The sequence below is a fragment of the Molothrus ater genome, chromosome 15 (assembly GCF_012460135.2).
Source record: "Molothrus ater isolate BHLD 08-10-18 breed brown headed cowbird chromosome 15, BPBGC_Mater_1.1, whole genome shotgun sequence".
Lineage (NCBI taxonomy): Eukaryota > Metazoa > Chordata > Aves > Passeriformes > Icteridae > Molothrus > Molothrus ater.
Window position 1 is genome coordinate 6,832,681 of NC_050492.2, and position 69,382 is coordinate 6,902,062.

At 38.3% G+C, this 69,382-nt stretch overlaps 1 protein-coding gene across 2 annotated transcripts; it reads right to left on the reverse strand.

Annotated features, from left to right (window-relative positions):
* Nucleotides 1-9,512: 9,512 nt before the first annotated feature.
* On the reverse strand, nt 9,513-48,935 carry GABRA1 (gamma-aminobutyric acid type A receptor subunit alpha1). 2 transcript variants are annotated; one of them, XM_036391700.2, is made up of 10 exons: nt 48,589-48,935; nt 46,214-46,301; nt 42,454-42,566; nt 32,830-32,897; nt 27,996-28,216; nt 26,345-26,427; nt 21,614-21,757; nt 18,482-18,634; nt 15,742-15,944; nt 9,513-12,343 (listed from the first exon to the last, which is right to left on the reverse strand). In XM_036391700.2, exons 2-10 carry the CDS (start codon nt 46,285-46,287, stop codon nt 12,035-12,037), a joined length of 1,368 nt encoding a protein of 455 aa, XP_036247593.1. In that variant the 5' UTR covers nt 46,288-46,301; nt 48,589-48,935; the 3' UTR covers nt 9,513-12,034. The 2 variants fall into 2 exon arrangements, with proteins under 2 accessions (XP_036247593.1, XP_036247592.1); XM_036391699.2 differs by having other exon boundaries at nt 48,416-48,935.
* Between the last annotated feature and the right edge of the window lie 20,447 nt (nt 48,936-69,382).

A 69,382-nucleotide genomic window follows, 5' to 3' on the forward strand; every position in this document is an offset into this window, starting at 1 on the left:
TTTTAGAGCAAAAATATATTGCTCAAAAGAGAGTATATATGTATCTTTTAAAGAAAAAAAACCTTATGGAGCGCAGGCAGTAAAATTTTATGTTTGAGTATTTACCAGGCTATTTTTTATACTGGTAGCTCAGTCTTGCACAGATTGCAGTCTAAACACAGTTTAGACTACAGCAACTGTACATTGGTCTTCCTAATTCAGGTTTCTCACATGGTGTGTTCCTGATTCATTAAGATTGGACTACACAAAGGTCTGATGTTTTATCTGCTCATCCAGTATCATCTAATCCAAGTAAATTCCAGTATTTGTTTAATACTCACTAGGGTCAAACTCATTTCGCCATTTTTTGAGTCCAAATACATTTATCATATGGAGAAAAAATATGTTAAAAAATCAAAAAAAAAAACAAAAGGGAGTTTGTTTTCATGGAAACAGATCCAGTTTGGTGATTCAGCATCTTACAGAGAGTAACAATAAACTTTTGCTCCAGAAGCTAATTTTTTTATCACATACAAAGGCTGCGTTAGTTCAGGATGAGTGTCTCAGAATGGACTGGAATGCAGCAACTACTTAGTTATTCCTTTCTATGTCTTACTGTCTCCTTTGACTAGATTGGAGATGACTAAATGGGGATTTGTTTTGGTATTTAGGCCATATACAGTTGTTACAAGTCACAGCTCTGGGGCACTGCTGTCCCAGGACTGCTGCTCTCTAATTCTGACATAGGTTGCCTGCAGCCACAAAATCTTTCCACAAGCTTGTTGTGTTTCTTGATCCCACAGTCCTTTGTGGCATGAAACAATCTGTCATCTTACTTTTTTCCTGACTCTCTTCCCTATATCTTGCCCTAACAGCTCTTGGCAAAAGCAAGAGTGAAACAAAGGCAAGCAATTGAAGGTTTAGCAAAACTGAGGGGATCTGCAAGGAACTTCTAGCTCAAATGTTCCATTAATACCGCTGAGAACAGAATTTCCATGATTTATTGTTTTACCAAGTTCTGTCAAGAGTGAAATTCAATACACTTCAGCCTACATGGACCAAGACCTCAAAGTGGTTTAGGCACCCACGTTTCAGTGGTTAACTGTGGTTGAGATAGATCATGTGCTCCTTTATCACATTTGGCCACACTAATTTTCCTAGGTCATGAGAATTCTGTCTAGGTACACACAGCTTGAAAAAGAACTTTGTAGAAAGCTTCAAGACTGTAAAGCAAATTATGCCCACACAATGAGAATTTATGGAGAAAGGAGGAGAAAAAGGTGGCAAATGAGTGAAGAGTTCTGCCTCTGTGCACATACTGGAATATCCACTTAGACTTCCAGGTTATGTGCATCAGTGGCATTCACACATTTGAGTAGCTCACCATTTATCTCCATGGGAAATTGAACAAAATTTTGGGGGTTACTGAGATGGACATCACTCATGAGTAGCTTGTTCTGGCTCATTTAAAATCGTGGTTATGTTGTCCATATGGCTTTAAGTAAAAAAGAAAGCTTGGAGTGTCAAGCCCCAAACTTTCCATTGGTTTCCATAAAATTTAGAAGGAACTGTGGTTCTGTGGTTTGTTCATCCTCCTCAGGAAATTATGCAGTGCAGTATTCTGTGCATGAATTCTGTTGTGTTGCAGGTGTCTAGACATCAAAGTTGAAGTGCAAATTAACACTAAAGCTATGGCAGATAGAAAAATCACTTGAACTTGGGGAGAAAATTCATATTTACATGTATAAATTAAAAATAATTTAATAGCATTTTAATAATTTGATTAGAGGTTTAGAACTGTTTCATTAGGTTTGAGAGTTCATCCTCATCATACCACAATTTAAGCTCTAAATACACATATTTAAGACATAGTTATTTTTCTTCAATGACGTTGTGCCCTTGGCAGAGTCCCAGAGCTGATGCAAATTTCTCTAAGGGTCAGCAGGTTTTGCACTCTGTTATGTTAGCCGTAGAAATACTTTTAAAGCATTTCATAGTGATAAGCACTCTGCCATCCTCCCCTCCCTCCCTCCCCCCCGAAGCAAACAGTAATTAGGAGCAATGAAAAAAGAAGAATCTGATTTTTTTTCTGACTTGCCCTAGACTGTGTTTCATATTTATTGACCAGCAGTCTCACAGTGTCCTCCTCGGAAGATTCAAGAGCCATAAGGCAACTGGTTGTATTTAATAATCTTCTGCATCAGCAGTTTTGCCTTTTGGGCTCCAGAATTGATTTTCCTCATCTTGGCATATTTTTACAGCTCTGCCCCTTGACCTCTGTTGCTCTGCACTGGCCAGCAGTGACACAAGTGGCAAAGGAAATGTAAGTCAGGCTGGTGATTTCTGGAACATCAGAAATGACAACTGTAGAGTAGAAGTGATGGGTACAGTGAGTTAAGACTGTTCTTTTGAAATATATTGCAGCAGGGAATCACTCGCCACAGGGAGACCATTCAAACTTAGGGAACTTTCTTCTTTATGAGGAAATTCACTGCAAGAAGGCAACGTGTCTACCCTGCAACCACAAAACCCAAAGGTGTTGTCAAGACATTTTAGGCTTCTGCTAAGAATTCCATAAACTGTGTGAGAACCATCTATCTCAAAAATCTTTGTCTTTGATTTTTTCACCAGAAACAGGCTGGGGTGAAAAAGTTCTCCACAAAATGTGTTTCTGTTTAATTTAGAATTCTCTTTTAAAACTGACTTAGCCACAATGTGCTTGCATGCTATTGCCTAGTACGGGCTAGAATTTTGGGTATTAATAGCACATTCCAGTGCTGAGACTTCTAATGAACATTACCATTACTGTGGTGAGGTTTTCAGCTTTCCCTGCCTTTTTCTAATTACCTGCCTCTTAGCTCTTTGTACAGCATTCACTGCTGAGAAGTCCCAGTTGCACACCACAGATCTAGCTGCTGTTAGAGCTAACAGCACTAATACCAGCTGATACCTGACATTTTTTCTCAGCAGAATATAAAGGTCATTGAAGAAGCTTGGAAGAGCAAAGTGAGCAGTTCCTTGCATGATTTTTTCAAATCTGGAGTACTGCAAACAATTCTCCCTCTTAAACATAATTCATTTAAAGAGGGAAGTGTGAGCTGAGCAGCTCAGCATTATTATTACCATTTCACATTACTGAAAAACACCTGATAATTTGAGTCTTTGGACAGCTAAACCTTTGGGTTATAGCACCAAAAATATGGTATTGTGACCACAGTGGATGTTTTTCTCTTGACTGTGCAGAAGTGCACTGAAAGTTATGTTCACATGAACAGTTTCCTAAATTTCAGACATCCTGAGTTACCAGTTATTGCAGCTAACAGGTCATGGTCTTGTCTGCCTGGTTTTTTTGCCTGTAGAAGTCTGAGTTTCTTGGACAGAAAACTGTTGGCATGCATCCAGTGTTAGTGGTTTCTTGGCCTTTCTGAAACACTTTGGTTAACTTTAGAAATAATCAAATTAATACATTTAAATAAGAATTATTCAGAGATAAGGAATGGTGTTTCCTGTGAGAATCATTTGTCCCTCTTTGGAGCAAGCAGTGCCCAAGGATAACTTTGTGTCCTTTTCAATCTTATTGTTTAGTGGTCCCCCTCAGAGCAAGCCCCACACTGTCACTGACATGTTTTATGAAAAATCCTTTTGTTAGGATTCTTTTATCCTGAGGAGCCAGGAGGCCTCAGGAACAAAATGTAACCAATGGTTATCTGCTGCTGTGGAATGCAACAGGTGCATCTGGGATTGGGCTCATGTGGTTGTTTCTAATTAATGGCCAATCACAGTTTCAGGGCTTCTTGGTCAGTCACAAGATTTTATCATCATTCCTTTCCTTTCCTTGCTAGCCTTCTGATGAAATCCTTTCTTCTATTCTTTTAGTGTATTTTTAATATATCATTTACTTTTAATATAATATATACCATAAAATAATAAACCAGTCCTCAGAAACATGGAGTCAACACTCTCGTCTCTTCCCTCATCCCTGTGAACACCACACCAAGGCTGAGGCTTTTCCCCAGAGCCTGCTCTGTGTCAGGTCACCCCTGCAGGGAGACTCTTTGGGTCAGGGGCTGCCAGGCAGAGCAGTGGCCAGGGGAACATTGTCCAGGGGCTTGGGCACGCAGGCACTGGCTCCTGCTGAACCCCAGGAGTCATGGGTCAGCAGCTCCGACATCACCTCCTCCTCTCTTCACAGAGAGGAGCATTTGCTGCTTGCCAGCCTCCTTCAGCCTGTGTTGAGCTGCTTCAAGTCTGACTTTACACCTTCCTTACTTTCAGTTATTCCCTCTGGGTGGTACAGGCAGAGTTTCTGTGTGTTGTTTTCTGCTGTGCTGCACTGATAAGAACAGGGTGTCCATTCCAGCTATGCAAAGTACACTCTGTGATGGGTCAAGTAGCAGAGCTCAGATCTCAGGCAAGCTCTTCTCTGTTCCTATATAGAAATTCATAGTAGTAGAAACAAGTTGTATTTTCCATCTGAGATTTTAATGTGATTTGTTGCAATTCTGTTTGTTCTGTGCTGGTTTCTGTTCAAGATCCTTCACTGCACTGACCTTGATGTAAGCTTGTTTTCCTTTATTCCCTAACACCATCCAGCCACAGTTATGGTGTGAAAAGAAATCGATTATTATTTGCTTTGCACTGACTGTGCTTTCAGATATTATCAGCTGTTTTATCTTTTAAATATACATTCCCAGCTATTAAATGCTAGATATAATAAAACAAAATAATAGCTAATAATCTGTGTAGCTTGCTTGCAATACAGAGATATAATACCTTGTCTGACATTTTTTAGAGCCAATATTTACCTTTATCACTGGTAAGTGCCTCCTGAGACTCATTATTCATGTAATTCCCATTAAGAGGCAGTAGTAAAACAGCCTGTTGTCTTACAGCTCTTGTTGTTAAGTACATTATGTTTAGTAATAAATACGTCAGCTTTTGTTACATCAGAGAATTATTATTATTTCTTATCTCTAGACATTTATAAATAAATGAATCATGTTTATTTATAAACTTCTTTCCATTTATTTCTTGCAGTAGCCAGATAAAACTGCTTTTCTCTAGGTTATTTTTCTTGAAGCTTATTTATTCCTTTTGAACCTAAGGCTTTAACAAAATTAATATTCTCACTTTTTTGTATCTTTTACTTTTCAGTCAACCAAGGACAGTATTCAGGAAAATAAAAGTTGTATTAAAAGATAAATTTTGTCAGTTTAGAATAATGTGTGTAAAAATATCTCACAGAATTGACTTGGATATCTAATTGTTATTCCTACTGCCTCTACCAAGGCCTGATACAGGAACATGACAAGTAACTTGGGTCTTAGATTTGTCTGATCAAGGGTTCCATGCAGATCCATGAAAACCCTCAACATAAATTTCGAGCTCTGTTATATAATTAAGAAAATGTTTTGCAGCAATGTGAAGATAACCTAGAATTCTTTGTCTCTTTCAAAATCTTGAAACCCATGGCTTGCCCCCTAAGTATTTATGGCATTGTCCATGTATCTGCAAGAGGAAGATTTTTAGCTGCATGCTCTGGTAGAATTCAGGCTCAGAAAATTTTGTTAGTAGAACTGCACAATCCAATGATGTTTTTGTGTTATAATTGCTTTTTAGCCTCACCAGTATGCTTTTAAAAGTCATTCTCTACACGGATAGAAATAATGAGGTTTTCAAAAGAATCGGGCACCTGTTTAATTCTGCCCATATCCACCTGAAAGCATTTTTGTTGTTTTATTAACTCATTTGCTAGGAGCAGACCGGGGGACTGAATGATGGATGGTTAGTTATCAACTAAAGCTATGATAAGGACTTTCTGCTTTACCAGTTCTTTGTATTGTCCATAGTGACCTTTCTCTTCTGTCCCAGTAGTCTTAAAATTATTCTTCTCTACACTGCTTGGGAGTTGCAAGCCAAAAATCTGTCTGTTCAAAAACTGTTAAATGGATGCAGAACTTTTGGCCCTGCAAACTTTTTGGAAAAGAAAGCCTGGGTTAGGACCAGAGATGAACATAAGCATTGATATTCAGTGATCAGAACACAGCTCCAGTACACAGCTCCAATTTTTAGAAAGCTGCTAGTGAAGTCATGGCTGGCATCCTCTGAACTGGAAAATACTTACCTTTTCTGCAAATCTGGCTATCTTTTGATGGATAGATGACATGGATGTAAAAAGTTCTTGCAGGTGTGACCATTCTGGCTTTGCAGCCGTTAAACATTGCATCAGTACATTCATAACTCACATGGCTCACCCTGTCCTTTAACTGTGGAAAGAGCATACATTGCTCCAGTAACTTCATTAAAGTTTTCTTTGCCTTCCACAGAGATGAGAGGTTGGTGAGGAACAAGCTGGTAAAGGCCTTAATAGCCCAAAGTCAGATTTTACTTGGTCTAAATTAGCAGAGCTCCTACACAAATCAGGGCTGGTGAGGCAAGGTAGGGATGGATTTCCATCAATGGAAAACAAATTTTACATCAATCTGTGTATTATTTTGTCATGTCCAGGAGGTGTAGCTACAAAAATACTTTACATGGTCATGTTAAAGCTAATGTTTGTCGTAAGATTTCTATTTCCTCTGAAATACGTCACTACCTTGAAGAATGGTGTCCCTCACAGCTGCTCAGGCAGGAGAAAGATTAAACCAGAGCATGAGGTTTGGGGGGTTTTGTACAAAAAAATCAAAGCAAAACCCTGTCTGAAATGCCTCCTGAATTATTAACAATTTCATCAAGAAAAAGAGATTAACTCTTATTTATGTTTAATTGAGAAATAGTAGTTTTCTTTCTTAAATTTATGTGCCTACAGCAGGTCCTAATAATTGGTAGTGGCTTTTACTGTGACCTCCATTGTCTTTTTCTCTGATTCAAAAGGTGTATTCATTTGCAAGATTCTTGGCTGAAGTCCATTTCACTATTTTTATAAAGTATTTCATAAAAAGATAATTTAGGAAAAAGATCTTTCTATTGTATTTTCATGGTTTTTAATATTTGGTTTTAGATAACCATAAAAGATTTCCTTCCCTTATATTCTTTTCCTGGAAGTTTTCGTATCCTTGCAGTAAATTAGTTACATTAATAAATATCACAACAATGGAGAGCCATCCTAGAAGCTCACCAATCCCTTCTCTGAAGTGTGGTTCTGCTGCTATGGCCAGTAATGGAACAGGCTCTCCAAAGTATCTTTCATTAATTCTATGGCAGCTGAATTATTTTTTCCTATGAGGCATTTCAGGGATCTGGTGCTAATCAGATGATACATGTAAAATCAAGAGTGTGGCAAAGGTAGAGTGCTGGGGAGCCAGCAGCAAATCACTGCTAAACAAATGGAACATCTTGGGGCTGCTTTAGATCCTTAGGCTTGTACCACTTGAGGCCGATCAAATACCTGCATTATAAGGACACTTGAAAAGAAATTCATTGTACCTGTTTGTATTCAAACATCCTTGGCTGAAGAAGGAGCTCAGCAAACACATCTTTGCTCCCTTGACAGCACACTGAGAAAAGCTGTGCCCTGTGTTGGCTGATCTGCAGGTTTCTGTGGGAAGTATCTCTAGTCTTTGGGTGAGATGCCCATAATAGCTGTGCTGCAAGTGCAAAGCCCACTCAGAGCGTCTTCAAATGCCCTAGAGCAGTTTAATCAAATAAATTTATCAGCATTTGTGAAGTCATCCTGCCAGTTTGGATGGGGCTATGGCCAGAGAGAATGAGCCTACAGAAACTCATTGTTTCAAGGCTTTTACCTCTCTTGTTGTGTTTGATGTAGTTTGTGATCAGATGGAACATGACATCAACAGCTTGACAGGCTGATAATACACTTCACTTGCAAAATTCATGTGCTAGGACTGTAAACACATTTTTATTTAAGCTATGTCATCTTTATGCATAGCACGAGGATGTTTTCTTCAGTGGATCTGCTATAGAAAGGCAGAGGAGATCTAGCATTTTTATATTTTAAAGTATGACTGATATTTTTACAGCCCATAAGAAAATGTTTGACTTTGCCCAGTCACACTAATTTATTTGGACAGTCGTTCAGATACAAAGCAGAGGCTGAAAGAAGTTATCTTATTACTTGCTCCTTGAAGCATGTGTGCCCCATTTTCCAGACATTAGGGTGTTTCATAAGTTGTTATTATTTATCATATTGATGAAAAATAGAAGGAGATAGAAAGAAAATCAGTTTTTTCAGGTCTTAGAGTCCAAGAGAAAGAATTTAATTAGAAAAGTCATGGGTGCTGTAAAAAAGGTTCTTGACCACTAAGAAAGTCCTGCAGTAGCTTCTAGGGATGATTCAAGGAAAAATGAAGGAGCCTCTGTTGATGTTACATCAGAACAAACACAGAACTCCCGTGTCAGGGTGCCATGCTGGACTGACTGGTGGCTGTGAATCTGTCACCTGATGAGGCTGTTCTTCCACATTGTGAAACTGAATAATGTAATAATTTTTTTTTTCCTCTGAGTCAAATCTCGTTGCCTCTAGACATTTTGACTCATTTTTACTTGAGTAAAATTCTGCCTAAAAATGTCTGAGCAGTGACAAAGATGTGAGAATCCCCATGTATGCTCTGCATCTGGCATGTGAACATAGGAGGTGGGTGTTCAAACACTTTCTTTACCATCCTCTTCCAGAAAAGCCCGTGTGGGTTTTCATAGGGATTCATCTCCGTGGAGTCACTTGTAGGAGGCAAGGAGCAGGGATTCAGACTGCATTATCCTCATTCAAAACAGAGGAAAGCATAATAAATTAATAGAAACTGAGTCCTTCCAGACTTGGCTTCCATTTTGAAGAAGCCTTCTCTAGGAGTCATGCTTGAGAACACTATGAATATTGTTATGTAAAATGTACACTTCTAGCAGCCTTTGGGACCCTCTGAAGCTGTGTGTCTGTACATGAAGACCACAAGCCTTGCTTCCAGGATCATTTCCAAGAGAGTTTGGGGGCTGAATGCACTGGAATGACTTTTCATCTCTCTTTTTTTCTATTTGGGAAAGAAAGAGGAGTTGAAAACGAAAATTTCCAAGATTTTAGTTGCTTGTTTGAAAGCTATTCCTACAACTATTTTAATAAAGGAAATAGTATTTTATATAGCCTGAGGTTCTGTTCTAACAGTCTTTCTTAGATCTGTGTGTTTATTTAACCAGTTAAATATCTAGCTTAAATAGTCATACTTTCACTCTCAATCTCTGGTCTATCTGCCATTTTATCTGGGAGAAAATGCATTTTATTTTGTTCCTACCTTGTATGAGTCAAAGTTGTGGTACAAAACCTTAACAATTGTTCATCTGATGCAATTAATTGCCTTTCTGGAGATACACGGTACAGACTGAGCTATCTTTTCTGAATGTCAAATCAGATTTGGGAAACATTCCTGTTATATTTGTCCCTGGAAAACACTGGACAGAAAATCACATCTATTAAAACTGCATTCATTACCAAATCCAAGGAAACGAAGGCTTTGAATGAATAGCAGCTAATCAGGCAATGTGTCATAAAAGGCAGTAACTAAAGAAAACCAAAGTAAAACATTCACTTGCATTATTGAACATTTTTAGCTTTATTATTATAATAGAATTACAGTCTGACATAAAATAAAGAGCTTTTGCTAAACTCTGTAAAGCAATACATGCTTCTGCCATAAACAACCTCTATTAGATTTAGGTTTTATTGCCACATCACTGCACTGAGGTGCAATAAACATTCAATGTCATCTTTTTAAAATTATCTCAGGAGTAAACAGAAACTGTCCTCTATAAGAGTGTATTATTATTTTCAAGGAAGACTTACTATTATTACATGGTTTAGCAAAGCATTGTAAAAAAGCTACATAGAGAATACCTTGTCTTTGATAAACTGTGCAGTCAAGTTTATACAGTATAATACTATTGGCATAGACTAACTAAGAGGTGATATAATGCAATCCTTGCATAGCAAAAAGCAGACTAGGTAAGTAATATTCACATCTAATGTGCAAAATGCAGACCAAAAGGTAGCCATGAATTGCTAGAAAGATAAAATGCCCTAAATGAACACACTAGTTTAACGCCAAAAATAACAAGATAAACAAGTACACAGAAGTTAAAGAGCCATAGTTTATTTTTTTCTATACATATATCTACACATGATACCAGAGATGAAACATCCCCTTTTAAATAATATCCAATCAGATAACTTATTAAGTTCAGACAGGACTAAATGTTAGACAATGAAGAATTATTAAAAAAAATAAATCTCTAAATCAAACATTAAATATTTCATTTTGTAGATAGAGAATGTGAACTTTTTGATTTATTAAGAGTTTAGAAATCACTGCCTATTAAACTTGACTCTCAGTAGCTGTTTCTCTAGAGACTCATGTAGCACTGTTTCAAAATCCATTCAATAGCATAAATTACATTTTTTAATTGATTCTTGCAAATATCCACCATTCTTCCAGTCTCTTTGAAAAAACTTTATCTAAAAGTTTATTTCTAAGAGTTAGCAGTAATGATACTGACTAGAATTTTTTTAAAGGGAGCACAATACCTGCAAAATGGACATCTTGTATTTAAAGCCCTTACATATTGTTCCTACAAATATATTGCTACAGTAAAAATGAAATGTAGTAAGTTTACTCAATAAAATCTATTTTCCTGTACATTCTTTTATGTATGACTTCTTTGTATTTAATGCTACATATATTACATCGCTTATTGTAACAGTTATGTTTCAGCAAATATAGCAGTAATATACAGATGAACTTCTGTCTTAACAAATATTTCACCATTTTTACCTACCAAATATAATCCCATACTTTAGTGTTTATGCATGACCTGAGCAGACCAGTCATTAATCTAATAGTATACATTGGATGACATTGTCAAATTGCAAGCTGCTGTACACTTAACCACTTTACAAATGGAATAAATTCCAAGCACTTTCTGCCTTATTTATTTTTGTAAGCTTTCCAGTACCACTGATTGATTTTCTTTTTCCTTTAATTCAGGCTCTAAATATGTTTTATTGAGCATTTAACAACATATTAAGAGCTAAGAGGTGAATCCTACACAATGTTTTAAGAACACAACTTTAAAAAAGTAAAAAAATGTACAATCTCATGCTGCATATTTACAGATATTATTTAAATACTATATTTTATCTTTCTGCTATTCATAAATCTCAGTCTAAAGCTTCTTTTAATGTATCATTTTATAAAAGAATACATTCAACATATCTAGAGCTTGCAAAAATTTTGTTTTTTTTTTTTTTGTTTTAACTCTCTAAAACATAGTGATGAGTAAAAGCTATCTTTAAAGCATCCAGGAATTGTTTGGATTACACAGGTGATAGTAGAAATTTGGGATCTGCACTTGGTTGTGCAACTGATTTTAAATCTAGTCTAGTGACAACTTAATGCTTGGAACGAGCTTGCAGTAAGAGAGCAGATTAAAGCATTTGTTACCATTAGATCTTATGTGCTATACAGTGACAAACTGTACCTAGAGTGAGTAGATTTCCTTTCTCATTAAAGACTATTTAATATTATAAGTCAGGTAGTTTGGAACATAGAAGAGAAAAGGGATTAGGAAAATAACATATCTTATGGGATTCAGCAAATGGAAAGCTTTACATCCTTGAAAAGATTATAAACAGTGGCTGAATAAATGATACAGTCTAAGATGTGCATCAGGAATGTCATAAAGAATATTTCCCCCATCCCTAAAATCTTCTGAATAAAAATATCTTTTTCATATACATATACACTATCTTTTGGGGATATTCAGTACTAAGCTTGCTACAAATGGTTTCTTTTTTCTTTTTTTTCCAACCTCCCATTACTCTACAACTCTTCCATCTCCAAAATCACTTTTTCAAAGTATATAGTTTATAACATTCTCTCCCTCACACACAGTTTTTTTTTTTCAAATATACAGTTATATTTTACCTTTTGCTAACTAAAGAAACCTTTATTTTCTTTAAGACAGAGGCAATGAAGCAAATGGGAATTACTGTATGTGAAAAAGGGAAGCAATTCCCAGAGCAAAAGACAAAACAGAACTATATGAATAAATGAGGTTATTGATGTGGAGTTTGAACCTTTAGCTGGGGCTCCCTGTTTAAATAGGTGGCCCAGTAGACTAAATTAAAGATTCCAAAAAGCAGAGGGAAGGCTATTCTTGATAGCCGATCAATTTTACTGACGCTGTTAAAAGTTTTCTTGGGCTCTGCAGGTTTTGTTTCTGGCTTCACTTCTTTGGGCTCAATTGTTGCACTTTTAGCAATGGTTGCCAGCCCAGGGTCCCTTGCAATATTAGGGGTGTAGCTCGTCGCTGCAGCTGTGTATGTGTTGTTTTTCTTGATGAGAGGATCCTTCACTTTCTTTAGCTGAAGAAAGAAGAAAATATTTCATTCTCAATACCTTCTCAACAGATGAAATTATCAAAAAGCACAGCAACATTTTGCAATTAATCCAATTCATAGCACAAAGTGTAATAAGCTGTAAGAGAGAAGTTAGTTCTGGGTATATAACTCGTGCAAAATATTTAGGTGACAACAAATACAAAATCATCCATTTGTATTACTTGTATTAGGTAAACCAAATTAGATGATAGATAAAAATGAGACCTGATAGCTAGGCTCACTGGCAAAATCACCTTTAATGATAATAGCAATGACAAAGCACTCACAGTTCAATATTCTCACAATCTGTTTTCCTTGATCAGGATAAAAACTTACACGATGCCAAATTCTAAATATAGCCTTCCAACATTAAGGCAAATATTGTGATATGAAGAGTTTTAACATAATTTATACACAAAAATACACACTAAATTATCATGTAACCATGCACTAAAGGAGTGGTTTACTCAATAAGATGAAAAGCTGTCAGTATTCTGCTCACTAATGGTTTACACCAGAGGCACATGAATTATGGATTAGGAACTTAATGTTCTTCTCTGAATCTTATAATTGGATCATAATGGCTGAAGTGGCATTCCATATGCAAAGACTTTAATGTCTGTATGACTTTTTCATCCACCTACTTATATTGCTAAAGCAAGAATATATTGAATATCTTCTAGGGGAGGAAGACTTACTGAGCTTACTTAAACTTACTTTATCCCTAGGTCCTTATATTTTCTAGCATTCTGTTTTTGGGACCTACTTGTAGGAAAAAAAATAAATTTTGACATCTGAGCAAATCAGTTAGAATTCAACTGTCCAGTTTCTGGCAGACCAAACCTGTTCTTCAGCCACTGCCCAAGGATAATCACAGGAGAGAGATGTAGTGGGTCATTAAGAAGGTATCAGGATTCCTCCAATCGTGAGAAAAAACTCCAACAACAAAACATATAGCAAAAACCAATTCCAACAGCTTAGCAAAATCTGCAGGCAGTATTTGCCACAAAAGAAAAGGCAAATGTTATCCACTTTATCCTCTTGGGATGGGGGGCGGATATGGTTGAAGAGAAAATATCAGTGGAATTTAATCTGTTAGGCCATTCACAAGGCAGCAAACACAATTCTCTGTTTTCAAGAAGCAGCTGTCCCAGGGAGGCAATATTGTGGTCACAGTACCTTTAACGACAGATCAACTATAGGCTAATGGCTACTTTGACCCCCTAATAATGGAGTTTTGATTCAAAAATTCTTGTTCAAGAGGTGAACATTTCAGGGAGTGGACAGACTCCTGCTGCACACCTGGGAACAGGAAATGAAGCTGCAGAAACCTCAGGGCAGATGGGGCAAGGCTTGTGGAGGAACAGCTTTGGAGACCCATGCTGGAAGGAAATGTAGGCTCAAATGTTAAAACTATGCCACTTAGTAAAGAAAGGGATTCACCTAATGATTCTGATGTAGATGTTCTTTAATTCATGGCAATAAAATTCTTAGCTTCAGGCCAAGAAAAAGCTTCAAATCTTCGGAACAAACAGGTTAAAAAATATTCCAACAAAAAAAGGTGTGTCAGGTTTTATTTTGTTTGGGTTTTTTGTTTATTTTGTTCTTTTTGTTGTTTTGTTTTTTGTTTGGCTTTTTTGTTTGTTTTGGGGTTTGTTGGGTTTTTGTTTGTTTGTTTGTTTGTTTTTGGCTGTCCATTTTTTCCCTTCCCAGGTAGGGAGGCTGCTAACATGGTTGCTGAGTGTAAAGGCAATCCTGTTTGCTGCTCATTCAGATACACAGGTGAGCAGCAATAAATCCAGCAGACAAAGAGCAGCTTCACTGAAGTCTCAGAGGAAACCCTTTCAATAGATTTAAATGTCACTAGAAATTCGATCCACAGAAAACCCTGACACCAGCCTGGGTCTTAATATTTCATGTCAAATTCAACTTCATGAACAAGCAATATGACAGCTAATTAGAGCTCTAAATTTGATTAGGCTGTGATGCTCTGATCATTGAGATCTTGCCTTGCTGTCTTTTCCTCACTGCAGAAAGCTCACAGGTACCAGCAAATGACACATAAAGCCCCTTACCTGCTAACAAGCACAAAGCCATAAATCTTCCATAGTTTTAAATTATGTTTGTAGTGGTGCATGTTGTGTAGGAGTTTTTTAAGAATGTAATTGTCTTGGTAACAAATGAAGCAGCTCATTATAGTAACTACATTACAAGGGAGGATAAATTAGCAAGGCAATATTTAAGGATAAAGTTTTATCAATGCAGTTCATTTTTATAACAAATATCATGAAAACACAGAATCAAAAATATTATTTTCAGTGAAAGTATCATCAATAACTGAAAACTCAACATTGAGCAGCAGGTGTGGAGATCATTACTGTAAGTTTGTTTTGATACTTCAGTCCCTTGTTCTACAATGCTTTTGTAGTAGTTGCCACTGTATAAATGCCGTAATATAATTTGGAGGTTTTTTCACTGACTTACACAACGAATATACATAAATAATATATATACATATAATCCTGAATTAAAAACAAATCTTTGCATACCAGTGAGTAATATCTGCTCCTCCAAATACCTGTTCTGTTGGATCTCTAGTCTGTGAGTGTTCATGATTACCAGCTGGGGAAGTAAACCCAACTGAATGAGCTTGCTCACAGAAGCAGCTGATATGGTAATTCCCAGGAAGCAGCAAACTTCTCTTTTATCCCCTAAATGTCCTCAACAATTTCTTGGTGCACTTGTGGTTTGTGGACCAGGTCTGATCCCAGACCTAAAGGAATCAGTGGGAGTTTTCTCCAGTGCATTCATGGAGGTACAGATCAGGATTGCACGCTCCCAGCACAGCTCTCAATTCCTCCTTCTAAATAAACACATATTTCCTATAGCTAAGAAAGGAAAAAAGAACCCCTATGATGATTTACTTGGTCATGATGATAGAGCAGCACTTCTGAATTTCGTGCTGGGGAGCACTATACCTTGGGAACTGTCAAAAACTGCAGCTACAGAATTGTTTTTCTTACGTTTACACTGAGGCATCCACGCTTTCTCTTGTTCAAATAGCAAAACATAATTGCCTTCCCTTAAAATAATACATGTTGATTTTTTTTTTCTGCTCAATTCCTGAAGTCAAAATCTCAGTAGAACATTTCATTATGAATTGCATGAAGTATCACCCAGCATGTCAGAAGTAGTATTTAGGTATTAAATGTCTAAGTAATCATGGCATAGAAATGCTGTGTGTGGACACAGCAGCAAACTCCTTTGGAGCAATAACTCTTGTACATAATAACAATTTTTAATGTGCTAAACCCCTTCCCATAGAGTGACCAGTCATGTCAGAGTGTGTGTGACCTTTTGGGGTGGCTGTGGGGAGGGGTTACCTTTTCTGGCACCACGCTCTTGCCGTCCCAGGCGTAGCCCCTCTTGGTGAAGTAGTTGACGGTGGCGAACTCGATGAGCGCCGAGAAGACGAAGGCGTAGCAGACAGCGATGAACCAGTCCATGGCCGTGGCATAGGCCACCTTGGGCAGAGAGTTCCTGGCACTGATGCTCAGGGTGGTCATGGTCAGCACAGTTGTTACTCCTGCAAAGCAGAGTTTGGGTCTTCAGGTTGTGTTTGTGCTTCATTTCCCAGCTGTTGTAGGTGGTACAGCCTTTTCTACACCCCTGGTTCGTACAAACTTCCCCGCCTGAGCTCAGTTTGTAAATGAGGATATCAGGTTTGAGTTCTGTGGAAGTTGCAGGATTATCAAAATGTTTTTTATACTTTTGTTCTTTCATGTTGTTATAATAGAATATTATTTTTAAAGTTGGAATGGAAATGTGATTTCTGAACTACTTTACTCTTCCTGGTATTTGAAGGATTTCATTGCAGTTCTTAATTCATGCGTTGCAATTTATACTACAGATGTAACAATTCAACATCTTTAGTTCTTTCTTGCAGCAGTTATGAGATAGTTAGAAAACAAAAAAAACTTGTTTCATCTTCTTTGGGATATTTTACTTCAAAGCTGTACTCAAGGGCATCAAGATTTGTGTTATTTCATTTTTTTTTAAATGATGGTTTTACAGATTTCTGTCCCTTTATTCACTGACACCCTGAACAAAGCAAAGATTTTATGTAAGACTGACAGTATAATTTGCATTTCTGGTATCAGAGCCTCCTCACTGCTGAACCTTTCCTCTCACCTTGCCCCAGAGAGCAAGCAGGACTGCACTGATTCACTCTGCTTGCAGCTGCTTGGAAAAATTAATCTCCGAGTGCACGCAAGGCATTTACATCAAATCACATGTCCACAAGTTACCTTGACAACTGCACTGTCATGTCTCCAATGTGTCTGGCAAGTTCATCTTTGCTGCACTGAGTGTTAGTGGAAATGAGCAGTGCTCTAAAATAGGTCAATTAATGAACAACATATTTACGTGGTAGTGTGAAGAGCTTGAATTATTAGTGCCTAATGAGGAAGCAATTTCTCCTTCTTGAGATGTAACCAAATGTGTTCTTTGACTTATTGCTAGTGACCTTATGTTTCTCTCACATAGCAGCAGAGGAAAGATTTATAACTTTTATTATGTGTGGTACTAAATGGGCTAAAAGATCAATGTTGTGCTTCTGTATGTATATGCATTCATGCAAGATGTTCTGAAGCTTTGTTTCACTGCCATTTCGAAATGAAAAAGCTCTCTTGATATATAATGATGGAGCAAACCCAAGAGTATTTACTAAATAACTGTCTTCTAAAATGAAAACTGAGAAATTTGTGGGTTCTTGAGCCTGTGAAGATAGCAGTTTGAAAACTGTGCAGTATTATGTATTATCCATTGAGACTAGGAAATTCTGTTCTCCATGTAATGAGTGTGAAGTACAGCATTTCAAACTGATGATCAGACATTTCTTTTTAAATGGTATGTGCAAAAAGAGGTAAAATAGTTATAATTTCAATGGATTTGACTATAAAACTCCCTAGCAGAGTAGTTCTCAGCAAAGCTGATGTTAAAAATTCAGAATTAATTTTAGTTGCTAATCTAAACAACATTATGTGAATCAAATTTAATTATACTGTAGTCTAAACCACTGTTCTGTAAATGCACATCTATATATCAACAGAAAGTCACTGCTTGTTTCATGAGGTCTAAGGCTATGCAAGTTGTGATTGATTTCCAGAGAAATTGAGAAATTAAGCACCGCTGTGAATGGTGCAAGAAAAGATCCATAAAAATAGCTCTTGTTCAACACAAGCTTCAGAGGCTGCATTTCTCAACAGTGACTCTCTGGCTTTGCCACGTTCAGAATAAATGGGTTAATTCTCTTTGGCAAAGCCAGAGGGCCAAAGCATCCTGTCCTTGCAGTGCCCTGAGGCAGCAAAACGAGTGTCCAAGCCAGCTTGGCTGGGGATGCTTCCACCTCCTGCCAAAGGTGTTCAGCAGTCCCATCTGGATATCACCAAGGACTAGGTCACAGAGCAGAAATCTCAGGCTCTAGCTTTCCTAAATGAAAATTCATTGCCTTTTTTTTTTTTAATATATACTTGACTTGGGTTAATATCACCAAAGTATATGAAAGAATATTTTTAAGATGAGCATTTCCAAGCAGTGGTTAAACTCTAGGGACCAGCTGTATAAACTGGAGGGTCTTTTAGATTGCCTGCTCACTGCATTCCTTCAGTGCATGTATTCACTGCTCTAAGCACAATAAATTGTTGCTGATCTAACAGTAGCCTGTAAAAGGGATAAAGGAAAAAAAAATTAAAATAAGAATTTTCCAAGGGCCTAAAGATGTCAAATGACAGATACCCATTGATTAAAGCCTTTTTGATAATCCCATGATTAACATTATTGCCATTGTCAGAGATGTTTTATTCATAATCTGATTGTTTTGGAATATTCTAATGGTAATGGATGGCTTGAGGTATTTTCAGGTCTCTTTTTACAGTCAGTTCCAAATCAGTTTAAAAGCTTTGGACCTATATCTTCACAATGAAATTTGTTAGCTCTTGTGTGCTGCAACATGTCCAGGCTCACACTGTTCTCCAGTACCACGTTACAATAACTACATTTACCACAGCATTTCTGAAACCCAACTGCCTCATGGTTGCCAGGAGGTTTACAGGTCTTGCTTACCAAACACAGTTCTTGCTGGGACAGATTCTCTGTTTAGCCAGAAGGACACCTGTGACAGTATCACTGTCATGATGCATGGCAGATAAGTCTGGATGACAAAGTAACCAATCTTCCTCTTCAAATGAAAATGAGTAGTCATAACAACATATTCCCCTAAAACCAAGAAAAAAGAGCATTAAAGCTTTTATAAATATACACAGCAGAGGTCTTTGAAGGAAGTGTTTTCCATTCCATTCACCCCTATTATAAAATAGAAATCCTTAAATCAAAATGGGTCAGCTCTGAAGAAAACACTTAATAAACCTGGTGGGTTTGTAAATTTTTCCTTAATAATAAAAAATTAGACATTTCTAGGAAATGTTAATTAAATTTGCATATTTGCTCTGCTGGGTAGTGAATGAAAGTCTGCATTAACTGGTGGCTGTTTAAAGCTCTTGTAAAAGTCTTATTCCATTAGAGGATGGAAAGCCACCACAGCATAACCATGTAAATGCAACCTAAAGACTAAATCAAGACAGCCTCCAAAAATGTTTCTGTTGGGCCAAGCTTAAGATGTAATTGCTGGTGTGATGGTGTTTACATTACCACATTACCATTGGTGCTTTATGTAAGCTGAAGTGTCCCTGTTCTGCTAATTTAGGACCTTAGTAAATGATTATTCTCTCCTGAAATAAATGATTACTACAAGAATAGCACGCAATATTTTCATTAGCCCTAATGCTTTTGGAGCTGCAAAGCTGTATGAGCTGGGTACTCCAAGTGCAATGAAAATTAATCGGTTTTTTATATATAAATAAATTTTATTTATACTTTCAATAATAAATATAAATATACCTAATATTCTAATACAATTACGTCATTCCATAAACCTTTCTTGCCAGCAGAGCAAATATTGCTCATTTTCAGATTATTATTTATGTAATTTAAAATGAATTTTGACAAACAGTATGTTCTCCAAAGTCTGAAAAACCTATTGTTTTTATTTTTTATATCTATATTTTTTAGTAGACTGATTCTTCTTATTATGCAATGAATGTCTTAGGAATGAAACAAGTAGACACGTAACTGAGTGGAAACTTCTGTCTAGATTAGAGATGACATGTGAAATTACTGTAGTTCTATTTTAAAATGTAGGCAGATGGAAGGAGAAAACTGCTCTTGTACAGGAAAAGCTTAAACTTGATTGAAAAACTATGTCTAGACATTGACTGCTTATGCACAGAGCATGTCAAATGCCCATTTCTGTAATGCAGAGTCCAGAAGAACATTCATTTGAGCAATCTTGCTCAATTTCTAACCCCAAGGAAAGCTTATTTATAAGATATGACAATATCCTTTCAATATAAAAGACAGCAGCCAAGGGAGAGAAGAGAAGAAATTTTAAATTGAATGGTAAAGCAAAGGATATATAAGGTTTGTTTTTTTTAAAAAAATAGGAACAGCTGTAGTGGGAATTATTACTTAAATTTTGCTCATCTTTCTTTAACTTTCACTGAAACAAACTCCTTCTCCTCTGTACCAGAGATTATGATCTTACAAAAGGTGCCAGTCTTGGCTAGGAGAGCCAACAATTTAATTTTATCTACTTAAAATATGACGTGGGAAACTATTTTAATGCAATCAGATATAGAATGTGCACAACGGTGTGTCAGAATTAATTCACTGATTGTAGATGGCAAGCTAAGAATACAGAGTGAACACACCACTGTACTCTGATGCTTTATTTAGCTGCCTAAATTATCAAAGTATTTTTAACCTCTGGAAAATGAGAACAAGATCCAAAGCATAAAGGCAATTAAAAAGACAGGGATTACTCTCATCTGTTAAGCACTGCAGCAGGTCTGAGCTGGGAGTCAGATAAAGGTGATGCTGAGGGAGTGAACTGGGCGAAGCAGAGGCCTGCAATAATGCTCTGCACTTCAGTTACAAGACACAACCCTGTTCTAAAGTTTCCACAGTACCCATGGACTGCACTCATTGGGCAGCCACTCATTAAAAGATAGTAGATGTTTGATAAGATTGATTGAGCTGACTGCAGGGCATGAAAGCACTCCAGTTATTCACTGCAGCTTTGGCTCCCCATGTTTTCTGGCTTTCTTTAATTGAATAGCATCACCACATTTGTGACAGCTGCTGATCACTCATAACTTTCCAATTCCTCTGGGGTTCTGTTTTGAAAGCGTTGCAATGCAGTCATAAAATTCCCTACAATCTAAGATTTCAAATAGCTCTTGAGCAAAATATTGCCTATATTCACAGTGTCTGATGGCTGGGCTTCACAAGTTGTAGCTTACACATCTTATAGTCTCTTATCTCTTATCTTTTCTTACCCAAGGAAGTTAGAATGAAAGGTATTTCTTCTTAGATAAATTGCTTTTGGTCCACTGACCAGTCAATCTGATCAGCAGAGCTCTTGTTCATGCCAGTGCTCAGATTCTTACTGCATTTAGATCGTCCAAATTATCAGAAAATAAACTTAAAAAATTGACATCTTGAAACAAGCACTGCCAAGTTAAAAACACAAGGGGCTGTAGCCAGCTTCAAGGTTTCAGGTATGTCATACTATAAATGTCAGCTGTATTTCTGTATCTCATTAAATTTTTGGAGTTAAAGCTGGTGCCAGGATTAAAGGAAATCGTGTTTGGATGTTTTTGAAAAAAAATCATGGGTTTTTTTGTGAAAATCGTGTTTCAGATGGTTTTGAGTTTATGACAGTTTTTTTCATTCTCTAAATACTTACTTGAGAAACTATGTACTTGCTTTTAGCAACTGTCCCCAGAAATATCAATCTTTGAGGATTCATATTGTTATGCTATTTTTGTCAGCCTATATAGTAAGCAAATAATATGAGAAGAACATGAGGAGTGCTTCTTTATTACATAAATTATTGGTTTTTCTGACTAGATCTGACACTGTAGGAAGCTTTTTAATTGTTCAAACATTTTTACCACCAGTTGAAGTAGGAAAATAATCCCAGGATGTATTATCTTTTCAGAGTCATGTTTTCCAAATCTGAAGTACATGTACTACAATTTACCCCTCACTCTTATGTCTTTGTATTTTTTACAAAGATCTGCTCTGAATTATATCTTGACAACCAAATATCACCCTTCCAAAGTATCTGTCACAGACCTGTGCTGGACTGCACAATCCCAGAGTCCACAGTTTGTCCCAGCAGGTCGTACTGGTTCAGTCGAGAGCCATCTTCAGCCACAACCACCGACCTCGCTGGCTCCCGTGTCCACTCATACACAACCTCTGCTCTGGTATAAGCATCTGATTCAAAAGAAATACATTGCATGTAAGCTTTGCACTTTCTGTTGCCTTATGGTTTTGTCAGAACAGTGTTTTGAGCAGTAGTTTGAATATTTAATTCTCTTTAATTATCTGTAGGAACCCACAACTATCTTACTGGAATTTATCTATAGGAAGTACAACTGATTTTTCCAAAATAGCTAAATAGCTGCTGTGGGGCTGGATTAAGGTTGGTCCTCCATGGCATGAAAATATTTCTCTCATATATTTCCTGCTTACGTAAAGAAGTGAGAGTGAGAAGTGGAATTTCACGAGCATGCAAGAACCCCAATGCTTTTTCTCACTCCTAGCTACTGTAAAGAAAGATGAGCCCCAAACTTTTCAATTTTTCATAGTGTGCTGTTTTCTGGGCCTCTGTAAATCCTTCTCAGAGTGGCTTCAGTGATCCTCTCATCCTTAGCCTGGCTACAGCTCCATTTTGGTCATGCCCCATCACACTGTCCTTGCTGTGAAATGGGCCTAGCAGACACTTCTGAGGCTGCCTAGGAGAAAGTGAGTTTAAATCACAATTAGTTTATCTTTTGGTTTTGGTTATTTCTTATTAGTCCTCACACTCACGACTTGAGTTTGGAGCAAGGCAAAAGAAAAGTACTGTGGGCTCTCCAAGCCCAAGCAGTGTGGTGTCTTATACAAATCATTCAGCAGCATCTACACATGCCATTGAGGGGCTTTGTGCTGTTATTTATCTTCTTTCCAGAATTGAGCTACACATAAATATTTTTAATGCTAATTCCATAGTAAAATTCTGCTGTCATTTTGTGGGGTCTGGAATCTGGCAGCTCTCACTTGGAGCAGTTGGGTGGGAGTTAATTGACTACACAGAGGCAGCTCATGTAATTCTTTACACCTAAAAGGTACCCAAGGGCTTGAATGGGAATCAATGTGTGGCCAGAACCTGCATCAAGCTTGCACCCACCAAAGGCAGCTGGAGCAGGATGGGGCATCCTAGGGCATCCAAAATAACAGAAGGACTCTACCTACAAGATGAGAATTTCCCTTTTTTCAGACTGACAAGCAGGAAGTGAAAGGGAAGAATCTCATTCACTTGACCTCATTTGTGAGTTAGCAATTTTACCTTATCAGTGTAAGAGATAACAGCTAGTAATTGAAGAGTCAGTTGGGTAGAATGTGCTGGTAAATTAATTGCATAGCATTTGATTCTGCATTATTGAAGCTGAAGGGTGCTTTTATCTTTGGGCTTCATATTCCCTAAGCACTGTAACATATCTTGGAATATGTTTTTGGAGTCAATGGCAAAAGCAAATCTACGTCTTAATAATTCTGACTTTAAAAATAATGGCCAGAGTAAACACAGACATTGACTTGCTAATCTAGTCACATAAAGACAGTAATAAAATTAATTTTCAAGCATTTGTTCTGGAATATGAGCTTGGAAGAGAGAGGAGTGCTTTTCTGAGCTACTGAGAATGACTGGATTGGTTTAGAGGGAAGGGGCTGCACTGGGCAGTGCTAGAATTGAGCTGCCAGATTTGGTGCTCAATTCTGCTGCCCTCCTCAGCTTCCCGTTCACGTTGCATAAGCAGCAATGCAGCCATCTGCTCCCATCACTGCTGGTTTCCAGAGTGGCCTCAGTTTTAAACTGACAATCAGATGTTTGTGGTAAGAGTTGAGGAGAGCATCTGCCTTTCTGATTTTGTTTTGCCAACATATGGCATTTTGTGGTTCCAGAATTTCTTTAGCATTTGTCACATTGAATTTACACTGGAATAACCTCTAGCTTAAGCTGCTCTTTGGCAAATCACTTTAGCCTTGGAGCTGGGTCAACCATTTATTGGTCCCTCCAGTATGGGCAGAGTCCACAGGAGATGTGCAGCTCCTTCACTGTCAGGCTTTTAGGAATCCAGCTCCAAGAAGTGATGAGTAACAGTGGAGGACATAAAAAACCTCTTATCCAATTTAATCTAAAACAAATGGAGCTAGGCAAACACTACCTTGGGGAGCTAAGTGTTAGATTGTAGTCTGCACTTTAAGCATGGATTTTGTGACAATTAAATTCATTCCTAGTAAATTTTCCAGTCCATTAAGATGATTATAATTAATTGCTTTAGTTTGACTAAAATGTCCCAAACGTATTTAAATATGATTCTCACTTAAAAAGTGGAAATTAATTATAAGATCTGTTCTTTTTTTATGTGTAACAGTGAGTCCCACTTTCATAGCTTGCTTGGGTCCAGCCATTTGTTCTGTTGGAGATATTTCTATGAAGAATTAAATATTGAAAGAAATATTCTGTAACTTGATAATTATGGCATATGATCTGATGAGAAGGAAGGGTGAGATCCAGCTTTAAGGGCTGTTTTCAACAGTGAGTTCTTCATGCAGTGTTTGCAGTAAAACCATGTTACAGGAGGAACTCCTCCCCACGAGGATCCCAAATTAGAAGCTCGCCTGAATTTAGTGGGTGAATGAAAAGTTTGCTCGAAGACTCCTTGATTTTGTCTAATGATCTTTCCAAGCATTTGTAGTTACTTGTTTTTTTTAGGACAGCTGCCACAGAACATTAGTGTTCAAACAAAAAAAAAAACCAAAAAAAACCAACAACAACAACAACAAAAAATCCTATAGAACATGACAGTCCTCAACTGTACTCTGAGTATAGAATGTCAGTTATTGCCTTTGAGTAGTGTAAGAAATGGTCTGTCTATCAGAAATATCAGTTTTTTTTTTTGTTCAATTAAGAAAATTAAGTATATTATGAATAATTTTTTATGGATAAAAAGATCAATTTTGATACAAAAGATGCAGATACACTTGCAAGTTTTTCTGCTGTCTTGTTCTTGCCTTCTGGTGTGGTTCTGGACTTTTAAGCAAATCCATATTATCTATCCCTTTTATTTAATAATTTCTGCAAATCTTAGTCATTTAACTGAGGCACAGTCCTCAGTAATCTGGAAAGCTGTGCAGTGTGTGAACGAAGAGTCCATTAATCTGGGACACAGCGAGCCAGAAAGAACTCAGTGTAGGAAAAGAATGGGAAATACTGTTCATACTAGGGAAGGTCTGGTGTTTGGGCTATGGCTCAGTGATGCACAGATGCCCTGATAGGTGTCTTGTCGTGTCTATAAAATTCAGTCTAGTAAATCAAATTTGTTCAGAAACTGCTCCTGGTTTAAATTGTCATTAGCAGGTTTGTTGCAGGATCAGCCATCTCTCCCTGCCTGCAGCTCCAGCACGATGCCTGCAGGGACACTTTAGTGAGCACATCAAAAGAAATTCGATCCTGCAGCCACTCCTGATCTCACCGGGATCTTGGGTGCACAGGTTTCTTATTAATCAAGAGCCACTGCAGCATCTGTCCTGTTATAAACTGGAGTAAAGCTTCCCCCCACTCCACTCTCTTTCACGAGGTGTTTGGAAAGATTTATTCTAAGTGCTCTCCAAGAAAACTTAACGTTTAAGGAGCAAACAATTCTTGTCAGTTGTACTCCAAGGTTGTATGAGCTTTTTGTTCTCTAAGCCTTATCTAGGAGATTAGCAGCTCTTTAAAGACAAAACATCAGGGCTGTCTCATGGCAAACATAGAGCAATTCAGCCCGAAGTAAATTATCACCCTGTCGGGTACCATGTGAAGAATGAATCGGGTTTTCTGTTTGTTGACTTGTAAAATTGATCAAGCCACTAAGTAACCATTATCAGTGAAATGACCCATTTCTGTTAGAAAAAAAGTAGCATTGAGGAAACAATTTGTACACTATTACATCTTCCATATATTTTAACTTCCTTGTTTGTGTTAAACAAACTAGAGTAAATTAGATCGTCACCTTTTTTTCTCTCTATGTGTTATTTCCAAAAATAGTTCGTTTAGTTAAGTGTCAGGCTGGTTGCTATTCACATTGAAGTTTCGGGGGAAATTCTCTCAATTTATCAAAAGCTTTGTCAGAGATTGCACTGATTTCAATATTTCTGATTCAATTATATTTCAATTACTTTGTTCAGTATGTTCTCTCATCTAGGGCTATCTATGCTGCAAGTGTAGCACTCTATTTGAAGATCTCTGAGATTTTTCACTTCCAAAAATGTTCCATGAGTGTGTAAGAGTATCTTCTAATCCTAGGAAAAATGTTAGACTAAACATACCAAGACTACAGTAGCAAAACGGTTTTCACCTAAACCAATTCAGTTTTCCATAGCATGTATTGCTTTTCTTTAGGACTGATATTGGGTTTTAACAAAACAAAGCAACAAGATTAACAACATTTTCTATGTGACAAAATACTTTTCTAGATATTTAGAGCACTGTCATTTTCATCTTTGCTGAATGTCCAGGCATCACATTGTAGAATATTTAACACACATAAAAAGGTCCATTATATCATATTTTTATATATATATATATATATATATATATATATATAATATAAGAGTATATATATTCTTTTATATATATATATATAAAAGAATAAAGATACAACCCTGACAAAAACTTGAAAAATACACAAGATTAAAACCTTGAGGTTTTCTGAGTTGCAGAATATTCTTTTCAAGTGGCCTAAAAATGGGAGAAACCTCCATTTAAAATAAACTTACAGCTTCCAAATTTCAAGGGGCAAGCATGTGCATCCATAGGAAAGTCTTCTAAATGCATTGGACATTCTGCTCTCACAGTCAATCTACAATGGATTAATGAGCAAAAGGACACATTTATTCTAGTTTCATAGAAATTGCAAATAGACTTCTATTAAGACACATAGCATAAGTACAGCACAGTATCTGTTATGTGATTAATTACAACTGGACTTGAATTATCTGGCTGAGGGTGCAGCTGTTCTGCCCCTCTGCCCTTCCTCTTGGTCCATCAGAGGCATGCTCAGGCTTCTCATTTGGTGTGAGGATTAAAATCTATTAGCAACTGCAATTGCTTCCTTGCTGCCATCATTAAATTGGCCCACTCTGGATGCTCAGACATTTGCTGAAATCATTTCATTGCTATCAGCTTGAGTGCAAACATGTTTCTCAATAAAAGAGGTTAAATGAGCTAGAAACAGTCACATACCACACATCAGCAGAGAATGAACAGTAATACTTGAGGAGTAGGCTGAAGATTGCATTAAGGCACTTGCAAAGGTGAGGAAATAGGAATGGTTATGATCAAAAGAAGAGACACATGTGAACAATGTGCTGCCAAGATAGTGTTCCTGTGGATTAAATCCCTACCAGCTGAGCTTTTAGAAAGACAAGAAAAATCGACCTAGACTTGTGTAGCTACCAGCCAAGATGATTCTACTTTAGTCTAGCCAGTCTTGAAAGATATTGCACAATAAATTGAACATCCCAAATGCTTGGAGAATTTGTTTTCTTCAAACACTTGTGCTGATTTTAAAAAACATCTTTAAATTTATTAAAGAAAAAGCAGTGTTCACCTATGTGCTAAGTTATCCATCTTGGCTTGAAGTCAACCGAGTCCCTTTATACCTTGTTTTCATTCCATGGGAGACATGAAGAGGGGATGTGCACCTCTACAGAGGCAACATACCCTTTTTTTCATTTTTTAATTTGTAGGTTTTTAATCCAGAATGACTGTATATCATCATTATTTCAAAAGGATTTATTTAAGTCCTCTAACAAATGGACAGCTAAAGTTCAGTTATCCATGATGAGAATAATATATTTCCAATGAATGCTGTCAGCACAAAAATAATTTTTTCTCCTAACTTTCTGAATGCTTTAATCAATGGCAAAAGAAATGTCTATTTTTATGCTATGATGCTTTATGCTCCCAAGCACAAGAAATATTAAGAATGGTCAATGAATTCTGTGTGCATCTGTTAGTTCGCAGAATCTGCTTTCTGTATGATCCAAAGATTAAAGACCCTTGCACACAATTTAGGAGTACAGATTACACTAAACTTTCAGGCTTTATTATACTTGCTGATGGAATCCTTGAAAGCAATGCCAAATCAAGATTCTCTGCAAACTGATGGGTTCCTAATACTGTAAGAACCTTTTTAAAATCAAGCATTAAGATGCATCCAGGGACTGTAGAGGTAGCGCAGCAGGAGACAAAAAATAAACACTGCAAACAGCTCCATTTGTCCATCATCCCAAGGCCTATTGTGAAAATAATTATTAAGCAAGAATCAAATAATGCTCACAAAGGAACCAGTTTTCTATCTGGAAAATACGCTTTCACAAGTTAAATTGTAAAACAAAATGAAGGATGTAATACTTTAGGGCTCACCTCATTGTGTATAGCAATGTCCCATCCTCTGTGATTCGTAATAGTTTATTTGGCATTGTCATGTTATGAGCTACTGACTTCTTTCCATTGTGGAAAAAGGTATCAGGCGTCCAAATTTTGCTGGCCATTAAATTATTTAACCGGAGAACAGTCATAGGTCCTTTGAATTTTAATCTCTCATCTTTCCAGCTTTGGCGGAAAAATACATCTATAGTGTATTCCTACATCAATTCAGAAAAAAAGGGAAACACTTATGATGTCACATGTTGCAATATGAGAACTTGACAAGTATCTTCTTACCATTCCCTAGAAGCAAGATGACTATTAATGAAATTAGTCATTATCAGAAAGTTTATTTTCTGTATTACTTACTGGTTATAAAACAGTTACAATATCATTGCTGTGTTCAACACAATAAACATCAGGAAGTATTTCAAAAGTTGCCCATGAGTTAGATATAATAAAATGGATAAAAAAGAATTATTCTTTTCCCACTTGAAATGTGATTTGAAGCTGCAGATAGGTGGTCAGTATGTGTGGCACAGGAAACGTGTGTCAGAGTAAAATAAGCCTTGTGAGGCAGGGTCTTTCTACAGCCTTCTGTGCTAAATGTCTCATTAGCATAAACTTGTAATCAACCTGCAGAAAGTTCACAGTTCACTGAAATTCTATGGTCTGACTGGTGAGATGAGGAATGGTCCATTGGGTGAAATGGTTGGGCTACAAAGAGCACAAGCTGAGGGCACCTTTGGGCCAGGAGTGACAGTCTGGCTGCACAGGGACTGGGCTGGGGGGCACAGAAGCAGTGGCTGACTCAGTGGGCACAGGGACAACCAAAATAACCAACATTCACTATGAAATGAAAGAAATATTCGTGACAAAGCAACAGGAACCAAGTTAAGAGGGAGAGGGTGAAAGTAAGAAAGATAGGTTGGAATATTATACATCAAATATAGATGGGGTGGAAAACCGTGAATGCAGCATAGTACAGCATTTCCCAGGGAAAAATTCCATCCTCATGTGGAAGTGCAGCATTGGATCACCCTGCCCCTTCCATCTTTGATATTGTGATAAACATCAAAAGCAGTTATCCAGCGTGGTTCTGAGTTACTCTGAATGAGACTCTCTTGGCTGACAAAGGGAACCTTTGCTGAGATCTCCTGCAAATGGAGATGCCAAATCCTGGAACTGTGTGTGAGGGCACACAGGGCTATAAGGAATAGAGCTGTCCTGAAAAACATGATAGTAAAGGGGAACATTCTGGAAGGAGCATGCAAAGTGTCTCCACAGCAAATTCCTTTAGATTTGTGTTTTTTCACTTTAATCAGCATCATTCCATACAACATAAGCACTTTTGAGCTGTTTATTCCTTGTGTAAATATTAGCAAGAAAGAATGGTGATTCTTACTGATGTGTGTTTTTCCTGCTTTTAGGGTATGAAATATCTGAGTAAATTTTTTTTTGGCATGGAAATTTAGTTGCATGGGTTGTTCTAATTTTGGGTCGTTTGGTGGATTTTTAAATTTAATTTTATTTTATTTATATCCCAGACCTGTGAGTCATTTTGGTGCATACTTAGTTGTATTTATATTTTTTTAATCACTTGCTCAGTGAACTGCTGAAGCCTGAGTTTATTCAGCTTCATTGAAAGCAGTTTGTACTTATAACCAATTATTTGCTTCAGAATTTTGCTGGGTCATGGCCTTAGGTTGAATTGTGATCAAATCCTGTCCCAGCTGTGCAGTGGAGTAGGACAGAAGGAGGTGTAGGAGACAGTATCCATCATTAAAATTTTGGATTTCCTCCATGTTTTACTAGCACCAAAGAAAATTTCCTCCTACACACATGGGAAAGGTAAAAGACATGCCCAGAAGGTGACATCACTTCAGCATGTAAGCCATTCCCTTTTTCTCCCTCAGCTGCAAAGGGGTGAGTGGGAGGTGGAACAGGTTGAGAACAGAGAGTCTGGTTTTTCACTTCATACAAACACAGGGTTCACTTGTTGGAAAAGGACAAGGAGTCGGAGAGATTTGATAAGGGTCCTGAGAGCATAAGATAAAATTCAATTAAAAAGTAGCTGCCAGGTCATGCCTGGCGCAGGCTGAATCTTTCCCTATCCCAGGTCATCACGCCATACAGAGTGAATTAATTTTGGCTGAGATATCTCAGCTCCTCAGCTTTCACTACCCACTTAAGCATGTACATTAATTCTCCTCAAATGAATCCTGACAGACAGCTGATCTTTAGAGCCATCAGATACTCTAATTAGGGCTTTTTTCTACAGCAGAGGGGCATAGAGAACAAGGGAGCAGAAGGATTTTCTCTAGACTATGTACAATAGCAGTGGCCCATGTGCAGACACATGAGTGAGGTGGAATTTGGAATAAATTCTCCACAGCAGAGACTCTTCATTCCACTGTATGCAGGTTAAAAAACAAGATTTCTATCTGCACTTTGAATACATTTTATGGTATTGAATATTTATAACACTTTGGCTTAAATGCTCTCTATTTTACTCTTTTAATACTTCTCCCTGGAGATTGTTTGTTTATTCACAGGGTAGACCACTCTATGGCCTACATGAGGTTCTCTACAGGAAGATAGTAAGGTAGATAATCATTCCCCAAAAGCTTACTGTACAGAAAAACTGGGAATGAAGGTTTAATAGAAAAAAATCCTGTCTGAGAAAGTTAATTTTGAAACACTTCTTATTCCAAATAACATACATCAAAAATTTTCACAAAAATGACAGTATGAGAGTAGCCAGGTATCTGTTGTTCAGTTCAATCCACCATGTAAGCATGCCTGAAAACCTGCAAACATGCTGAAATGATGTCACTTTGCAGGTTTTCAGGCATGTCTTTTACCTTTCCCATGCCTGAAAACCTGCAAAGCTCTCCCAAAAATGTTGATTTTATTTTAAAAAATGCTCTTCTCCCATATAACTTTATTTGCAAGTATAAGAACAACCCAAGACAACCTCTTTATAGATTAAGAGGTTGTGTCCATGCTGCTCTTAGAGGAGTGCATTGAGAGTGGGCAGGAGCACCCTCACTTGTCCATGGAGGCGCCTCCCTGGGTTCTGCAAACCGCAAATGGCTGAGGTGTGCTGGCAGCTCAGGGTGGCTGTGCCTTCCCAACACTCAGCGAGAGCTGGAGGAGCCCCTGGCCAGCCCCAGCCCAGGCTCAGGCTCAGCTCATGCCCCCCTTGCCTGCCAAAAGCCTCCCCCAGCCCCAGCCCAGCCCCTGGCCAGCCCCAGCCCAGGCTCAGGCTCAGCTCATGCCCCCCTTGCCTGCCAAAAGCCTCCCCCAGCCCCAGCCCGGGCTGCACGTGGGGATCAGGGGAGCCCCAGCTGAGGTGTCCAAGCTGTCTGTGCACAGAGCACACTGCACCGAGTGTGCAGTGAAATTCAGATAAACTCTGCATTCTGGCAAACTCTTCAATTTATCTTTCTGTCTCTGGTTTCACACCTAGTTCCTCAAGCAAAGGTTTAACATGAGTGGGCTGCACACACATTACTTTTTATGGGAGGTGAGTAGGAGTTTTACACTAAATACTTTTCTGTGAATTCTTTAGTTTTCAAAATATATGAACACCTGCCTCTGTGTTTCTTGGTCACACATTTTATTAAGAGGATGATGAATTCTTTCTCCTGTTTAAATGACTGAAAAACAGGAGTCAACATGGTATGGATATCAGGATATCATACCATTTATAAGTTTAACTGTACTTTTAGAAGTACTTCCTTCCAAGCAATCAAAAGATGGTGTCTTTTCATAAAGTTCAGTTAGAAACATAAACTGTCTTGTAAAAGTTACTTTTTCTGCTTTTCTATTCCTTAACGTGGTTTTGAGTAGTCAGAACCTTGTAATAACCTGGTGTTTAAGGCTTAGCTACATTTCTAGTTCAAATTAAGCAGCTGACCATTTTGTAGTCAGAAATGGAACTTGTTCCCTTTCCTCTACTTATTTTTTCTTTTTTTTTTCTTGAATCTTTCTTTTGCTAAGTGTATTTAGCTAAATGTAGCCAGATACAAGTTGGAATTGCTTTCATTTCTTCATTTAAATCAACAAGGATGTTTCTAGCATTCATCCTAATAGAGCATCCAGCAGACACTGGTGGCTGCAGACCAGGCTTTACCCCTCTCAATCGCCACCTACTTGTGCACACCTCATTTAAATGGAAAATTTTAAGTACCTAATCCATATTTCTACACAACTCTTGGTATCTCTTAAGACCAGGACTCACAGCATCTTCATTCAGTTTTCTGAACATCTCCATTCCCTGCAGTTATCTGGCAATTTGATTTTAATATTCATTCCGTAAAGCAGTGACACTAATTCTCTCATTAATCTTCTCTTTTTAGCAGCCAAGATCTAGGAAAGTCACTTTCCATTGATCAGTAGCTTTTAATATAAAAATACAGGTTAGACTGTACAGATGTCACACCATAGGCATAAGTGTTAATTGCATTTTAAGATGATGATCTTTCTTGGCAAATTGGATCAGTGATGTGCCAGCAAGGACCTCTGCAATCACTCTCAGAAGAATACAGATCCAAACCCTAATGCATTTCATAATATATTATGTAGCAAATATAAAGTCTGTTAAAACACATTATTAAAGTTACTGAGGCTTCTAATTTCAGGGCACTTAAATGCAGTCACAGCAGCAGGAACGGCAGCACATAAAACCTGATGGCATCCTTGAATCAGGGGCTCAAAGAGAGCCCAGCCTTAAAGGGGGTAAATAAGTTATTGCATAGATCTTTTATCCTCCAAATGAAAAAGTCAAGAGAAAATGAGTGCTGTAGAAATACAGGCCATCACTTACCATATCATGGTCTGAAACAGGCCCAAAACTGGTGACGAAGATGTCAGTCTTCACTTCAGTTACACGCTCTGATGAAGCAGGAAATTAGGACAGTGAGTGTCTATAAACAGCCTTCATTAGATCTAACCACTACCAATTTTCACAATAAATAGAGAAATTATTGGCTTTGATTAGCCATTCTGAAATTGGTCTGCAATACAATCTTGAGAATTTACTGTAGAAGTAATTTCACAGTCAATATTGTCAGCAATGGGGTTTTTTTTTACAGTTTTTCCCCAGAACTTTTTGAGGCACAGCAGCTGCAATGGAAACAGTTCTGCTGTTGTCGAAATCTTTTCATCCTTTCACTGATAAATCTTCTTGTCTGATACTATAACCAGTGCTGAATATTGTACACAGTACTCTAATATCTCATTGAGTTCTCAGTTTCTGGGCAAGCTAAAATAAGGTCTCTAATAATTACCCCAGCTTTGTGAGTTATGTATTTTGTATTGAGACCAAGAACACAGAAGCAACAGAGAGAATATATCATGGTGTATACAAACATGAATATACTTTATTGATCTGAGTTAGAAATGGCTGTATTACCCTTTACTTCAACAAACAAAAAAGAGTTAAAGCTTTTCCAAATAAACATCAGCTAAGCTTCCTTTCTGGAATCATCTGTGTAAATGTTTTCAGAACGTGAGCTCTCCAGTCCTATAAACCTAAATGATAGATTAGTACAAATAATACTTCAGAAATCTGTAACATGTACATGACACAGGCTATATGCATATGCTGCATCATAGAGCTGGACTCCTCCATGATTTCCAGGATGTCCATGTTCCCCATGGCACAGTGAAATTGGACATTTCAGAAGAAATCAGTCATTTTAATGGTCACAAGTGCTGAGATGCCTTAACTGGTGGTGATCTCAAGAAAGAGGTCAAAGATCTGGCTTCTCTATTTGGAGTGGCAAAAGGCATCTTGAGAAACACCCAGGCTTAACTTCCTCCCTTCCTCTCCTCTCCCTCTACACACACACACAGGATCAGTCACCTCTGAGCATGCTGGTGTTTTCTAGGGCACACAGAGCAAAATATTCCCCCAGGATGCCATATATCACAATAATCCTGTTGAATTAAATATAGCTGCAGGGAGTAACACCACCTGCAGCAGGAATCCAAGCAGTGTTGGTTGCAGCTAACCCCACCAGCTTCCCAAAGTTATGGTGATTTAAGTCTGACTACATTTACTATTGTGCTCCACAAGCCAGCATTAGGGGTTTTGGTAGGAGTTTCAGACATGGAACAAGTGATAACGTTTTTGGAATAACTTTCAAAAATAAATAAATTGAGCAATCTGGAATATTAAAAGTAATCCTAGAGAAAACACTATAGTACATGTATAGTAAACAGACATGCAGCAGGCAAAATTTTTCCTAAGACTAAGAAATGTATATGTGTAGCTATTTGTATAATGTTATTTAAATAGTGCAAAATAATTAATTAAATTATTGCAAAATAATTAATGAATTTAATGAAAAATTTAACACAACCATCTGATTTCAAAAGACTTTGGACAGTTTATATAAAATTTGTTCCATCTGACAAGAAAATTCTGACTGAAGGGAAGAAAATGAACTCAGGATTAAGCAGCCAGTTACAATTTACATTTCTGTATCTGTGCAAGAGTTCCAAAGAGAATCAGTGTTCCACAATGCTCATTCAGGTCTTTCATTCAAGAAGTGTGCAACTTCTAAAGATGTAAAAATGGAAACAGTTTCCTATAAATAGCTAGTATAGATACAATAAAATATGTCCTTTTGTGAGACAACAAAAAATCAAAAGGTAATATTAGAGTAGATTCTCCTGTTGGTCTAGGAATGCAGCTGATGAACTATATTCTGTTAATAAATTAATGCAAAAATTAGGTGGTATCCAAAGTAATCTTCAGGACTCATTAAAATGGTGACATTTCCAATTTATTATTCAAAATCAAGGAAAGTAAAATACTGTGATGTGGCTGAACTGCTTTATATTATTTTTATTCTTTATATCTGTGACTGAGAGGTGTACAAAATACAGTGACTATTGAGAAAAGCACTGGATAGGGTGAAATTTCCTCCTTAGGTGTCCAGTTGAATTAATATGTGACATTATAGTTATTTACAAACTTTTTAATTGACTTAACATAATTTCAGTATTTTCTTGACATCTAATTGTCTCTGGACTTAAAGCAGCTCATGGTGAGAATTTGCCTTTCTGGAACTGAAAGAGGCATTGGGAGGAAAGGATTCTGTCCTTTAGCCCATCCCTGTCCCAGAAGCTGAGGAGGCTCAGCTCAGTTCAGGTCATGTGGGAACAGAGGGCAGGAAAAGGACAGGGAGGTGTCACAGGTAAAACATTGCTGAGGGGACTCCAGCTGCCCAATCACCTTTCCTTAGGACTGAGAAACTGAGACCATCCTGAACCCTACCAGCCTCTCACATACTGGAAAGTGAATCTCAAATGGCCTTTTAAAGATCTTTCATCCTGGTTCCTCACTCCTCTTGTCCTCTTTCCTCTGAGGCACTTTGGGAGAGAGACGATTCTAGAAGCTCTTCAAACACAAAGGGATGGTGAGTCCCTTAAGGGTCCCAGCTCTGAGCAAGGTTCTGTTTAATATAATTCAGCTGGTTTGCCCGCACAAACACAGAATAGGCTCCTTGAATCAGCAGCATACCATGTGCTATCCTCAATTCTGGCTTTGGGAGACATGGACTCGTGGAAGAGAGGCTGATGCTTAAGGCAACCACTTGAGGACACAAAATGGAAACTTGAGACTTTTGCACTAAGAAGGAAGATTTCCAAGGGAGTGAAAAAATAAGTGATGCCTTTTATTTCTGTACAATGTTTAAAGTATTTTAAGTGGCACATAAATCACATGAAAATTAGAAAATTCAGATTGTGAACTCAGATGAGATTGTTATCTTAACACTGATTACACTTTTGCAGTGCACCTAACCCCCTCACATGCAGATAAATCAATGTACAGACCACGACTTTTTTTTTTCCTTTGGTGTGTGCCTCACTTTCAAGACCAATGAAAAAGGGTGTATCAAAGCACAGAAAGAGATTACTAGCTCCAAAGCCATATGGAAGTTTTGAAATTTTTGTTTACTGTTTCACTAATTAGATGATTCAACTGTGCTTAGTTAAGTGCTTCAGAAGTTCTGAGTCACTCCTGCAAAGGACACGTGTTTACTAATACAGTTGAGCTATATATATATTTAGAATCAAGGTTACCCATGTTCAATTTGCATCTTGATTACCATGGGAAGGTTCAAATTGTGCTGCAAATGCTCAGAATGTTTTTTTCAGGAGCCACGAATCCTGAGCTGGATTCAAAACCTTCACAATATTCCTGAGAACTGGAGAAAAGTCTTATTGCCCAAACCAGGCTCAGGTCAGGAGCTGCTGGGATTGCTGAAGGGAAATCCAGCAGCTCTAAAGATGCATAACTGTCTCTTGACTATGACATCTGTCTCATGAACCAGGAGTAAGTAACGCAGGGATATCTGTAGAACATGTAACAATTGCAGTCAAAAGCCCTAAGGAAATTAATAGTGACTCACTGGTTTGACTGTAAGGCAATCACAGGGTCCAAGCAGTTACTGAGCAGCAAAAAAGCAGCTGAGCACCACACCCAGACACTGTGGAACACAGCTGTGGGCAATTGATCCAGGTACAGCTATGAAAGCATCAGTCAACCTCAACTGCTGTAATTTTACTGTTAAAAAATAATGTGTTTTGCTAACCATGCTAGACTAGCGTAAACTCAAAATTAGTAACAATAAATATTTTGATTTAAACTCCCAGGGATCTCATTATTGCTAGAATTGTGACTGGATTATAAACAGAGAACAAAATAAGAAATACAGTTTTATTTTAACAGTAGGAAATAAGCCTATTTATCAGGAGAGACCATACATGAAATATTTCCCTTTCTGATCTGCCAGTATTTGAGCACAAGGTTTATTTGAATTGCACATGTTGGTGGTTGAAGTTAATTCCATTTTTTGGTAATGCACTTGTTCTTCCTGTATGTCTCATGTCTGTCTGTGCTATAATTATTTATATGGAGGAGACATTTCCTCTGGCTTTGAATGAAAGGAATTGTGATACCTGTACACTTAGGCTAATCAGCCCAGCTATGTCCCGTGAGGTATTTTAATTGAAGAACAACAACAAATGCACTCCTAGGAATTTTGTGCTGCTGCATTGGTAAGAGTAGACCAAAAGGGAGAAGAGTGAGCTGTCCTGTGATCAGCCACTGCAGTCTGTGCTGAGGTTACTGGGACCTGCACATGCCAATTAACAGCTCAAAGCTGCTCACATCCTACCTACCTCCCCACTCATGTATTAAATCTATTTTCCTAGGGTTTTCTAAGGCTTTTTACAATTGTCTTTGCATTAATCTGGTGCCTACAGAGTGGAAAAAAAGACAGAAATCAGCCCCCTCAATTTTACAAAGTCAAGTGTAGCATCTGGTCCTCCTTTACTTATGTGTATAATATGTAGAATAATGTGTAGGGGTGAGGTCTTTTCATTTAGAGTAGAATCATTTAAGTTTAACTTTTTATTATGCATACAAACAAATCCCTTATTTTCCCTAAACTTTATATTAGCTCAGATATGTAAAAATCCAACAATTTCCATTGGGACTTCAATAGCCAAGAGGAAATTTATGTTTATATATAATGTTCTCATACCACTGAAACTTAAAATCTAATTCACATAATACCATGAGGTTCATTTCCCATCCCTTCCACTCTGTGGAAGTAATGAATTGCCTGAGATTGACTGACATTCCACTTAAGGACAGCCCCACTCAATCTTGATAAACATCACACAGGAGACATCAACAAATATCTTTTACTGACAGCATAAAATAAGTATAATTCTGTCCAATATTCAAGTTGATAATCTACTTGGGATGATCTACCGAGCATTCAACCCAACAGTAAAACCAAATCTAATTCAGGAATATTCTGGTCTCTCAAATCAAACTCATTGTTGTTTGTTCTGTATTAACCTTTCTACTACAAAATCCCTTCCAAAGGTATAAGCCACATTTACCTTTATTCTGATTTAAAAGGTCTCAGAGCATGTGGATCCTTTAGTTTTAGGGAGATGAGATGAAAATCGTAACAGTCTTAGAAAATCCGTAGCTGCCCCTGATTTCATGTAAATGAACCTCATCATCAAATACAACCTGCCCTAAGCAAGTCTTCCCTGTCTCCCTGTGGCATTTCAAACATGGTAGAAGAACTTATTTTTTCCACCCTTTTTTATTGCTCTTCAATTTTTTTAACTCCCACTCTAGACAGAGTGCACTACAAGGAGAGATCACTAGACACTGAAGTGAATTGTGCTTCTTATTTCTGTTTGATCCTTTGGTTTTTTCAGGACTGTATATTTGAATAGAGATCAGCATCTTTATTATTTAGACCATTTTTTATCACCTCTAGTTCTACAAACCAGGCAGTTTCCACAGAAAATTATGCCATTACCTCAGTGACTTCCCTCTGTTTTTTCCCCCTAATGTCTGACATGATTTCCTCTTTTCAGCTTCAATATGTTACTCTCTGCAAATCCACCTCCTTGCTTTTTCTAAATGATGATCCTCTCATAGAGTCAATAGGTGTCCTCTAGTATCATTCACAACATTTTTACATTCATTTTGGAAGTTCTATTTTCCATGCATAAATAACTAAATGTAACTATTTGTTCATGTTTATGGATGGGTACAACAGATGCTATTTCCTAGCAGTGTCTGCCTAAGTGACTAAGCCCACATGTGAAGGAGGCAAAACAAGTAAATAACATAATTTATATCAATAATTATTGATAAGAAGTGCAAATGTGCTAATGCATAACATGATGTTGCATGCTCTTTTAAAAAATAATCAGATTAATTTTATCAATGATGCCATTTTTTGAATAACAAGCACATTCAATCACTATAATTTTCCCCTGTGGGTCACCAGCTCCACTGTATAATATTCTGGTTAATGAGAAATAATTCTTTCTTTCCCCCTTGTTCAATGGCAAACTGCTCAGAGGTTCTCATTTAGCTTCAGATATGGCTTCCTTGGGTTATATGATGGTAACTTCCATTCCCATACTCTTTATGGACCATATATGACTTTTAGTTTTCCTTTTGAAGTAATACCTCAAGATGCAGAAAAAGGCAGGGCAGAGTTATTTGTAATCTGGTACTTATTCTGAGCATGCTCAAAGAGTGATTCAAAACTCAACACCTCTAAATCTTTCCTATCTTAATGCTCCACCTCTTAGCCTGGCTTTCCCATGAGTACATAGAACAGCTCTACAATGAATCTTTGCCATGAGATTTCTCCAGATGGTTGTTCTTGGCTTCACGGTGCCTCATTGGCTGCACCAGAGCACTTCTACCAAACAGTGAAACTGTTCACCACACTCACAGGATGTTTGCAAACTTGCGATTGAAAAACATCATCGTGTTTATTTCAAAAAGGATTCATTTACTCCTCTAAATAAGTAGAACCAAGATGAAGATCAAATCCCTTTCACAATTCATTACAATTTTCCAGTAACTAGAGATAGCTTTTCATCACTGAATTCTTCATACATAATGGCAAGGAAGGAAAACCAAATAACCTTACTGAAGGAACTATCATCTACCTTTTATTCCATAGGCAAGAAAGAGAAATTGGTTTATTTTCTGTTTCTGTGGGTGTACAGATTTGAAAACCTGCACTACAGGAGGAGAGGTTGTACTGGGATAACCAGAGTTTTCCCCAATGTGCCCTTTTCTGTAAGAGACTGCACCAGGCATTGTTTTACTTCAGCTTCTGCTTCTCAGAAGGCATAGAAAGAATGGAATAGACAGTGTTGGATGATTGGAAAAATGCTATAGTGCCCTCAGTGATACACAGATGTACGCTGTGCCTAACAGCATGAAATTTATCAACATAAGATATAATGAGGTTCTCTGGCCTCTTAAATTCTCCAATAGCTACATCACAGCTAAAACTGAAGGAATCCGTTTTAGAGCTAGTAATTTTTATAAAATTATAGAAATAATTATATATTTTTAGATATAATACATATCTAAAAATATTGTTACATCGGTAGATTTCTTGACTTTTGCTTCAGAGTGGATAAAATTGTGTTCTGATCAAAATATTTAACAGGAAGCCATCACTGATGTTGGGAAGAAAAACGAAACCACTGCTTGTCCATGCATTTTAAAATTTCCAGTATCAAATCATGCTAAGATGGAAGGCTACTGAACTTCCAACGCCAAAACCCATGCTATATTTTATATATTGATTTAGATTTGTCACTGAATATTTTTATGCATGGAACATTTCAAGAATACATTTTCCCATTATACCGAGAATCTAACTTAGCTGTCAAAATTGAGTCATCCTGAGGTTCTTCACTCAGATTTAGATACCTTAGAAAGGAGATTTTGAAGATGTGAATTTCCAAATTCCTGAGCACACCCTTTATTATAAGTTGCTACCAGGACTGAAAACATCAGGTTATGCCTATAAAACTAGGTATTTGTCCCTAGTTTTTGAAATCTATAATTTATATCTTTTCAATAATGCCTTACTCAATAGTTGAAAGAGTTTATCTGCTTCTTACTATACTTGATTTCAAACATCAATTTACTGCTCACAATTTAATCAGATGTTGGAGTTTTTTTAAAGCCATGGTACTCTTATTTCTAGTGTTCAAAGCTGACAAACATAAGAGAGAAATTTGCTGATCTGACACCATGAAAATATGGTATACTGTGCAGAAGGAAAATTGTTAATTCAAGGTTCTTGTTTACAGGCAGAAACTGGCAACACAATTCCAAAAAGGAAGGATGCAAAGATTATTTAAATTTCTCTAACACTTAATTAGAGAAACTACTCCAATCCCTCCTTCCCTCCATCCCATATTTCCCATCACTCATTGTTGCTTTCAAAAGCCATGGACATTGCCATTTAACTTTGTGAAGAGGTTAATTTCCTTTCTGTCAGGAGTAAGTTTTAACTGGACCAGATGATTCTTTCATGAGTAGACCTTTGAAGTCTGTATTCAGAAACATCTCTATGAAGACACAGACATAGGAGCTGATACTGATATGCTTAGTTCTCTAAATTGCAATCCAGAGTGAGAGAAAATCCTTTCCCTGCATCTCCCTTTGTTTTCCGTTCTAGTATCTGTTAAAAACATCATAGTAGCAATAAAACTCATATAAGAAATCATCATATGCTCAGATTTTTCTTGTAGACATGTACCAGACTCAGTTTACAGTCTCATTTATTTATTGTCTTCTGTGCTTTATTTACTGTGATAGAGTAGCTGACTGAACTCTACAGTTCCATTAAACAAAGAATAAAGGAACATTTGTCTACCCTAGGTCAAGGGTTCACAAGAAAGCAGGCAATAATACGGGCAGATAAAAGTAAAAAATTGCTCTTATTTTGTTGTCTATTACCTGAAATGGCAGAAAAAGATTTATACACCAGGACATTTTTAAATGTGGTAATTAATACTTTTTAATCAGAATTTTATCTTTAGCCATTCCTCAAAATCAGTGAAGTCAGTTTATTGAAGAGCCTGGCTCACAATTCAAGAACAGTTGCAGGATGGTAGCCTCAAACCACAGAATAACCTTACACTTAATTACCTTCCATTTCATCCACAGGAGATGATAGAAGAATTCCTAATGTGATACCCCCTTATATTGCACTTCCTCTGAGAGTGAGTACAGGAAAACACTCTGAACTATATTTTGTGGGGTGGGTTGCTCTGTTTTATTTTATCAGAAGAGTCCAAAAGGAAAACAGAAAAAGGCTGTCTGAAAGAAGTAAAGCCAACGTTTCCATGCGCTGGAAATAATAGATTTGTGCTTGTCCATTTAGAATTTCCATGTTTGCGAACAGTAAGCTTTTAAGACCCAATTTTGGGACCATGTCACAGTAGAACAAATCAAAGAGTGAACACAGAGATGCTGATGAAGACCAGGTTTTGTAGCAATGCTTTTATAAAGACATAATTGCTGTGTGGTTTTATGCCTTTCTCTGGATTCAGCACCAAGAGCAGAAGAAGAAAGACATTTTTATCAAACTGTGAAGAAAAAATGTTACAGAAAGAAATCCTTACATATCTAAGTAGGGAAAAAAAATCTTAAAAACTTCTCTGAGACAATCTACTAGGATAGATTGATACTTTCACTTTTAAAAAAAAACAAATCCTCATGAAAATAGTCATAGATATATGAGGCCTATTTAGGCCTCATTCATCAACTTGTCATTTGTCAGGTCACAGGTTGTATTTTTTATCTTCTATTCTTTATACATTCAAAGTTTTATTACCCATTCAGAGGTGTTCTTGAATTGTGAACCATTTCTTCTTCTTTTGGGTATATGTGTGAGAAAACCAAGTACGCAAAAGACAGGGAAGGCATGGCTTTTGGGGGAAAAAAGCTATATATCAGCATTACTTTATGTGTATATATAAACAGAATTAAAACAAGTATAGCAGGGAAAAAATGATAATATTTTAACTGAATTTTTATCTATCATGTAACATTGAAAATCATAATACAACACACCTCCCAGTCCTGGTCTCAAGCGGTTGTCGTAGCCATCCAGGAGACGATCCAATATTCTGGTGAACACTGTGGTGTTGTCTTTAAGTTCATCTTGTGATGAGGTTTGTCCATAGCTGAAATACACAACAGTTAACACTGAAAAACAGTAATCCACCAATAACCTTAGGAAACAGTAATTCCAAAATCCATTTAATCTCGCTCATACAGGTTTATGGTCTCATAACCTCCTCTGTATAACCAGGTTGGAGTGCTTTGTAGAGTTCTTGCATGTTTCTATTTTCTCCTCCAATTGTAAGATTTTAAAATGATAAAAAATCAGTGCCCCTACATAAATGGTGAACAAAAAGAATGCCAGTTCCTTAATGTTTCTCTCATTATTCCTTAATGTTTATAATGTGCTAATATGTGTTTTCCTCAGGAAAATGCTCATTTGTCAGCCAAGAGTAGTGTGTTTAATTCATAATAGCTCTATACGGCTTGCATACAAAGAAAGATAAAGTAATTAAGAACACTGAAAAATACTGACAGAAATAGAGATATCTTCTTTTTAAATACAGAAGTAGATGTAATTTTGCTTTTATTTCTCATTTTCCTGTAGCAGTTAGATTTGGAGGAATATCTCCATCTTTGCCTTTCAAATACGTAACAAAACCATCTGCTGTTATGAAAATCTCTTGTGTCTATAAAGCTTCCCTGATAGATCCCTATGTATATCTCTAACTCAGTCAAAGGTCCTGAAATTTTACTTGAAGAAGGATAAAATTAAAGCTCTTTGAAGTCAGCTACCAAAATCTTACTTCCATCAATACAAATCAGAATGAAATCCTTAGGCTTAATGGTTTCTGTCTGCTGTAGATGACACCAGAATCAACCTTTTTCTTAAATCTGAGACCTTTACCTAATACCCTGTCACAGATGATTCCCTTAATCATAGATTACACTTGTCTTAAATCCTAACCCAGCAGTGGTTTTTCATTCATTGCTGAGAAGACTTCCATTACAAACACGTGGAGTCATCAGGGATAAAAGCAAAAGTGCTGCTTTTCAAAACATCATTTTATTGCACACATTACTGCTGAACTGGAGAAACAGTGCAGCACCAAACACTTCCTTTAGGATCAGGTCTAGTGACAAAAGTGACTCTTCCACTGGTCAGCCTGTTTTCTGTTTGGGGTATGTGATTCTTGGTGCCCTGCCAGCCCTTGCTGCTCTAACCACCAAAGACCCTCTCAGGAGGAATATGGTACACAAAATGATCAGGTTCTGTTAAAATACCTCTGAAACGTTTTTTCTGTGAGCTGCATCAGTCTGACATCCTTTGTGTATCCCACACTTGTGTTCCACTCGGATCAAATAGAGAGGGAAGGAGGAAGGATACCCTGTACATAGGTACCTGGAAGTGCTTCCAGGTTAATTTTGCAGAACAGGTTTGAGTATTTAACACTACAAATTTAGATCAGTTTCAGGACTGACATCCACCGAAGTTTGAATAATTTTTGGTTTATTTCCATAGGGTGGTATGTTTTAATGCATAGAAATCGTTATTTCTATTGAAAAGGCAAAATACCTAACAGTTTTTAAAAAATAGTATTAATTTCCTCTAACAATATCATACAACTTCATTTAATAAAAAGTAGGTTGATTTATATTTATTGATCATGCCTACAATTGAATTTTAAGTCACAGACAATATTTTTTTATGCTCCCTCTATCTTACCAAATAACAAGTTCTCCTGCTGTCTCTATAGCAAGCATTTTATCTTTTAAAGGATCTTTCCTCATACACCTTCCCCAGAATTTCAACACATGACCTTTAGTGGATGAAATTTTAAATTAACACTCATTGTCAGGAAAAAAGCTGCTCTTCATACATATCTCAAGGATAGCAGAAGGTCATCAGTATTGAGGTGGAAAAAGGATACAAAACCACTTCAGAAATGTTAATGGTAAATAAATGAGTATGTTTGTGAGGAGCAGCAGGAAGATGGGCTGGAGGCAGTGCAGTTGTGCCTCACTCCCATGCGCAAGTCCCATTTGTCAGTGCCCTCACCTGCTCTTCCCACCATCTTAGCCAAGGTAAAAAGCACCGTGAGGTTTGACTGACATGGGCACAACAGGAAGATTCTGAACATTTCTGCACATTTGGAGTAGACTGTAACTCCAGAGGGATTGGGATTTTTCATTCAAAACACACATATTAAAATAGTCCTATTGCAGGGCTTTTTTATTATAAGCGTGGCATGGGAAGACTGTCTTTCTGTAAAAAAGACACCTTATTTAATTTATCAGCTGTTTTTTATCATAAAGCACGAACAGCACTCCAGAGGGAAAGCAAGGCAACTGACAATGACAAAAGGGCTTTAAACCCAGATCTACTTCATGTGAGGTGTGTACATTTTGAAGAAAAAATTACTGCATGCAATTGTGTTTTCACATTAAACCCCAGTCTCATAAAAAACTGTGCACGGACTCCATCTACAGGTCATTATATTCCTGACACACCATTGGATTTCTAAACTCTGGTCCAATGTGTTTTAATTCTCACATTAACAATGCACATGCACCCATTGCAGCTACAATAAATATATGTACACAGCTATATGTGCAAATATCTATAGAATAAATGTGTTTTCACAAAATTCTCTAGTTAGGTCAGATGAAGCACTACAGGAATACTTCAAATCTTAATAAATTATAAAAATAAAAGGTTTTTTTCCTTAAAGAGTATTTGATACAGCAGCTGTTATATGAATCACCCTCTCTCTTTTTTTTTTTAAAGGAAATGCTTGTGGAGATGAATCTTTATCCATTACCACTCCACACAAATGTAAAATATTCAAGGCAGTTAGAAAAGAAGTTCCTCTAGAACTGTAAATGCATAAGAAGACACTGTGGAGATCAAGGCACAAATACATCTTTTAGAGATCACTATTGACAATAGAAATATTCTACTGCTTTCTGGTCATTAGGTAACATCATTGACAAGCACATTAATGTTTTTTATAATACAAAAATACATCTGAGAGTCTTCTTAAATGTCTTCACTGAATTTTGAATTGCAGGCAGCACTTCAAGCATATTCCAAACTGCTTTATAGTCTCTGCTAATAGTTGTTTGATGAGGTGTTGTATGGTTACAGATTTTTCTTAATACTAACATTATTTTTAGATTATGATTTCACCAAATATTTCACAAATACTCAGTGCAGAATGGTCTGTCAAGCATAACTTTGGGCTTTGAGCTTACAAACTCTTCTCCACGCAAGCAGTCCCCCTTCAGCAGAAGATCTACTTCAGATTTCCAATACAACTACTAAGTTAGCACACAGTCCTGACTGACAAAGTTAAATTATGCCTCTGCTTGCAGGCACAATAGTTACTGAAAGCACTTAAATTAGATTAAAAATAACCCTTTATTATACTTTTTTCCCCTCTGAAGAAACTTGTATTTCTGAGTAGTCTTTATATAAGAATAGAAAAAGATTGCACAGGTGTTTAAGAGGTAGATTAGTTTCAATTTGTTTTCAGAAAGCTTTTGCTTATTCTCTTCACCATATTGAACAAAAAAGTTTTATGCAAACAAATTGTAGTTTTCTTTTGAACTTCACTTAGATTAGTCCCACTTATGTGGGACTTGAGCGGGGATTAACTTCCCTCAATACACTCAGTGGTACTGCAGCCCATGCAGTATTTGTCTTATGCTGCTACATTAAATTAAAGGCTCCTGAAAGATGTTGGTGCGTTAGAAAATATCTCCCCACCTTCTCTCAGTCAGTGCATTCAGGAGGAGGCTCCAGGCCCAGAGGCAGTCACAAAGCACCAGGAATCTCTTCATGGTGGACTCTGGAACTAGAAGGAAAATAACCATTAACATCCCCCACATTAAAGCAGGTATTAGGTAAAAAAATCTGACATTGGAAACTTCTGCAGAATAATTTGATGTCAGGCAATGACCTCACAAGAGCAGAGCTGATGCCATTCTGAATAAGGGTGCAGCATGGCCTTGGCTGCTCTCCTGGTTACCTTTTACTTTTAGACCCACAGACCGAGGATGGGGTGTGGTATTATTTATTTTGTGGTAAGGGTGTATTCTTTATGCATTACTCTTGAACTTTAACAAAAACAATTACAAGTAAAAGCTGCTGTCCCCAAACTCTGTGGCAATTCTTACTCAGTTTCTCCCCTGAGTTGAAAATGTGTCAAGGCACCTCCATTGCATTTCCAGATAACCAAGTGTAATTGTCTTTTTTGTTTGACTTGAACCAGCCTGAACCCTTCCAAACCTCTGGGAAGGTGTCAGAGTGTGGTTGTGTGACTGAGGAGAGTGGTGCTTTCCTCACAACCACTGCTCTGCTTTGATGTGATGGGAGCAACTTTCTTCTAGAGATACAACAATCCTCCTCTTCCCTGAAATACAGCATCAGAAAAAGACTAAAATGAGCAGATTCTAACTCTATGATTTGCTGCTACATAGGCACACTTTAGGGCTAAAGGACACAATTCATAACGAAACCATGTGCTGACAACCTACACACTAACTCTCTCCTGAATCTCTACCAGTCTCTGAACGCTGCTGGGAAATGTTTCTGCATTAGCAGCCTTCTCCTCCTCTCTAAACATCTCCTGTACTCTCTCCAGACTTCACTGAGTTACTCTCAGTTTACCTTTGAGTAAGACGTAACAAACTCACAAAGTTACTTCTGCTTTCTAATAAACTATAAAATAAAAAGTTAGCTGATATTTGTGGCATCAGTGCTGCAGATTCAGCTAACTGCCCAGGAGATGTTGCAGGTCCCTTTACATATCAATTCAAAGTGTGCTGGAATACAGTCCCTTTTTAGGATTCATTACATAAATAAGGTTAACAAATACAAATCCTCTGTTTTCCCCCAGCAGTGAATTGGAAGGGTTTTTACGTGCCTGAGAAAATGAAGCACTGTTCATAGAAATGTTGTTGTAGCTTTAAATAAAGCTCCCCCAATTCACTGCACACTCTCAGGGACAATTTAAATCAATAAAATACCGTTTCAAAGTGGTATGTAAGCAATGAGCTATAATTAATGCGTTTATAGCCAAATGATCGGCAGATATGCATTGGATGGGGCTGAGCTAATCTGACTGAATAGGAACGAGCTGGCTGTGGCAGGAAAGTGTGGATAAAGATCTTCAGGGACGACACTGCATCCTAACTTGCCCTGGAATCAGCCCTTTTACAAAGGGAAAGACAACATCTGTGGCTTCAAAAATCACCTTCCCCCGGTCCTGCCAACTTCTGCCTTTGCAAAAGGCTCCTCGAGATGAAGAAGGGAAAGTGAATTATTCTGAACTATTTTGATCTGTTGAGCTTCACGCTCGCTCCCCTTCTCCCAACACCACCCCCTGCTTCGATAAACCCATCCAGGCACAATAAATCCCGAAGAAGGAAAGTTTCTTGCAGCTGGAAAAAGCAAATGTTAATTAAGGCTTTGACTGAGCGTTAAAGCCCAGCAGCCCCCGGCCTCCCCTGCCCGCACCGCCTGAGAAACCAGCGCCGGCTCTCCCATTCAAAATGGGAGCAAGAGCCACGCTTTGGGAGCGTTTCAGCAGCGCCAACTGGAAAAAAAAAATAAAAAAAAGGGGGGGGGGCACGACTGAAAACAAAATCGGGGGTAAAAGGGGGGCATTTTGATGCATTTTGACTCACTGCGAGAGATTTGCTCCTCTCGGAGGCTTAAATCGAGACTTGTTTTCCTCCCGGCATTTCAACTTTGCATCCCCCGGCCCGGAGCATCCACCCCTCCCACCGCGCCCGCGGGAGGGAAAAACCCAAACCCAAACCCCTTCTGCGAGGGACCGGCGGAAATCAGTCCGCGCTAAAAAATAAATAAATAAGAGAATTGACAAAGCCCATCGATCGCTGCGGATTTTCAAGCTGGAGGGATAGAGAGAAAAAAAAAAAAAAAACCACCCCGATCCGGCGGTACCTGCGGACGGAGAGCAGAGGAGCCGCCCGCGCGCCTGGACGCGGTGCCCGCAGCCGGGAGCGCCCGGAGCGCCGCGGGCGTGTGTCCGTGTGCGTCCGTGTGTCCGCGTGTGCCCGCCTGTGTCCGGGGGTGCCCGCGTGTGCCCGGGGGTGCGAGCCAGCAGCCGCCCTTACCGGAGCCCTCGGGCGCGGGTCCGCGGCGCCGCTGCCCTGCCGGGTGCCCGCCCGCCGGCGCGGAGGCTGCGCGGCTCCGGCTCCGCCGCTCACTCCGCCTCGGCCATCGCCGCCGCTGCTCCGCTCCTCCGGGCTCAGCACCCGAATTTCTCTTCCCAATATTCCGACCGCCGCTATACAACAAAAGCTTTCTCTTTACCAAGACAGTAGTAATACGTCCCAGGGTAAACCGGATGTGAAATAGGCTGTGACTTCATGCCAGAGAGATTTTATTTTAGAAAGGAAGGTGGTACCAAGCTCTCATCTAGAGACCAATCCGCCCATTTTTTATATGCAGCACAATTTAACTTCCAGTGCTCTCGCCCTAATCCCTTTCTCTCTGGCTGCAGACTCAAATCCTTCTACAATCTGCAGCATTATTATTACTGGGGGGGAGGCTGAGCGGCCGGGGGAGGCTGCGCCGAGCATCTTTAGGCACTCGCAGTTTACAAAACAGTCTATTTTAAGGGTCGTACATTAAAAATATAACCGATCTGCGTTAGCGTTCAACCTTTGATCGAATATTTAGTCGCGGCATAAATATGAATGAAGGCTGGCCAGGGGTGTAGAGGATGCAGCACTACGCGCGTGTGCCTATAGACTGTGTGTACCTATAGGGACCAGGCGGCAGACCACGGCTCTAGGCAGACGGGCACAGAGATGCTGTGCAATACTAATTAAACGCAGGTAACACACATTTTGGGCGAGCCCCGTAGGAGATCGGCAGCAGGAGCAGGCGCCTCTCCCCTACTTCCACTCGCCTTTAGCGGGCAGGTGCCGCGTCTGCCCGGCGCGGTCCCGGGGCTCTGCCGAGCGCTGTGCTCGGGGGCTGCCAGCCCCTGCCCGCTGTCCCGCTGTCCCTCGGGGCCCTGCCGGGCACCGGAGCCGGGACATTCCCGGCGGAGCCCGCGGAGCGCCCGGCTCGGTCTGGCGGCCGGGGAGCTGCGGGCGCCCCGCCGAGAGCGCGGTGCCTGCTCTGCCCTGCCCTGCCTGCCCTACCCGCTCTGCCTTACCCTGCCCTGCCTTGCCCTGCCCTGCTTGCCCTACCCTGCCCTGCCTTGCCCTACCCTGCCTTGCCCTGCCCTACCCTGCCTTGCCCTGCCTGCCCTGCCCTGCCTGCCCTGCCCTGCCCCAGCCGCGGGACAGACGGACACAGTCCTGCCCCACACGAGCATCACTTTAACCCCCCTGCACACATCCTCCCTGAGATGGGAGCGAGCTGGGCGAGCCCGGCGGGCGCCGGCACTTGTGCGGAGAACAAGGAGAAAGTTGATGCATCAGGTCCGGGGAGGTGCCGGTGTGCGGGGAACGCGGGCAGCGCTCACCTGCCCAGCGCAGGCTGCCGCGCCTTGAGCTCGAGGCGCCTCTCACCAGCGCCAAGCCTTCTGCAGAGCTATCAGACCCTGCTGCCACGAGCACGGCGTGGTCAGCTGTCCTTGCTCTGGTAAAGATAAAATGAAGTCCTTCGTCAACAGTAGCTCTTCCTTATAAAGCACTACCAGCATGTGAGGGGTGAAAAAAAATTTCCTTAAATCATATGCACCTACTGGATTTGAAATAACATCTGCTTTCCCTCTTCTCCTTTCAACGCCATCACTGATTCAGTTTCTCTTCCTTCCTATGATGCTGCTCCAAGGAAGATCAAGATCCATATATCTTGTCAGAGATAACCTAACTGATATCTTATATTACAGTTAAGCAAGCTTTATCCAGATTTTTAAATTAAATATTTCACATTCTGTGCATCCTCATGAAATGCATTATCTGTTGTAACAGCAAAAGAAGGTTTTGATTTGACCCAAGAAACCAATGACATTCATAGCTAAGGCTGGCAATAATTTCTAAGGTGGCAGTCATTTTGGATAAGTGCCTGATATAACAGTCCAAACACTGCAATGATTTCCCTAAGCACAAGGAAAACTGAAATTTTGTTTATCAAAGTCCCCTGGTGCAGCAAGTTAGCCAGTCATTATGATCAGCACTGAACAGCCACAGGTCATTTTAAAAGCCTGCAATGGACTTTGGGCTTAGTTTCTTGGCATTTCCAATGTGCTTCATCTCATTCTGATTCAAGGCTGTTAGCAGTGCACAGAAAAGTAGGGAACAGAAAAACCTACCCACTTCCCAAGGAAATGATAAGTAGCAACTTTTCAAATCACTATTGCATAGACGTAGGCTTGGTGGCTAGAGGGATTTTTTTCAGATCTGCGACATTTTCACCTTCATTTGCTCTTAGCTAACACATTTTACTGTTTTTGTTCTTTCACTGAAGCACAAGAGAGCTTTGCTTAAGCAACAAGTAAACCAAGGTAAACTCAGCTGAGTATACAAAAACAATAGAATGGATTTTTATTGAAGTATATGGACATTTTGTGGTTGTAAAACCACTGAGATCCCTTCCCCTGTCAATAAGGCATTAATTGCATTCTTAAAATGACTTTAAACTATATTTTCTAGATTCATAATATATATTTACTAAAATAATTAAATATTCAACATAGCTTTGCTATTTCATTTTGTCCTTCATTATTCATGAAGAAGAGGGTTCTAAGTATATTTGCTCTGTGTTTGTCATAGGCAGCTGGACAGAAAGATGGGCTGAAAGGTGGGTGACTGAATGGACAGAGATTCATGTACCTCTGTGCACCTGAAACCTGAGCAACTGGAAGGCTGAAGCAGTTTCAGAGCCCATGAGACACAGCCTTGCACCCTATAGTTTTCTTGACTTATTTTAATTAGTATATAAACAATGGCAACTGGTTTTAGTTTACTAAGGTGTCAAGGGTTACACATGATGTTCTTTGCCTTTTTGCCTCCATGGACACAATTGCTGTGTGCCAAAGGATTTTATGTTTTCCTGAGTTTTTACTGGGTGAAAATATTGACCTAAAATTGGAAATTGCTCATTCTCTCTCTAATTCGCATCTGCTCAGAAAGTAGGACAAAACTATTTTTCCTCCATGGCTGAGATTCCTGTCCATCAGTGCTCACATGTAACCCAGATTTTATCTTTTCCTTTCAGAAGCTGTTATCGCAGTTATCATGTCATTCCATAGTAAATGCTAAAAATATTTGGATGTAATCAAACAAATAGGCTGGTGTATGGGTTGTGTTATCAAAACAACTGCTTAAAGGAATAAAAGAAAATACAAATTGTTTTTACCAGCAAAAGTGCTCTTTTGAAGGAAAAAAGCTGTGTCTCGCAATTCTTACTTTTTTCCTTTTCCATCTGAATTCCACTGACCTAATCCAAACACAACTAGGGGTAATGCATTTATCAAATAAGTCTGTCTGTGGATTTCAAGCACCTAACTTAAGAGAATATCTTTGAAAATCTCAAGCTATATATAGGAATGTGCAGAGTACCAGGGAGTCTTAGGGTCATATGATTTCATTGCTGAACAAATTGTTCAAATGAGAGAGGAAAGATGCCTTTGAACACACGTCTCCAGGTAACTCAGGTGATGTGCATCTCTGCAGCTTTACAGGCACATTTGGAAAAGGAAGACGTCAGGTAGATGTGTTTTTTTCATGCCAGCTTTATGACTCAATAAAGTTTTCAGAAAACAGTTTATGTCTTTCATGTTACACAGGAATGTAGAACTATATCCTTTATAAACAATATTATTAAATATAAACAGTCAGCCAAAGCCAGCCTGGCACAGCTCTGTGCAAGGCTTTGAACCCTGATGTTAGTGAAAGGGATTAGTAACAGTGAAGTTAGACCAATAGAATCTTAATTTGGTAAAATATATTTATTAAATTATGGATTAAAATTGACATAGAGAAAGATTTTCAGCATAGTTAGAGTTATTTTTGCTTTTAAATTTCTAGTTGGCACTTTTTGAAATCTGGCCTATTCCTTTGGTATATATTCATATACATATATATAGTATTTAAATAGGTCACCTGGAAAGAATATATTTTTTCAGTCTTGTGGTTTTTATCATATTTGTCTTTCTGTAGGCAAAATATACATATGTTTTATTTTAGTTTAGGAATATATAAAACAACTGAAATTCCATAGCAGAACACTTTGACACAATGTGTCCTGAATAGCCAAGGGATTTGAATAAAGCAAATGAAACTCAGAGATTTACTGGCATACAGCAGATCAGATGAAGAATTAAAACAGAAAGACCATCTGCTCCAAAGCTTTGAGCTCTGTTATTTACAAGTCCTGCTCATGTGATTAAATGGAAATATTTTGTAAAATATATGACTCCAATTTGATTTCTATTTTAATGTGTTTCAGTAATATATCAAAAGCACAGTTGTTAAACTTTTAGTAGACATAAAAAAATTCAGTGGTTTAATTTTTTCCCCCTTTAATTTATAGCCACAGTGAAGAAAATGGGACATATACTTGTCACTTAGTGGTGTATTTTTGTTTTGTTTTGTTTTTGTAAAAGGCAAGTGATGATATATAAAAAAGTTCATTCTTTTTATTCCTCTTTCATTTTAAAATAAGGTTTTCTTCATCATCTCTTTCCTCTTCAAAAAATTAGTAGATAGGGAAAAAAAGAGTACAAACTTTCAGGGGACATGCAACTGAGAATCTTCATCAAAACAAGTTACACTCTTTTCAAAGTTTCAGTCTCACTTACAATGTCCATTAAAGACATTTCTTTCTAGAACTGTGTGAAAATTGGAAGTAGCACTTCTTTGAACCCCTTTAATATTAAAAATGGAATAAAGAGAAAAAATAGCTGATGTCCAGAAACTTAGAGATGATGATTGTCTCTTGAGTTTTAAAGTCTTTGAGTACAGTATTTCAAACAGAAAACCCAGTTACTGACAAGTTCCTCACATTTTCTAATCCACAGAGGCAACAATTAATTATGCCTTGCCATGCTGTTGCCAAACATCACCACCAAGTTTAATCTGTAAAGCCAAAAGTGCAGGATTCTTCCCTAAATAATAATAGGATTTCTTGTTTGATGTCAGTAAGGAAGAATGGAAAATGAATCTATTTTCTAAAAAACCCATTGTGGAATTCACAAAAAAACACCAAAAAGAACAAAGGTGACAACTGGGAACTTTTGTGGATTACAGGAGACTTGTAAATGCAGTGGTGATCACTGAGAGCTTTGTCAGGAGGCTTTTCCTCCAGCAGCTGGACTCATCTGCAGGGGAATACAAGCACCATGTGAGGTTATCCCCTACACTCTCACTCTGCTGCTGAGCTGAAGTCCTGGCCAGAGATCTGCAGTCCCCTGGAGCTTTCACAGCACAACATCAGCTGTGCTCAAACAGCAAGGCAGCTCTCCCCACAGAAAGGGAGGTGTGGACTCCTGGCCTTGTGCTCTATCAGTTATACTTCAAAAAGAAGTGACTGATTTTGTGGCTTACTGTTTTAAGTATAACTTATCAGTTATACTTCAAAAAGAAGTGACTAATTTTGTGGCTTACTGCTGTTCCTGCTCTGCAGATGGAAGAAAAGATGGACTTAAGGACTCAGAATAATGACTTGCTGTTTGGTATACTTAATGACACTTCATGTTCCTATGGACCAGTGAATTCACCTGTATCTTCATAGTTTCTTAAGTAACAATACTGATTATTTTTTTCCTAAAGTTGGATAAGACAAAAATCTATGACAGGTGAAGTTCTAGATTATTCAAAATTCTTGAATGCCTACACTTCTTTTCTTGAAAAAAATGATCAAACCATACAATGTTTAGTGCATTAAGAAGCCTTGATACTGATTATTTGAGGATAAGGAAAATTAGTGATTATGAAAGGAATGGGAGTAAATTGAAATAAATATTTACAGAAATAAGAAAAAATAGAACATATTTTTTAAAAGTAACAAAAAATCTTTAAGAAAAACTTCAGTTCACCTGTCCTTCTATAAATACTTGCCTTTGATTGACCTAGAAATGTAGAGTCAGAATATCTCAATCTATATTCAGGTAGATGCTTAAAACATGTTTAAATCCATCCCTTCTCAGCCAAACATTTCAGAATCCACTTAAGGCCATGGGTCATAAATATTCTTAAACTTAAATGTGTCCCTCTAGGCTGAATTTTGCTGCTTTGCAAGCCAAATACCCTGCTGACTTCTCAGGTGACCTCAGACACATTTACTTTCTCTCCCTGTCTCTGTGCCTTTATCTGGACTGAGAAGAGTTGCAGCTCGTGAAGTTCAATTAGCCCAAATGCCAATCTGAACTTTCAGATTTCAGTGGGAGCAGTGCTGAGCACTTTCCTGGACTATTTGCTGGAACTTTCCTGCAGAAATGAAGCCAGGGAAGTTTGTGGAGCAGAGGTGAGGCACCCATTGCTGGATCCCTCCCCAGTCAGGGCACAGAGTTCCCTCACCTGCTCCTCCTGCCCCAGCCCCTCCCTCACTTCCTAGGGATGGTGCCCAGGGGACTCCCAAGATGGATTTGCCCTCCAGTTGTGAGCAGCATCCTCTCCCTGGCTGCTGGTGTCACTGCATGGAGCTCTGCGTGCACACCCTGTCAGAGCTGCCCTGCCTGCCCTGTCCTGCTCCAGAGGTCCTGCTTCAGAAACAGCCACGTGCATACTGCAGTGATATTCACATTTTCAAATTTAACTTTTGCATGACCTGTTCAGTGCTAAAAATTGTAGTGAGCAATAGCACATGGAGATGGGGAATACACTGGGGCAATCATTAACAAAGGGATGTAATTATATGATTTTTAGCTTAGCTTTTGCAGTCATCTCTTTTATAGGCCTTGTCCAAAAGACAAATCTTCTTCATTTTCCTCCTATTTTAAAATTATTTATGTTTAGCTTTATACTGAAATTACATGGGCAAAACCTGTGTAATTTTCCCAGAACAGCTGTGCTGGGAAATTGAAGCTCCAGGTGTTAGTGGCAGGCATTTAAAGGCAATAGAAGAGCAGAGTATGGTTGATGGAAGCCTTTCTTCTGCCCAGGGATCCTTGTTTCTACTCATTTTCCTTCTAAGGTGGGTTCCTCCTGATTTATTTTCTGGTTTGCGTTGCTTGATTTTGCTGCTACAGATTAAATCATGATTTATATGTTGTGAATTTCCTTGCAGACCCCCTGGTATTAGGCAGAACTTCAATTTTGATGTTAGCTAGAGAGCTGCTTGATGAACTTTTAATTTTTTTATTCTTGTTCATTGAACCACACTGATTCAACTACAAGTTCTATTCCATCTATTTAATTAATAGAAAAATACCTCACAGTTGTTGTATTTTTGTGGCAGGTTTTTCAACATCAAATCTGCATTTGCAATAGTTTGCATGGATACTTATACTGGGAAATGATTGTTTTCATCCAGAAGCAGACAAAATAATCACTGGGCTATAGAGTCAAACTCCCAAACAATTGAAAATCAGTATTTTTGGCCATTATTAATAAATGTAAATATTAGTTGGAATTGAAACTGTTTTATCATCTAATTCTGCCCTTTATTCTAAGGGAGAGCTCTACCAATACAATTTCTGAAGGTCTCTGATAATCCAAGATGATCCAAGTGATATTTTTGAATGCAACTACATAGTTTTTTACTGTTGAATAGTATCAGCATTGCTGTAGGTGTAAGGATTAGCTGCCCAGTTCCTGTACCCAGCCCAGCTGAGCTGGGTTGTTACAGCTTGGTCTGGTTCCTGCCCTCCTCCCTGTTCAAACAAACTGGGAGCTGATTCAAGCAGGGAGGCCTGCTAAGGTCATGTGTGAAATGAGCCAAGTTCATATGAACCCATATTCAGTATCCATAGTCTTTACTTGCTGCTTTCATAAAAACTCTTAATATTTGCCAAGCCTTTGCTGCAGGGATATTGGTGTGCATTTTTACCCCTTTCGAGATTTCATGTCCCAGCATTGGTTTTGGTTTAGAACTTCAACTGTTGTTTATGCAAATTAGCAAATGTGTCTGCATAGAAACTGGGCCTCCTAGGTCAGTACTGGTTCCCTAAAAAGGGTTATTGAGCCTTTTCTCTTTTTACTGCTGCCAGTCAAGAGCAAAGCAATCGAAATTTGAGGAGTATTTGGGCTAACAGTTACTGGTCTGACTGGGAGGGAAGCCACTGTTTCACTTGTGTTCTGCTGTGGGCAAAAGAGATCTGTATTCTTGGGAGTAACTTGCTGCCATGGTTGTGGAACCATCCTCTTGATTGCCATGGTCTACTCTTAGCAAAGAGAACGAGACTGCACAGGCTTTGGACAACACAAAGTTATTATTGGCAATATTTCAGAGACTGACAAAAAAGTTTTCATGACTTTCTCATTCTGTGGTAAGGTAACCACTAAAGCAGTTCATTTTCAAAGCAAAACTGTTTTGCAGGTTATTAAAGGCAGGGTTCATCTCACCCATCTTCAGCTGTGACTAATTAGATTAAAAGCCTCGTGTAGACACCATTTTTAATAGACAAAAAAATGAGATGTACCCTCACAATACCAATAAACATTTAGCTAAAACTTAGTTGTATAAATGCAATAAAAGTCTGTAAAGTCAGACCTATAAAATATTGCCTCTGTTTTGTAGCAGCTTTGGTGGGTTGTGCGTTTCACACTTTTTAAATTTGTATCTCATCAGTTGAGAGTTTGAGGACAAATATACAATACAACAATATTTTGACACTGAGAAATGTGTGATGCCACAACAATACTCTCTGTTTTTTCAGGACAAAACCCCAAACTATATTGGTGTATGGGATCTCTTTATACAAAATTTGAAAAAGTATGTAAACTAAATATAATTGCTGTTATATAGTGAAAAAATACTGCTCTCAACAATGAAAGGAAAAAAATCTGTTTGGGAAAATGTGTGCTAAAATTGGATTATAACTTAAAGCATTATTTACCCAAATAGATTTTTACTGAGTTATACAAAGAGACAGTTTTTATAATTAGGGTGAATGGAAGCATTTATTTCAGTATGCCAAGTTAATACCTTCAGAGCAGCTTCTTCGACAGAAAAGATTTTTAAAGACCACTGCAATGAAGAATGACTGACAATATGAGCAGCACAGAAGGGACCTCATTAGTTTTTTACAGGAGGAAGAAATTGAAAGCTAAAGCTCTCAGAGGGCAAGAGTCAGCCAATGTAACAAGGAAGTCCTTATCAGATTGTGTCTATTCATTTACTATATAGCAACCACTGCAGTTGAAATTCAAGTGAGAGGTGTTTGAAGGTACTGCAGAGAAATGTGAAATATGTTTGTGAGATGTCCAATCCTCACAAAATTATCTATTAAAGAATTCAATGTCAAAATGCAAAGATGTAGACAGAGCTGTCCTGATAATGAGTAAGAAGCAAATACTTTTCAACTATAAGGTGTTCTTGTTTGATGGCAATGATGACATCATGGTAAGAAATAAATATCAATATCAGATGCTGTTATGTCACTCATACAGTAGGAATAACTTGGAAGACTTTTAAATGCTGTAGTTTGGATGCTGTGCTTTACAGTAGGAGTGAAACTTTAAAGCAATAGCAAAGATTCAGAACTGAACAGGCATTTCAGGTAATTCTACTCAATTTGTATTACATTTAGCAAAATAAAAAAAAAAGGAAACAAAGCACTGCAGAACAAAATTTATATTGAAGCTCTTTAAATTTGCTGGAAAATATGCTGGATTCTTCCATTATTATAACCACATAAGAGTTTTTCCAGTGAAATGATGGGGACAGGCAATTCATAGAAATGCACAACAGGCAAGCTCCCTTCAACTTGTCTTAAGACAGATTTACTGCTGTGGAGGAAGAAACATTAAAGCAATGAAAAATATAATCTTTAAAAGATCCTGAAGGGTGAATTGTCATCCTTTTCCTCTCTGACCTTCAAATATAGTATCTACATGTATTCTCTACTCCTTGATAATTCTATCAGACTACTGTAGGGTAGAACAGTCCCACACAAAAGGGGTGGTTTATGCCCTACCAGCACTGATAGAAAGTTTTATTTCAGTTTTTCTTACCTCAGCAACAGGCAGCCTTGGTCCCAGCATGGTCTGTGCAGAAGCATTTGGGTGTCAGCAAGGGAGCAGACTTTATACCCCTGAGCTGGTCACAACAAGTGCAAAAACAACCTGTGACACCTGAGAGTGTCCCTGCATTGACACCTATGTTTCGAGTGTGCAATCATGAGACATAAACTTATAGATTTGAAGGTCTGAGGGCTAAGTGAAGGAAATTTGGCAGTAAAAAGTATAGCAAGAGAATTAAAGACAAGGCTTGCACAGAAAAGGATCAGCAGAGGTGTAGCACCACAGTAGGAGAAGCAAGATGTGAAACACACTCATGATGCAGCTACTGCTCCTTTGGAAATATGGGATAACACGTGTGCTTCTGAATTAATCTGAGAGCAAATCTAACCAAACACCTTAAGGATCCTACTTGTAACAAAATGTGGGGAATTGAAAGTCAAAGCTATGAAACACTGTCCAATTTGTACTGAAAGAAAATATTGCAGCACTATTATTGGGTCTGGTCTTGAGCTTTGCATCCATCATTTTTTTAGCCAGAATGTTTGTTAAATTCCTCTGCAGAAATTGCTCTTTAAAAGAGCATTAACATTATGTAATTTTAATACATGCATTATATGCTCAATTCCTAGTCTTAATCTCCCAGCACCATTCTTCAGCTACTAATATGTTTAGTTAAATAAGTTCTTATACAGGGCTAGAGATGTAGTGAGCTCATGCCATGGATGAATTATGGAAGCAATTAAATATTCTAAACATTTATTTATATTGCAACATTTTTCATCAACTCAGAATTTGCAGTTGTTTGCTTAGAATAGAAACTACTCACAAATCAGGAAGTAAATCAAGGTTTCTGAAATTCAGTGTGTCAGTGTATGGTAATTGATGTTTAGCCATTACAAAGGATCAAGACCTTATTCTTGGCCTGGTTTTGATGGTGTTACTATAGTTGCACTTATATCTTATGCCCTAGGATTTAGGATATTAAGGATCTCTCTAAATCAAAGCTTGGGGAGCTCAGTAATTTTGATTTATCTTGGATGCTCATTAGGCAGAAAATGGGTATGAACTTGCTCCTAATGAATGCAGTTCTAAGTGTCATTTCTGCCTCGGCCTTTTATGTGCATTTCCAAAGCCTTGAGTTGGTATGCAGAGGAATTAATATATTGACTTGCTGGGGATATTGGCACTTGTCTTGCTGCCACTTCAAAGCCCCTTTCAAAACTCTTCAGAAGATTAGCACCAGGCATGAGTAGACAGATAACTAACCTTCCCAGGAAAAATGTGTGTGTCTTTTAGGAGAAGCTTTGCAGGTTTTGTGATTTTTTTTTTTTGGTAAGACTATCAAGAGAAGTATAAAAACACATGCACTCAAAATATCCTAATTTTCAGTGTCTCCAGGATTTCAAGTCATACTTCATAAATAAGAAAATCTCTAGCATTAAACATTGACTTAATGCTACAGCTTTTTCCAGCAAAATTATTATTCTGCATCTACATTCTACAAACACAGCTTTTGACTCGACACCTAATAAAATCAATCAAAAAGGAAACACATGAGTTTATAAAACATATTCTTTGTAACCTACATTCATTCTTTTTAAAACAAGAAAAAAAAAATTTAAAAGAATCTCTTCTTTTTATTCTTCCTATCAGTACCTGGACACCTGCTGACATTCATGTCCAGTCAATAAAGTCAGTAGCAGAATAAAGCACAGGAACTGATAGAAAATGTGAAGCTTTGTTTCTATTTCTTTCCCTTGCATGTCAATACCAGTTATTTGTGTGTCAAGACATAAAACTGGTATGGATTGTCAAGCTGCTAGTTCATGGTGTTATTTTTCATCTTCCCAATGAAAATTTACATTATGAAGATAATATGGATGAGATTTCAATAAGCAGAGAATAATGTCAGCTTTCTTCCCTTGCTAAAATTTAAGGACCTCTCTTAGTAAGAAATTCAGTTTGCACCTCTAAGCTGAGCCTCTTTTGCCCTAGCAGTGTTTGTCTCAGTCCTTAACTCATGAACACTTTGACAACTTTTTATTCTCTCCTCTGCCCAGCTGGGTCAGGGAAGGGTGAGCAAGGAGCTTTGATGGGTGCCTGGTGTTGGGCCAGTGTCAAACCACAACATCTACAAACAGAATATATTAGTAAATATGCAGGTTTGACTCTCTTAAAGGGTATTTTCCGCTTAGCATTGTTATGCTTCTGTGCTGTAAGGAGATGTTTATGTAAAAATTCATCATTAAATTTTAAGATTATGAACAGAATAGGGCTTAAAATCTATAATGATATGTGCAAGATTTTTTAATTATGTTAATGGAACTTTAACAATAATGGAGAATCTCCGAGACATTTAAAGATTTACTCAGTCAAAATTGTGCATTCACATTTTATTTCAGTTGTTATGTCTAACAGACATAAAAGGCTCTAACAGAACCTAAATAAAGTAGCAATCTTGATAGTCTGTTTAAAGCATGACCATAGGCTGCTTTTGGTATTCAGTTTACACAATCACATCCAGATCTACAATTTCTACAGTATATTTAGCCAGTGTATACAAGCATCCTTCACTGGAAGGTCTAAAAACACTTAAAGAAAGTCTTTTTTAAAGATGAATATGAAAATCTTTTCCCAGCACCTTTGTTACCAATATCTTCTCCTCAGAATGGATTCAATTACATCACAGTGCCTGCACACAGTCTTGGAGGACTTCATATTTTAAGCAGGTTAAAAATAAATCAGCCAAATCATTCTGCCTTTGATATCAGTGAACATTTTTCCTCTTGGTTTCAGTTGTGTTGGTGACCTAATTGGTTGGAAGGTTTTCAAGACTTAAAGTTGTTTTGTCAACAGCATCTCTGAGATGAGGCTGGTAAGCCCCAGCCCTGCTGGAGGCATCTACTGCCAGAACATTTAGGAGATCTGGACCTTGTCTTTAGGCAATGGGCTTTTTGTTTGTTTGTGGGGGATGGATATTATTGGTTTTTTAATATTAATTTTACCATATGCCCAGAAAACCCAGTTTCCCTGCAAATATGTCTAAGCAGGTCAGCAAAATAAGAACCCTTACATTTGAGTGCTGAAGAATATTATTAAAATACAGTAAGGTGTGACTAAGTATTTTCAGAATAAGCCTCATACCAGAGTAATGTTAGTCAAATAAAAGAAAAAGTCTTGCAGATATTAATGTCATTGGTCTAATCACACAATTAAAGATGCTGAAATGCATATGGGTTTTTCAGGATGAGATGCAAATGACATAATAAATAGATTGAAATTGGGCTGTCTATAATTAAACCAAAACAGAAGTCTTTAAGTGCTTCCCAATTTTAGTCAATGGCCAGGTAGAAGTGTTCAATTTGGGTACAAAATACTTATTGCTTGATTCTCTGATTAGAGAGTAGGATAATTAGAGACTGATGAATGATTTATTAGCTCTCTTAAAATACATACCATCACTTCCATTTTAGCTTCTACTCCTGTTCACTTGATGAGCTAAGTATAGATTTGAAGGTCTGAGGGCTTTGCCAGAGATTGTATTGTCTATATTTATAACAATTTAAAAAAGATACCAGTCAGTATTTTAACAGGTATTCTTCATTAAGCTTGTATTCTATTCTCTGCCAGTCTCATTGCTATTCTGTGCTCAGCATAATCAAGTCTGAGCACCTGTGAGAGGTGAAGTGGCAAACACCAACATTGCCTGGATGTTTCCATCTGCTCTGCTGGAGCTCCAGCTGCGCTGGCTGGGACAGCAAAGCAGCCCCTGGAGGGGGCAGAGCCTGGCTCTGCTCCTGAGTTTCTTGGTCCTGGGTTGGAGTCAGAGCTGTGCAGTCGGGCTGGAGAGCCCCTCTGGGCTGTGAGAGCCACTCCAGGCTGAGCTGGGGCCAGGAGAGGGTCACAAAGGGAAATCTTTCCAAACTCATCACCAGCACAGCCACTCTCTCCTTTGGCCTTCAGCCCAAAGCACACAGCTTGAAGTATGTAAATAGTCCCAGTTAATAGTATAATAAAGTATAATATATAATAAATATTATATAGATAGATACTATTTATTATATATATGAAATATATAATAAATAATATATGATAAAGTTAATGTATAATGAAGTATGTAAATAGTCCCAGTTAATTCAGAGGAGCTGAAGCTTGAGTATCTTACTGAACTGAAACATCCACCTGGATCTTTTGTCTTTGATTGTCTTGTGTTGTTTCTATTTATGTAATAGATATTTTTAATTTCTTAACTCCTCTGTGCAGTGTCAAAGATAAATGGCAAATATAAAATTCATAGGGATTGTGTAAAGGATTTTAAATATTTCAAATTGTAGTTAAGATCTAACAGAATATAATCCATACTCTATGACAAAGTAAGAAATGGATATTTCTGCTGGGGTGAAATTTTAGTAGCTCAAATCCAGTTGTGTCATTACATTAAATCAGAGATTTTGTTGTACCGTTGTGCATTAAAAAAAAAAAAAACTATTTAGAATAGTCTTGTTCAGTATCTGCTCTTTGAAGTAGATGTGGACCTGCAGGATGCATGTGCACAGAATCCTTGGGGTTGGGAGGGACCTCTGGAGATTGTCCAGTGCAAGGGAGGGTCACCCAGAGCTGGTGACAGAGGAACTCATCCAGGTGGCTTTTGAATCTCCAGAGATTTATATAAATGTAGCAATATAAGTAAATTTTGGCCTCATTTGATATTTTTTTATTAAATGAAAGCAAACTGGTATGAATTTCTGATCTGTAGCCATGATTACTGAAAAATAAAAATAATTATTATAAATTAATAGTAATAGCTTCAGGTCACAGTTGAATTTATCTTTGAAAAGAAAGCCTTGGCTGCAGAACCTAATTGTGAAGTCTCTTCTTGGCATGAGAAAAGAGTATAACAACTTCTGATATGTTAAAGTCAGCAGTGGTTGTGAACCCACCCAGAAACTGTACTTTGTATGGCAAAATCTGAAAGGATCTGGCAAACGATTTTGGCCCTTGAAGATTGCTAATTAGGACCTAAAGACTAAACAGGGCCCATAAATTTCCTCTTGGTATTTCTCCCAGGTGGAGAGCAGCATCCATCAGCAGCACTGAAGGCCACTCCAGCGCCATGTGCAGCCCTCAGATCAGCCCTGTCCTCTGTCCTGACCCTGATGGCTCAGAGCCGCTCCCCAGGCTGGCCCTGCTGACAGAGCCCAGGGGCAGGGGCTGCCTGCTCTGAACTGCTGCCACAGCCTGGAGCAGCATCTCCTCCAGAACCAGAGAGAGGGGCTGGGTGCACGCTCAGGCTCTAAAATGTCCTGGCTCTGAATGCATTGCACAGGGAGAGGAATAACAGGGAACTATTTTGCTGAGATCCGCTTTCTTTTAAGCATATTTTAAGGAGAAGGCAAAGCCACTTAGCAGAGCAACTCCCAGAGAGTGCCCTTGCTGGAAATGTTTTGCTTTTCAGAAGGGGATGCTGTGCATGCTAATATGCTGGTGCAGAGCTCAGCTGGGGGAGATGGGCAAAGCAGAGGAGTAAAGACCTTGTAGGGAGGTTATCCTCCTTCAGGAACAAGTCCTGTGAAATGCCTGCCGTTTGGGGCAGCCTGATACACTGCAAAAGAGAGATTTTCCTCTGCAGAAACCTCGCCCTAAGCGCCAGGGAAAAGTAATTTCTAGCAGGGATGATGAAGCAGTATCCAGTAAGGGATGTGCTGTGCTGGGCACAGGAAATCAGTCCTGCCTTGGCTTTGGTGGTGGGATTCAAGGAAGGCTGGGGAGCCCTGAGAGCCCTCTGGCACAGCTGGGCTGGAGGAGCTGGGTGGAGCTGCTCACTCCACACGGGGCAGTTCTGTTTCTCTGACAGGAAGGTATTTAAATTCACTTGGCAGTCTGAGCACACAAGTTCTTTCTGAGAAAGGTTTATTGCTGAAGGTTATGCTGTGCTTTTCATTAAGTCACAGAGTTTTAAGCGTTAGAGTTCTGGATAGTAAAACTACAAGTAATTTCTATTGACCATGGTCCACTAGAAACTGTTAAGTGGATTCTTTTTAGGTAGGGATAGTTTGTCACAGTTCTGCTAATCTGTTCTGCAGGCAGGAGAAAATGTTGCAGCATCTTGATTTCTTTACTATGTATCAAATATCTTCTACCTCGCCTATTTTTTTTTTTAATTTTATATTACAATGGGAGCACAGTCTTTAATCATCTATCTCAGTTCTCAAACATCTCTGTATGGAGTGAGAGAGAATAGAGAAAGCTGTGAATGGCATTGTGGCAAATACTATGCTATAGGCATTGTTTTAAGATGGAGGCCATTTTGACAAGTAAGAATATATTTTTGCAGTGTTTATTATTAGTTAATTTCATTAATTTCTGAATATATTCTTCCTGTACGGTATCAGCCTCCTCTCCTTTGAAATACATAAAGTGAGGGAAATGACAAACTATTTCCACATTAACCTCAGGAAAGCAAGTGTTGGTACTAAAATGCATTTCCATTTTCATTTTATTTGAGAATTATGGTTTTTTGTGAATAACATTTCTTCTCACTCCAAGAAGATATTAAAGCAATAAGGAAAATGGAATCTTGGATTGGAAAATTAGTCACATCTAAGAATAAAACTTCCCTTTGAAAATGGGAACTTTAATTATTAATCACCTCCAGACACTGTGCCCCAGAGGTTCTATGAGTTTTTCTTTATTTGATTATATACATTTTTGACTGATTAACCAATTTTTTTATTCTTCTGAGTCATAAATTAAGGCACCTGCTGATTAAAGTGGAATTTATCAAGTGTAGGACAGCCTCTTGTGACAAAGCAGTTTAAAGAGCAGAGAAATAACAGGAACTGTTGCATTTAAAAATGTTGAACAAATAGTTCAGAGGAATTTTCTTCTGTCTCCCACACACACCTTTACTGAAGACTGAAAATTTCCAGGCAGAGTCAGATTTCCTTTTTTCAGTTCCTCTGTTTTTGTTTAAAGAAACTGAAGGTAAAGAGAAGAATTTTTTCCCTCCATCCCAAGTTGTTTGAGGGTCTCTTAGTTTTCTATCTGATATTGTCCTGCCCTGCCAGCACCAGCCTTTTTTCCAGCTGCAAAGGACAGCACTGATGTTTCCCACGGCTGCATTAAGCACCACGATGGGCTGTGCAGGACCACAGGAGTTGTTTCCAGGTAACCACAGCTTGTGCTGCAGGAATGCTGATGGAAGTGGACGTGCTCAGCTCCCTCTTTGCTTCACGTCAAACTTCTCTGGTTTATTCCCCAAGTCTGGCTCATAATTTAAGTAGTAGGTTATCAAATACTGAAATCATTAAATGCACTGCTCTGTGGGCTTGTGCTTGTCTCTGAGAATTTTTCTGTTAGGAATCCAATAAAGCTAATATAAAGGAAGTTTTACATGGTTTTGTTTCTTTCTAGATTTTCACATATATTATTATTTTATCCTGAAGTGAAAGCTTTCTTCAGGTCCATACTTAATTCAGTAGCTGGTGGCTGCCAAAAAATGTGCTTGTAAAAAGGTAAAAGATGTGAGATTGCCCCCCTCCATTCCTGGGCCTTGAGTTTGTGAAATTCAGAGTGGTAGCATCATTGGGCTTTGCAGGATGGGCTGCCTGGCCCTGCCATTGGCAGGAAGGATCTCTGTTAGGAGAACTGGGGAAGGATTTAGTTGTTACTCAATTCATAGCAGCTGTCAGGACCAGATCAGTCAGGCTGGCTCAATAGACTGTGGAAGCTGGAGAAGGTCTGACATAATACTGTCCCAAACCTACCTTAAGGAGCTGAAAATCATAAGGAAAGGATTCTCACCAGAGACAGATTCATAGAAAATAATAACTTTTAATTGGAAAATGTATTTAACTCCTCAGCATAGGATTTTGGCATTTTATTGAGCTATGAGATTAAGGTCAGATAAATTGATCTGACTTCTACAGAAACAGGTAGGAAGTGAGAGATGCAAAATACCACAAGTCTGTCAGTTAAAATCAGCATAACAAGCAGTAGTGGTCAGTAATGAACATATCAGAGAAGTGGCTGTGGTCTGAATCACTTTTGTTCTGATTCTGTTCTGTCTTCTCTGGATTTATTGCATGCAGTGGCACAGAGAGGCACAGAAAGAAGTTGTATTTTTACTGCAGCAGGCCTTTATTTGCTTGGAATGTTAAATCATTTCAGAATAAACAGCAACTGAAATGACTGAAGTGAATGTAGTCTGCTAAAGAATTTTGCACTAATGATTTCTACAAAGGGAATTCAGCCTTGTTAAAAAGTATGTGAGCAGTAAGAAGCAATTCCAAAGCCCTCTGATGTCAATTGAAGCCTTTCTATCTCAGAAACTCATATATGTTTGCTTTAGAAAAGCAGCTTCTCTACAGTGGAATGCTCACAGCAATTTCAAAAACAGCAAAGCAATTAGTTTTCTTAGGCTGGGGTTGCTGAGGCTGTGTAAAAAGACAAAATAGGAGGTATCTAAGCAATGGCTTGAGAGGAGGATGGAATAAGAGTCTTTTATGGTGGAAAATCAACTTTAGCTTTCAAATCTCTCTATGAATCTTAGTAACCTACAGTCTAGCAGCAAAGTCATTAAAATAACACTAAATTTGCTATGTGATAATGATCTATATAATATTTTATCTAACATGTTCACTTATAATAAGTTATAAGATAATAGTTCACTTTAATTCCTACGAGAAATGAAAAGTGAATAAATATTTAAATAAATATAGCCTATTGTGCTGAAACCTTTATGTGAAGTTGGGCTTATCTTCAATCTTTCCAGACACCATATTATAACTTTAAACATATACCTGTAGGTTTTTCATTATTTTTATATTGTGCTTCTAGAAATAATCCTGAAGATAAAATTGATTTTCCATTGCCTAAAATACATATTATACATAAGGCCAGTACTTCAAAATTCAATGGCCAAACTTAGCTAGTTCTTTTTACCTGTCTTAAATGAGCATGGTTATGCCCAGACAAGAAACAGGGAGTAATTTTCTTTACTCTTCACTCAGAGAGCACAATTAATCCCTATTGTGCATGGGGACACAATGCAAGTGGATATTCCTCTTTTTCTTTTTCTTTTTTTTTTTTCCTTGGTGACCCATCCAATGAACCCATTAGTGAAAGGCCCTGTTTTGTGACTGACTGTGCAGCATGATGTACCTAAAACACACCAAAAGGCTTCAAAGAACTGTGCTCATTCCTGGGAGAAACAAATGATCAGAAATATGTTCATGGACATAGCTATAATAGAACAGACAATTCTTGAGACAGAAGGAAGCCTTCTACCTTGGTATTGGGAATTGGCAGAATAAAGGAACCTGTCTGGTGATACTCAGTGTTCAAAACCAGGTATTAAGATGCTCATTTTTGATCTGTGTGAGAGCTTCTTCCATATGTTATGGCTTCAGGTAAGCACTAGGCTGAGACTGAAGATGGAATGGTAGGGAAGTTTTCCTCACCTCATTTTAACTCCATACCAAATAGGGAGTTAAATCTGAGCTGCTCAGCTAGATTTCCTCACAGATTCCTTTCTAGGGTTTAATTTGTGTCTGCTGGCTCAGACCAGTGCCCCACAGTGGGGGAAGTTGTACCGAGCCCAAACCTGGCTGTCCCTTGTCCCTGAAGGAGTCGGAGCTGCTGAGGAAATGGAGCTGCCCCAAGCGTGGCACTGCACCCTCCTGCCACAGGAGCAAACCTTCTGCTGAATAGTCAGAGGAAGATTTTGTAATGCTCTGAGATGATGGCAAGAGAACTACTTTAAAAAAAAAAAGTTGTTGCCCAAGGCAAGCTTTTATTAACATTTTGTCTGTTAGTTCAGTTCAGTGAGTAAATTCATTGCTCATGGCTTACAAAGAAGTTACTACAATAGATATTACCCCCTTCCCTCTCCCTGAGCTACCTTTACAAAAGGCTCCTGTGCTGCTCATTGTTGTGTCTCCCAGGACCCATCTTCCCCTGCTGACACAGGAGGCTGAGTGAGTGCCACATCTGCTGAGCCACAATGGCTTATGGCACTGAGGACAGGAATTACTAAACTGTGAGTTTTATTCCACTGCATGCTACTTCACACAATAATTAAAATCTACAGCTTTCTCTTCACAATAATTTTTTTTTTTCTGTTTCACATTTTTATCTGGAGAGTTTAGAAGATCCCAAGTGTTATGCTTACCACTTGCTTAATGTAAGATATTACATAATGTATTTGCCTGTCATGCCCTTGGAAGAGGACTCCTTGCTCATTGATTGTTTACACAAAACAGAAATGCACAAGTCTCTGACAATAAGAATCTGGCTAATCAGTGTGACATTTGCAGAAGTAATCAGGGATTATAGAAGGGCATATAGAGATTGAGCTCAGACTTCCCAGTTATACAATATCAATGCATCCAGCAGAGGTACAGAACTAGAACTTGGGGGAAATTTTCCGAGCAGCCCAACTTCAGTTTTTGAAGATCTCTGTAAATTTGACTCTTCATTTCCTAGTTAGCTTTGGCAGGGTTAGCTTTTTCCCCTAGCATCTCCTTGCCTTAGTCATTCCTCTGGATGCAGCTTGGACCTGCCACTGATTCCAGCTGAATGCTGGGGCTTTCCTCTAAGCTGATCAGTGTTGTAGCAATATGCAAATATAAACACAGGCCTGCAGTTCTCACATGTGTTCGTGGCTCAGGAAGTATCAATAGGTCACTGGTGATGATCTAATTTAAATAGAATGAGCAAAGGGATAATGTTTGTCATATAAAATTTCTCAGGGTGCTGAAAAGTCTCTTTAAGTCATCTTCTTCCTAGGTTAAGGCAGGGTTGTGGAGATATGTAGCTCTAGAAA

Excerpts from the sequence above, each read along its gene's own strand:
- GABRA1 (XM_036391700.2), bottom strand. The coding sequence starts at position 46,287 with ATGAAGAGATTCCTGGTGCTTTGTGACTGCCTCTGGGCCTGGAGCCTC. Across the intron at positions 42,567-46,213 it reads AATGCACTGACTGAGAGAAG|CTATGGACAAACCTCATCAC; the intron begins GTGGGGAGATAT and ends TGTGTATTTCAG. Across the intron at positions 21,758-26,344 it reads CCCCTTGAAATTTGGAAGCT|ATGCTTATACCAGAGCAGAG; the intron begins GTAAGTTTATTT and ends CTTTTGAATCAG.